We start from the raw sequence: 72,089 nt of genomic DNA on the forward strand, positions 1-72,089 counted from the left end.
TGAGCACAAGGTGATTGAAGGGGCTCGTTCCAGGATTGAAGGTTCTGCGGGTGGAAGTACTTGAGATACAGTTAGAGCAGAGACCTTGCAGTTTAAGTGTTCGGGATAAGACTCCAGGGGTCAGGCCTTTTTGTTGCAAGCCAAGACTGCCGGAAGCCACTGTGGTTCTGTAATTCTCAAACCTGACTCCATTTTAGTCTTGCCCTCACGTAGGCCTGTGAAGTAGGCCCAACCAACAAGTGGTCTGCCCTTCTGAGTTTGTGCATATATTAACTTGGGTTTTTCTGACTCTGAATGAACTGCAGAGAGAGTAACCCTTTTCACCTGAAACTGACCTTTTGCAAAACCAGTTTCATTAGCTGATCGTTGTCTGAAATTGGCAATCACTGTTCAGGACCTCGTTAACCTTTAGTTTCCTTGCACATATCTTATCCTAAACAATATCTAAATTGTTTCTTTCCTTACGACTTTCTTTTCTAAACATGGGTTTTTGCCAAGTGTCGTGACTGCCATCTGGTGTTGCCTTTTACTAGGCCTCAGAAGTTAGTCTGCGAGCAAAGCAGTCTGACCTTTTTTGGGTCATATATACATTAACTAAGGTTTTGTTCGTGCACTGGAGTTAATTTCAGAAGCTGGCCTTTCCCCTAGAATTGACCCTGCCAAGCCAATTTCCCTGCAAGATCGTTATCCACTTTCCCAATCACCATTCAAGACATTTGTTAACTTTTAAGTTTCTTTATGTTTCTGTTATCTTGCACATTATCTGAAACTACTTTTCTTTACTGTTTCTTCATTTCATGGGTTACGCTTTCAAATAAGGGTTTGTTCGGCCCTTCCAGGTTATTATTTAGATATGCCTAAATATTAACTTGTGGGTTGGGACACTGTAAAATGAGCTTTACTGTATGATGCTGTGTGATGTCATGTATTTTCTATTAGTTGAATTTTGGTGCAGGGGCGTGCATTTTAAATGTACCTTTTTGTGTATAAATAGGGATGTCTCGCCTTAGTAAAATTGAGCAGTTTCTTGAGTTGCACACCGTGTTGTATTACTGGGATTTCTGCTACTGGCTGCAGCTAATAAATTTGATCTCTGACGCCACCTAGAAGCATTCAGTGTCTCTGTATACCAAGGCAAGGGAACCCAGAGGACTTTGGGCGTGTCCCTGGCGCCGCTGGGTACTTGAAATCCCAGTTCTTCACCACCCCCAATCTTGAGGGTTGTTCGGGTTAGAATTTCTGATCGAAGGAGTTTGATTTCCCTCTGTTGTGCCTACGGCATTTTTTAGAATTGAGTAGGGCCTACTTTTAGTTCCTAATGCAGTGCATTCAACTTTTTGCTGGGTCTCCTGATGATTTAACAGTAACAAAGGATAACCTGGAGGATTGTGCGGATACATTTTAATACCCCATTCCCGGAAGATAGCCCTTTGCTCAATAAATACTCGCGCCCAGGTTGATGATTTAAATGACACCAGGGTTACCTCGGATGGTTGTGTGCCTCTAGGTGGGAGGAATTCAATTGAGTCAATGTCTTCAGTAGTAAGGGCCTCGAAACCCGGTACACCATTGGCCAGTCTTATTATATTCGACCTATTCAGGGTGTCATGCCGACCCTTGGAAATGTATTCCGGGGCAAGGAGTATTTTGGTGACCACTGTGCTGCTTTTAACCCCCTTACTACTAGGCCTTACGTTGGGATGTGGTGTTTTTTCGGTTAGACAACCTGCATCTGGACCCGAACGAGACTTGATAGAAGTTGATGGGCCTGTGCCTGATGTCTCAAAATTAAGAAGTGAAATTGCTTTATTGTTATGTTTTTTTTTTTGCGTAATTAAGCCCAGGGGTTAGAGTTACCTGGGTTAGTTTGTTATTGTGAATGACTTTAACAAAATTGTGTCCAATGGTTCGATTAGCCTGGGGGGATAAACTAGATATGTGAGTGGGTTGAGGTTGGTTTATCATAACAGTGTTCATATGCTGAATAGGGTCACTAGGGTTGACCCTTGGTGATTCTACTGTGGGTTGACACTCGGTTGCTGCTGGTTCTCGAGATGTAATAATGAGGTCTTGTCTGCAACCCAGAGTCTGTTGACAGACACTCGGGGCTGGATCGTCCTTAGGAGTACTTTGGCTGATGTTTACTATCGTAGGTGTAGTCTGAGGGGTATTTTGAACTTTTTTATTACTAGCGTTTAAAAATAATGGGAATAGTTTAGGAGGGTCGGTTAAAGGGTTTAATCTTATTTTATTTCCCTGTTTGCGCTGTCGTTTGCGCTCCCTCTTACTAATGTGAGTGGGAGGAGCAAAAGCTGTGTCTAGGGTAGAAGTAGACACGGTGACCACTGAGGCTGCACTCACAGGCACCGTTGCCCTGTTGTCGTTGATACAGTGCGACACCCCATTTGCTGGGCTAGTGGCTGGTGGCGCGCACGGCACCGCTGCCGTGGAGAGGTCTTTAGGGCAGCGCTGCCCATCTCACTGAGCGGTCTCTATTGCCAAGAAGTCTGACCCCCCGCTCAAGTGTGGACTGGCCGCTGGGCCTTTCACAGAGTTAGATGATGCAGGGATCGCAGTTGAAACTTTTGATTTGGCTTAAGCAGACATTCAGGTTGGTTATCTCCCTTCAGTTGCTTGACCTCGCTTATGACTGTGGATAAGAAGGCCGGGAGCGAGGACAGCGAGTCAATAATGGGCGAGCAGCAGCAAACAGATTGCACTAGTTTAGAGGATGATTGCGCTCCTGTGATTACATTATTTAATTTGTCTAATTTGTTGTCGATCCCTGCTGTAAACAGAGCTAGAGTCTTTAGCAAGTCGACTTGGATATCCAGTTTATGCGAGTGATAGTTTAGAGCGGTGATCGTTGATTGAAAGGTGAGTAATAATTGGTGCCAGATGCTCGAGTTAGTGGGGGTGTCTGGGTGGGACTCTGTTTTTGATGTTAAATTAGGTGGATTCTGAGAATCTTTAAAGAAGAATGACAGGTCCGCTAGCAATTGATCATTGGGGTCTGTATTTTGGGAACGTTTTATGGGGACTGCTGTTTCTACTGGAAGTGCCCAGAGAGGGCGATGAGGGTTTATATGATGTGCACTTCCCTCTGGTGGGAGTAGGGCATGGGAAATAGGGGAACTGAGTATGTCAGAATTAAATAGCGAACCCTTTTGTGCATGTATTTGTGGAAAGATTAGCTGAGAGTGAGGCATTAAGGGACTCTCCCTGGGGGCTCCATGGGGTTGTGGTGAGCAAGCGGAGAGTTTCTCTGGTTGCTGAAATTGCCGTGTTTGGGTGCTATGGTTAGCGGTTAAAGACAAAGGGAATAATTGACTGGAGCACGCCTCTTGCTTGCAGGGGTCAAGATGCAAAGGTGGCTGGGTTGAAACGGGATAGTGACTTGGTTGTGTATTTTGAGGTTCTCTTCCCGAGTGAGTCGGAGATGATGGTTGTTGATTGAGGAGATCATTTTGAAAAGAAGGGTGACTTGGATCTGGTTGAGGGCTTAGGGGTGAGTTTTTCAAGTCTCTCTGAGACAGATCCTCTGAGGCGATGTTCTGCTCGACAAGCTGAGAGCCAAAGATATAGGTGGTGATGACGGGAACAGACGCGTTGGATATTGATGGTTGAAGCAGGTGCGTTTTTGAGACTGCGGCTCGCTCGAACTCACTGGGGTTGTTTGCCTCTAGGGACTGATAAGGAGAGGTCGACTTAACCCCCCCCCGGAGTTTTTTTAAAATAATGCACAAGGGTGCGGGCTTTCAGGCCGCTCGAGGATGGGCCACATGGGGGGACCGCGCTCATGTTGTAGAAGTATTGCCATTCATTTTGAGGTGGTTTAAGGGTCTCCGATGTAGCCTTAACGGTCAGTGGGCTCACGGGGTCAGCAGTAGGTTGTTCCACCGTGATTGCCGAGTGTTTGGGTTTCTTCCGTTTTATTATAGACGGGGGTTTTCTTGTTTTCCCTGATCGCATCCTCTTGATGGTGGAGGGCTGCCCAGCAAGATGTTCTAGTTGGTAGAGATAGTAGGGATGTTGGTTTGGTCAGATGGCGATGTGTTCCAAACTCTTTCTGGATTGCTGGCAATGGTTGATGGTATATGGTTGCTTGATTGTGATTGCTAGGTTATATTGTTGATTGCTTGAGGATGTCTGAATCGAAGTGCTCTAAAGGGTCGCTTCAAAACGAGCTGCTGCGCTGCTGGACTGGACTGGTGAACTGCCGGGGTCCTATACGGCTATGCGGCTGTACTAGGTTGTCTTTTTTATTTATTTTTTAGGAGTTAGCTGCCGCAGGCTCAACCAGCCACATTGCCTCACGTGGCGGAAAATTGAGTGTAGAGCATTAGGCACCCCCCGCACTCTTAATCCCTTCCCTTCCCCCCGCCTGCGAGCACCTATCTGATGGTCTGTTACCGCCTCGCCACAGGCCGCGCTGGGCACCTCTCCCCCCCAATGCAGTCCCACTGCCAAGGGGATCGCACGATGGGGGCAAGAGCCATCACGGATCTTCTGCAACCGGGTTCAGGCACCAACAGTGATGGAAGCAGACTAAGGGTTTGGGGGGGGCGGGGGAGCAGGACCAAGACTTGTGAGGGCTTTTTGCAAAAGCTGTCACCAGATGCACAGACTGCAGGGGGGGGGGGAGATCAGAAGAGGGGGGATCAGGGCAGAGCAGAGCATAGACCGGGGGCAGTGGTGCGGGAAATAGGGAGACAGGGCTCCAACAGGAACCTGGGCACGAGTGCTGGATAGAGTGTATAGGCCAGCAGGCAACCCCTTAAGGGTACCTGCTCCTACGCCGGTCAAGGGAGAAAGGACCAAGCAGTGTAGGACCTACTGGGCAACCTTGCGGCAGAGTATGCGAGGGGGGAGGAGCTTACCCGGGGCTCGCTGTAATCCAGTACACCCTTATGGGTGCAACAAGCGAACGCCACCCCCGCTCCACTTCCTCCTTGCCTGCTTGCTTAAAAGGACTGGGGGGCTGAGGGTCTTATCGGCCCCCACCTTACCGTCCGTGGATGCCTCCAGAGTCCTCACCACTCGTCCACTTCCTCCTTGGCCTCGATCTCGCAGCAGCCACCCTGCGGTGCTGCGATGGCTCTCAGCATCCCCGCACCTCGGACCGGGCCCCCCGGCGGGGCTTGTACAAACTCGCCGCTTCGCTCTGTTCACCGCTCCGCTCTGTCTCCGAGCCCCGCCCCTCAGCCGTCACCTCGTGCTCCTCGTGCCTCTCGTCAACTCTGCCTCCAGCAATCAGTGACCGCGGCCGTACATGAACTGAACATTTATATGTTTGCATGACTCTGGATACTCTCTCGGGTGATTAGTGTGGTATGCAAATCCACATAACATAATATAAAATAACATGAGTAGTTTTTAGCTGTGTGCACAATAACGTTTTTATATACATCCTGTTTGGTTTGGTAGAAATGTTGAGTGTTATTATTGTCCCAGCTTTGTTTTAAGTCACAATCCCAAACCACCACCCTGGGTGAGCCCTGTTCTACTCTGCCTCAACCTCTGACCCGAAGTGCTAAAAATGGGTTCCTGTAGCTCAGTTTTGGGTCCAATAGTAGGACTCCAAAGATAAAAGACAACAATTGACACAAATGAAGTCCAGTAACTCAGGACTGTCCGGGGGCCTGCTGAAGCAGTTCCCACATTTTGCATTTTCACTTTCCTTCCACCATGAAGTTCACATATGTGGTAAACATGTCACCCACACCACATACACATATAGATACTGTGCAATCTCGCACCCCACTCCACCCCATAAACCTATGCAATGACAGCCCTGCTTGTATCCGATTGCTATTGAAGGATACAAATAATAACCTTGATAAAGAGCTCTGTAAAATAGGAGTAGGCTTTAATGAAATTGTGTACATCCTCCAAGTAAGGCACACCTCTGTAAGGATATTTACTTGATGTCATATGCCCTCCCAAAATACCTGGCCACTGATAATGAAGACCTTAGTAAATTGAGTTGAGCAGCGAGAAGAAGAAAACTGGTAAAGGACCAAATGGCAGCTTTGAGAAAACCTTAAGCGACATAAAATTCTAAGTACGGGAGGAACACGATATAAAATCAAGTAATCAGGTTCTGCCGCTTTTGTAAAAAATATTACACATGTGGGGTCTATACCTGCGTAATGCATTTGCTATACCGCGTTAAGAGCCTTTAGATCATGTAAGCCTGCTTATCACTTATGTTCAAGGTGTCAGTGTTCAGGTTATGGTTTCTACTGTAGACGCAAGGACAGATCAGGTCAGTTGCACCTTTTCCAGCAATTTAGCACCAGTTCTCGGTAATTTTTTGTTAGTGCCAGTATAATGTTGCAGTGATAACTACTACAGCTATGACAATTTGGACCAGTCAGCTAGTGTTAATGCGGATTTAAGGTTTGTAGAAACTTTCTGAACATCAGTGAGAAATTGCCTTCACGTGGTGCACCATTGCCTAGCTAGATCGTGTGACGTACCTCCCAGTGGTATAGCTAGGGGGTGGGGGCCACCCCCTCTCCCCCCCGCTGTTACATTGGCTTCAAGAATCGCCAATACACCCTCAATCCCTCCCCCGCTCTTACCTGCAGCAGACACGGCTGCACAAATCACCTGCAACACCCCTCCCGCTCTTCTATCAGGCTGGGTGGCAAACGCAGGGGCCACCAAGACGTAGCTACACCACTGGCTCCTCCTAGTCATCTAGGCCTTTAACCCACACCGATATGAGATTATAAGCAGAAGTGTGATAAATCCACTTGATTTGTTTTTGCATTTGCTATTACATACATTTTGGACAAATTATGTGAAATTGAGAGGCATATTTACAAGGGAATGGCAAACCGTGGCGTTAATCAAACATTGCTAACACTACCCTCTGCCATTCTGAAAAAAGCAGGGATGCACCATATTTACAATGGGGTAAGGAACATCCCTGTGTTTTCCCTAGCGCTGGCTCTAAACTCAGCTGCCTAACACCACCTTAGGCAACCTTGCACAATAGTGCAAGGATGCCTTTGTTGATGGTTTGATTGTTTATGAGTCGGAATGAGTCTCTTCCTGCACATAAACAGTCCAGAATGGCGAATTGTAACTTCTATGCGTGCCGCATTGCGCAGCACACATTGAATGATTGTTTATGTTTAGGAAGGGACACCTTCCTGCACATGAACAATCATTCATGGCAATTTGCTTTTTCTATGTGTGCTGTACAATGCAGCACATACAAACAGCAACAACGAGGAGAAATTAAGCGTTTCTCCTCGTTTTGCCATGTTAAGACCAAATTTTCCCTGGTCTTAAATTTTACACCGCCTCCTATTTATGCCTCCCTTGTAAACAAGGGGAGCATCAAAATAAATGGGTGTTGGGGCGGAATGCCCACCGCAACACCCACTGAACGCCCATTTCATGCTATGTGTAGCGTGAAAGGGGGTCTTTTATACAAGGCAGCATTAAGTCATGTTAAGTGGATTAACGCCACCGTGTGAATAAAGCAAAGGTATTATCGCCACAGGAATGTTGTATAAGTGAAATTCCTGTGGCGATAGAATATGCCCCCAAGTTTGTTTGTTTTTAAATCTTTTTTATTGAAAAAATCTACATAAAAATATTACAGCAAAAAACAAATGCAGTGCGGTGCAGTCATCAACATATCCAGGTAGTCGCCATATATCTGTATCAAATCTTAGCACAGGGTCTACAGTGCAGTCACATGTTTCGTAGTTTCCTATATATTTACAAACATTAAATGTCCTCGTTATCAATCACCGATAAGGGGGAATCACTGAACAGGGTACATAAAAAACGCCTACTCTCATTCCATGGGCCCCAAATTCTTGTCCATTTATGCTGGCATTCCCTGCTTTTGTAGATAACCCTCTCTGCTTGCATACATCAGTCCATATCTGACTCCCAGCAGTGTATCATAGTTGAGCCCCTCCATTCCATGTTCTGGCGATATTGCGTTTCGCTACCATATAGCCCAAAGAAACCCATAGCCTCTCCGACCATGACAAGCCCGTGGCTTCCCAAATATTTAAAAGACAAGGCCTGGGGAGACGTCAACAGGTGCCTTACTAATCTGGGACATGACCGATATAACCTTCTCCCAGTATTTCTGGATAATCGAGCATTCCCACCATTGGTGTATGTATGTACCGGTGAGACCGGAACCTCGGGGACACGCAGGGGAATCTATACCCCCCTTTTGACAAGTACTGAGTTAGTGTAGTAGGCTCGGTGGAGTAGTTTGAGTTGAATGAGGTTGAAACGAGAACGGATCGCCACCTCGCGAGGTGAGGCAAGGGCCTCCCGCCAGTCGTCGTCTATGTCTCCTATGTTGTCTACCCATTCCGCCCGCGTTTTCTCCTGGGTGCCTGGCATGTTGTTCAGCATTTTACGGTAGGTCAATGACATAGCTTTCTCCTGCAGATAATAATCCAATAGCTTATCTTCTAGGGGAGAGAAGACCGGCAATTCCGTCCCTTTAGGGATCGCTAAGTGTAGAGCATTGCGGTCCTGGAGGTAATAAAAGCTTTCCCCTCTCTGTAACTGTCTCTCTGGAGGTCACTAAATGGAATCACCCCTTCCGTTCTCCACATATCCTCGACCTTCGAGAGGCCGATCAGATCCCACTTATCGAACCTTGGTTGCTTGGACAACATGCCCAGACGACAAGAGTCAAGCAACGGAGTGACTTGCGTAATTTTATCTTTCCATCCGAGTACAGCTGTAGCCTTATGCCATAAAGGACTGTAGTGGATGTTGGGATGAATCTGGGTGTGTATTTAGTGCCACCATAAAGTGCCCTGAAGTAAGTACCCGGAAGCATAGGTCGATGCATCCAGTGGTGAGGCCCAGTAGTAGGATCTGATGGCAGGCAGGGCGATACCTCCATCGTACCAGCTTTTTGTGAGCTTGGTAAGGGGAATACGGGGAGTACCATGATTCCAAAAGAAGGCACGCACCTCAGAGTCAATGGACTGAAAAGGTGTGTGGTGAAACCAAGAGGGGCATGTTCTGTAGGACGTACAGAAACCGTGGAAGCGCCATCATCTTGTATAGAGCAGCTTTGCCCAGCAGTATATGGGGCAGTGTTTACCAAGTGCTGCACGTCCACCCGAAGGCGGAGCAGGTGAGGCGCAAGATTCCAATCATGAAAAACAGAGGAGTCAAGTGTGATAGATATTCTTAGGTACTGAAAGCCATCTGTGACTATTTTAGCTTCGCAGCTTGCGGGGCGCATCGGGGGGTTTCAATCAAGACGTACACTAGTGATTTATCCCAGCTAATAGTGTAATCAAAATATTTTTGGAAGAGAGAGAAAATATGTAATACTCTGTGGATAGAAAAACGGGTTTTGGCTAAATAGAGCAAGATATCATCGGCGTAGAGGGAAATCTTGTTCATCCAATCCACCGACCAATTGAGACCTCTAATGAGGGGATCCCCCTTATCCAGATAGCCAATGGTTCAAGAGCCAAAGCAAAGAGAAGTGGCGAAAAGGGGAAGCCCTGCATTGTACCCTTCTCCAATGCAAAGGCTGCCGATCGACCTCCATGCACCGCGATCCGAGCTAGGGGCTTAGAATAAAGAAGACGCACCCAGGACAAAAAACGAACACCAAACCCATATATTTCTAGTGAGGCAAACAAGAAGGGCCATTCAATCATGTTGAACGCCATTTTGGCGTCTAGAGACAAAATGATGGATGCCGACCCAAAACCCCGTAAAGATGACAGAGATTCAGTGCAGTGTATCTGGCGGGCATAAAACCAGATTGGTCTGGATGTATCAGCTTGAGAAGATAAGGCGGGAGGCACAGAGCCAGGAGTTTAGCTAATAATTTGACCTCCGGGTCCAGGATGGAAATAGGTCTGTATTGCTATATTGTCTACATTGCTCAGGGGGTTTACCCTTCTTATGAATGACTACAACAGTCGCAAGTCGCTGAGTCTCAGGCAAAACACCCCAGGTAGCGCTTTCTTTATACATTCGTGTGAGGAATGGGGCAATCATAGAGACATTGGCTTTGTAAAGTTCAATTGGTAGACCACTGGGGCCCATGGCCTTACCAGACTGGAGAGCGCCAATCGCCTTCAACACCTCTTCGGTTGTCAGGGCGTTATCAAGATCAGAAAGATCCTGAGTATCCAAGAGAGGCAGAGGTAGAGTGGCTAGCAATTCCGCCACCTCCACGTGGGTGGATGATTGCGTAATGGCATAAACCCACCCGAAGTGGTGGGCGAAAACCCTCGCAATCTCAGTTCTATCATGAATTTTTGCTCCTCTTTGCTCTGTAATCTGTGCCACCCACCTTTTAGCCATCTACCTCCTGTCAAGCCACACTAGCAGTTTGCTGGCCTTGTCACCTATATCGTAGACACGATGTTGCGTAGCTTGATATTGGGCCCTTGCGGAGTCCTCCGCAATGTCCGTGTACTCCTTTTGTTTTATAGCTAACCTATGCATGCCATCCGGTGCCCCTGATGCCACTAAATCGCCCTCAAGAAGGGCAATATCTATCTCCACCTCCTCTGGTTGTTTCTGTTTTTCTTTTCTATGACCTGCTATCACGGCGACCCCACAGTCCCTGATCACCATCTTGTAAGCATCCCATAGTGTTACATCTGAGTCAACAGAACCATCATTTTCGGCAAAGTAATTTTTAGTGGCCTCCGCCAGCTTATCTGTTATAAGTGGCACCTTGAGGTCCCAGGGATTAATTACCATTTTATGACGAAAGGGAGGTGGAATGCCTCCATAACATGCCATAATTGGGAAATGGTCAGAGATACCCCTGGGAAGGAAGGCGACGTCGCCAAACATGGGGAGCTGGGAGGCATTACCAAAGAGATCATCTATGTGAGAGAGGATCCTGTGCAATCCTAGTGAAAGTTTTATTGTCTGGTCGTAGGGTTGCAGGTTCTCCAAATATCTATCAGAGCTATTGCCCCAGGAAGTCTGCCAGTAGTTTCCCGGGTGGTTCCCCCCGTTTGGGTGGCAAGCAGTCGAGATCTCCATCAAAAGCAGCATTGCAGTCTCCCCTCACCAATACGTCTCCCTCAGGCAAATTCAACATATGAAGACCCAGGTCAGTCAAAGTGAGGGAGTGAAGTCTGGGCAGCACACATAAGGAAGTCACATTAAGGGGCCTACCTTCCCACTGCGCCGAGAACGTGACAAACCTACCTAATGGATCCTCTGTGACCAATTAAATTTGGAAGGGGAGGGAGTTATGTACCAGAATACCCACCCCTCAGGACCCCTGGCATAGCCCGTGTGAGCCACCAACTTATATCCCCATCTATTGAGTGCGCAATAGGAAGTTCCCTGGATATGTGTTTCTTGGAGTAATGCAAGGTCAGGGGCGTGTCGTTTCAGATATTGCAATACTATTCCCCGATTGATACGGTAACCTAAACCATTTGCATTCCAAGAGAGTAATTTAAGGCGGTCCAAAAGTGGAGCCACATCCTGATCAGTGCTCATTTACACTTAGGGCAGAGGGCCCTTCCTCACGAAGGACAACAAATATGCAATAATGTAGGTTCAACTTACTTCCCTAATGAATGATAGCATTTGAAATAATACATATATAGTCCGCGGGAAACTTTTAATTACAGTACTGACGACCCAGAGCGCATTAAAGGAAGTACCATCTACTAGACTGCACTGAACACAAATAGAAAAATGACAACAAAACCCATTGAAACAGCCTGGAACCCACCCCTGCCCTGCCTCCGCCCTCCCTGCCTCCCTGGAACGTGGATGTAAAACTGCCCACCCCCCCAATTTTGCAGAGCTCCTATGTACCCAAAACAAGTATACTGTGTGAACGGGAATGCTACACGGCCGAAACTACCCAAGAATGACAACAATGTGAGCCCAGAATATAGCATGTTAGGAACAATAAACTGTATCTGAGGTGGAACTTATAGAACCATAGTTGGCAGCCCCACCCACCACAGGAGGACGTTGCAATGGGGCAAATACCCAGATAGCGATTGGCTGTTCAACGCAAATACTGTATGTGAAGGAAAGGTGCAAACATTAAACATTCTTTCTTAAATTATAGTCACCCCTGCCCCTTTGGGCCCAGCCGCTGCACATAATCTCTGTGATATATCAAGGGTCCCCACTGTTTGAAAGAGATATGGCGGGGCACAACTGTAGGCTGAGTTCATCGGATGATCAATCTCCTTCGCCTCAGTCGATTCTTTCCAGGCTACCTTCTGGTCGTTGCATACGACTGGGAGAGGAGTGTCTCTGTGTTCCGGAGGATTGCCAACCTTCCAGCCAGTCCCAGGTTTCCTCCAGAGTCAAGAAGAACCACGACTTCCCCTCCACTTGCACTCGCAGCTTGCCGGAAAGAGCAGTGCATACTTCAGGTTGTGACACGTAGCGCCCGTTTTACTTCCAGGAAGGATCTATGCTTCGGTTGCACCTTGTAAGAGAAGTCAAGAAAGAATGTAATGGTTGAGTTCTCAAATTTGAGCGGTGGGGCAGCCCTTGCTACGTAGAGGACGATGTCCCTGTCTCAGAAATTGAATATCCTTGCCAGTATGGGACGCGGTGGAGCATCTGGCTTTGTGAGCACGCTCCACCGAGAAGTATTGTGAGAGGGTCTGAGGTTGTAGCTTGGTTCTGAATTAAGTCCTCGACAAAGAGGTATGTGGCTTGCCCCTCTGCCCTTTCGGGTACCCCCAGAATTCACACATTATTTCTGTGTGCACGCCCTTCATAATCCTCTAGCTTAGCTTCAAGGTCCGATGTCTGGGCCTGTAGTCGCTTCACCGCCGTCTCGAGCATTTTCGTTGATTGTTGAAGCATTGAGACTGAATCTTCGGTCACCTTGACCCTGTCTCCCATGTTGCGTAGGTCGGCGCATATGAGGGTTAATTCTGTTGACACTGACACTATCTTTTGTTCCAGTGCCAAACGGACCACCTGGATGGCTTCCATGACATGCACAAGCATTGGGCCCCCTCGTTGGTGTGCTGCATAGCTTCAAGTTTGTCGTGTTTCCCAGCGTCAGGTTTAGTGTAGGAAAATGTTGCCAACTTTAACAGATGGGTCTGCCTGGAACCCTTTGCTACAGTAGAAGGGTATACCAATAACAGTCACTGGGACCTGGGTGCAATACAGTACAAAAAGACAAGGGTCCCAGCAAGCGGTGTTTGTATAAAAACAAGAGAAGTTCATATACACATTTATATTAATACACAAATAGACAGGAGAATGTATAGAATAATCACACTGTTATTTAATCACACTGTGTTTAGCAATCTATTGAGAAAACATCACATTTCGAATCGAGTGACAGTGGTGCCCCAGGGAGTGAGAGGGATAAAGTGCATGTACAGACGAAATATATGCAGAATTCTCACAAGTATAAATAAAGAGAATGTTCATTAGCTTCATGACGATGATTCCTTCTTGTCGTCAACATAGAGCCAATTGCTAGTAGAACAAACAATGTTCTATAAACATTTAGACCAAACCATGCTAAATGCCCTGCAATAAACGTCTACAATTTGCACTGTAGGCACTCAATAGATTGCTAAACACAGTGTGAGTAAATAACAGTGTGTTTACTCTATACATTCTCCTGTCTATTTGTGTATTAATATAAATGTGTATATGAACTTCTCTTGTTTTTATACAAACACCGCTTGCTGGGACCCTTCTCTTTTTGTACCGTGGAAACCTTTGCGGCAGCCATTGCCGGGTTGAGATTCCAGATATGAGGGGTAACGGAAGCCCAAACGCGAGAAATAGATGCAGCCAACGGCCCGGTGGAATATAAATGCTTCATGTTCTACTGCCACACCCCAGAAGTGCACCACTTCAGCCGGGGCCCCAGAGATTTGTATCCTGCGCTAGGGATGCGGCCCCTTCACTTGTGCACCTCATCGGCCACACCTCGGCACTTCACTCCCAGTCACTTGAGCACAGTGTGAAAGTACTCTTATGGCTTTAATAGAGCAGCCCCCAATCACCCAGACAGCACCAGGACCAACAGTATAGTCAATACCCTCTGGGAGATATGGGGGTCATGATGATAGCAAACCCTCAGCAAGCCTCCACCTCGCATACAAGTAGTCAATGAGGCCTCAGGCGGGCCTGCTTTCCATCATGGGGGAGAGGCGCAATGAAGAGCTGCAAACCGGGCCGTCGAGAGAGAAAATGGCTAATAATCCCAGGCGCCGAGTTCTTATTATTATAGAAGTACCAAAGGGGGGGAGGGGGGATTCCAAACTCGTCCCTCACCCCTCACCTCTGCTACCGGAATTGTGTTGGCGATGCGGGAGGAGCCCCGAGGCAGTCCGTGTGCACTGGAGCCCACCCGGCGCGCCGACTCACTCGTTCACGGCCGGGAGCTCCTCAAATGTCCTCAGGAGACTTGTGGAGGAGACCCAACTAAAGCCAAGGTGCCTCATTTATGAGGCCTTGCGTCAGTTTTGCGCTTCCGATGCGCCACTTTTTGTGACGCATCGGCGGCGTAAAACATGCCTCCTGTTGCGCACTATTTACAAAGTGACGCATCTAAGCAGATGCGTCACTTTGTAAACCCCTGCGCTACATTATACCTGCGTCAGATATAATGTATGCAGAGGGGGCGTTCCCCCGCAAAAAGCCTCGTAATAGTGACACAGTGAAATCTATGAGATTTCACTGCGTCACTTTTAGGACGCTGTTGCGTCAAAATCTTGCGCCTGCCTCACAGCAGGCGTAAGACTGACGCAAGCCCTTTCATATGGGGCTTTCCCCATGTGAAAGGACGCATTGCTGGAGTTGCGTAACTTTTGTGACACATTCCAGCTATGCGTGAATTTTGCGCTTACAGATACGTCAGAAATACTGACGTATCTGTACCTTCTTGCGACATGATGCGTGATACTGTAAATATGACGCATCAATCATGTCGCAAGGAGTGCGCACTGAGAAGTGACGCGTCGCTGCTTTCACGCAGCGATGCGTCATTTCCCATAAATGAGGCCCAAGGTATTCTAAAAGCCAGACACGGTGGTGGATGCTCAGTGGGGACACACTCCAGGGTCTACGGGCCAGCATCTAAGCTGCTGAGATGGCGTAGCAGGGCGCCGAGCGGCATTACGACTGGAACCCCTTCCTCCTCACGGCCAGCAGTGTCTGCGCCGATATTCCGGGACAAGGCTGTTGGAGTATTCTCATTCTGCCACCACCAGAGCCAAGGTATTCTGGAGGCCGGACACGGGTAAGGGGTGCACAGTGGGGACACCCTCCAGGGCCTACGGGCCGACTTCTAAACTGCCGAGATGGCATAGCAGGGCGCCGTGCAGCATCACGGCCTGAACCCCCTCCTCCTCATAGCCAGAAGTCTTGGCGCCGATATTTCAGGACAAGGCCGCCGGATTGTCCTCGTTCTTTGACCGGGTGATTCCTGGGTTCAAGGAGCCCCAGGTCCATCGATATAGAGGGCTAAACAGATATTTTTAACTGATGTGGGGGAAATTCAATTAAGTGGCGTTCAGAGCTCTACTCCATTGCGTCCATCTAGGGTGTTGGCTAGCCACGCCCCCCCAAGTTTTTTTTAACAAAACTCAAAACTGTCATATTTTAGCATGACATGCGCACTTGCACACATTTCGTGCTAAAAAAAATAGCCAAAAAACATAAGCAGTGCAATCAGCAGCAGTTCGTGTTCTGATCATTTGCATTGCTCCCATCCACTTGTAATAAAATTTGGCTGTGAACAGCACCTCATTACATGAAGTGGCATAATAACGTAATTTGGGGAATTTTGTGTACTAAACATAATGCAAAATTACTAAAATTAGGTGACATTATGCAAGCGTGATTGAAAATGTTTACGTGTTCATGCAGTGTATCTAGCACTTTACAAATAGGAATTTTCAAGAAAGACTGCTGGACACATCTTTAGAGATATATTTTGATGGAATGCTATCCAGTGCTCTCCCCTTGAAACAAAGCCCTTTTTCCTCTCACAGGACATATTTAGGGGGCTCAAGAATCTGCAGGCCCAACCTGGTGCAGGAGACTGTTGGTACATTTCATAAACTTGCTACAGTATCAGTTCAAAAGATGCTGATTTACTGATATTTTGGTTATCCAGATATAATTAATTCTTACAGTAGATTTAACGATAGAATTACATTTAGATATTGAGGTAGGTGATGTATCAGTACAACTTTTATTTGCCTTTATTTCATTTAATGATGTAGGGCAGCTGTTCTTAACAAGTGGTCTTGGGACCACCAGGCATCAGTGAAGGACACGCAGGTGGTCCGTGACTGCTTAGAAAATGTTTTAATATTATCAAATTATTGTGGCCTTATAGCCCACTGTAACGGGCTATACTGGCCATTGACGGCCAGCTCCAGTGTTAAAGGCTTGAGCCGAAGGCATGGGCCTTAAACAAGGGTGCAGGACTTTAATGGCCGGTACAGCCCCGCTACAGATGGCTATAAGGCTATTAAAACATTCTTCCACTAGATGGCAGAATGTTCTAAACAAATAAAACTTAGGCCTCACAGAGCCTAAGGGGAGTTAAATCCTCTTAGGCTCCGAGAGACCTTTGTTCACAGCAGCAGCTGTGAATAAAAAAAACATTAGAATGTTGCTCTGCAGGCTTCTACCGGCCCGTAGAAGCCTAGAGCACTCCATTGTCTGCAATGGAGTGCTCAACATTCTAATGTTCTAATAAAGTGTCTATGAATGAAGAAGCAACATTTAAAACTGAAAATTTTAAGATGTTCTCTGGATGTGGAAGAATTTTAAATTAGAGTCTAAAAATTAACTTTGTATCCTATGATTGATTTGTGACAGCAGAGCAACTGCATCAAACAGTATATATTATGGATGATTAAGGGCCTCAGTTTAAGTTGAACAAGCTCCAGCCTTCCCAATATATCTAAAATTAAGCTTTTTTTATATTTATTTGTGAATCAAATAACATATTTCTTTGTTTGCATTTGTTTGGCAAATGCTTGTTTTCATTTTTTGTGTACTGTTTTGCAGCTCAAATAATTTAAAAAGCTTAGGCCCTGCTCTCTACTTTCCAGTAATGACTCAGTGGAGGTCCCCAGATTCCAAAAGCGATTCACTAGAGGTCCCAGGGTACTAGTAATGATTAACTGGGAGTCCACAGAAGTTAAAAGGTTAAGTACCGCTGATATAGGGTATCAAAACCCTAGATACCTTGAGAAATAGCTCTTTACTAAACAGGTACAGGGATAAAAGTGATGATAGAGATAAAGCAATTTATATGATCATCATGATTTAGAAAATTGTAATAGATGGGGGAAACATTCAGCATTTACCGATTGATATTCTAATTTAGACAATGGGGGCAGCTTGTGCAAAGTTTTTTAGAAAGTCTTGCTTGACGTTTCTCTTGAAGGCAAAGATCAACAGTGACTGTCTAACATGTACCAGGACAGCATTCCATTGCTCTGGTGTGTTTCTGGAGAGATCAGTTGAAAGTGGAATTTTTTCAAAATCTGGAAGTTTTTTCAAGGTTCTGCTTCTGCCATAGATCTGACGTTTTTGTGAATGGTGTTCGAGTTAGTTCTAGATAATGCATACTCATCAGGGTTCCAGGGGAATCCAGCCTAGAGATGTAAGAATATGTGAAAAGCACTGAATTTGTGGGGGATTGAGACAGTGCCAAGTGCTGCATAGAGGACCGCTTTCAAGGAAGCTAGGCAATATATGGGTATGCCAATTAGAACAATATTACACTAGTCTTTACATGAAGTGACTGAGGCCTAGATAGACAACTTCTGCATTTTATTTACACCATGGCGAACTTTTAATTTGAATTTTCCATTTCTGGCTAATTTTTGTAAAGTGAAGATCGAAGTGAAGCATTTTTATCAAGTTTTAAGCCAAATGATTTTGCTGCGGTGGCCATGTTAGGTCTGAAGTCCTTGGGCCTGATTCACAAAAGTAATCTGAGACAAAATCCTAAAGTATTCACAGAAGGCATTTAGGAGTACTAAAGTTATGATTTTGTCTCAGTTAATATTAAGTTTTGGTCTTAAGTTAAACTTAGGACAAGCTTAAGACAGGATTTCAATTAATTGAGGAGTTGATGGTTTTTAGGGCGAGGAAGCAACAGACACACAATTGATGGACGTATTGCAGAACAAATTAAAACATTCACCACCTGTCAAGAGATCTGGGTTAAAACCCTCATTCTTTTGCTCACCATGCCACCCCAGTTTAGACCTGGCCATATGCAAATCAGTCTTGACCCAGCGCCTCATGGGAACAGTCCAGCCCGAACTGCCAAGCCAGGGTCACCCTAGACAAGAAACAATCATCCTAGGACAAGTTTTGGGGTTTCACCCCTCATCAGCCAGGATAGCTAGAATGCAGTGGCACAGTGAGCCAGGGACCCATGTCTGGGCATACCCGGCACACTTAGGGCGAGTAAGCAAAAGAGACACAATCGATGAATGGAATGCAGAACAAATCAAACATTCACCCCCAGTCAAGAGATCTGGGTTAAATCCATCATTATTTTGCTCACCATGCCACCCCAATTTAGACCTGGCCATATGCAAACCAGTCTTGACCATGTGCCTCATGGGAACAATCCAGCCCAAACTGCCAAGCCAGGTCCTCCCTGGACCGAAACAAGCATCCTAGGACCTGTTTTGGGCTTTCACAAGGTATAGGGAGAGAGGGTGGAGTCTTGAGGGACTCTGTATTGGACTGTAATGGGATTTGAGATAAAATGACATGTTTTGATGCATTATGATATGTCTAAAAGACAGGAGCTGAACACAATGTGCACTGTTCCTTCCATACCTATTCCATTACTTAGGATAAGAGGAGGATTTTATGATCAAAGTTGCCTAAGGCTCCCAACATGTCAAGAAATTTCCTTCACTGATGAGCAGAAATCATTATCTACAGCTTTGAGGGCAGAGACTTCAGTTGACATGGCCTTTTAATATTTCACAGTGGAAATCTCTGTAGAGAATGTCATTCTCAGTATAACTCTCTAATTGGTTGGTAGCACATCTTTCCCGGTTCTTGAAGAGAAAGAAGGTTAATGGGACACATGTTCTTGTTAAGCAATTTCGTTTCAGAATTAGAATTGTAGAAAAGAGGGTAAATGTGGCTCGTTGATAGGGAATCCAAGACCAATTCCACTTCATTGAGGAGTTGATGGTTTTTAGCCACAGAAAGGAGAGAGCTTTTAATCATCACTTTGCTAATTACTGACGGTGGGATGTGATCTGAAGAGAAATATTAGTGTTTATGTTGGCCTTCTCTTTCATATCGTTAGTAAAGAGAGTAAAGGCAGTTCCGGGACTAGAGAATTACTTTTCCTGGTGAAAAGTATATTTTCAGAAGCAGATAGGGATGAGTACATTCCTTAATTGTCAGAATTTTATTTGAAAGTGGATGAATAGATAGTTGTATTTAGATCGTGTGAGGGTTTTGGAGTGGGTACTAAAGTCAAAACTCAGGAAAGAGGGTACATTGTTTGTTTGTAAGACTTCCTAGGAGCTTTGCATTTCAGAAGATGGATGGGCGTAAAGGATTTATGCACCATGTTAACTCAATTGTTGTACTAGCTGGATGTTTTCTATGATCTTTTCAGGTAAGAGATATTAGGAGCTTGTTTGCTGATGATGTTGGATATGTTTTCTTTATAATGTTCTATTGACTATGAAGAAGTGACCACACTTCTCAACTGGATGTTTTAACATGTACTAAAGAGTATAGGCCCTTTTGTCAATGTGTTTAAGGTCTCTGGAACTTACTGTTACACTCAATGGTTAATGTGGGGATGATGTCTTGAGGTAAGTGTTTTGAAATGATATAGGAATTGTGCTGATCTGTAAGCATGAAGATGGTCAGAGATCTCTATGCAGTCTTGATTTATGAAAATAGGGTCCAAGGAGAAGAATCTATGGGGACTAACAGAGATGCAATGTTGAAATAGGGTATTGTGGGGTTAATCGGATCACAGGAGGAAACATATTAATTTGTTCTGTAATCAAGGAAGTTCTCTGGGATGCATTTTTATTTCTGAGTGTGTAACACAGTTTTTTTAGCCTCAGAGGACTATGTATTGTACTGGTTAATTCCACAGTGAGACGTCGGAAGATAGGAGAATTAAAAAGGGTTGGCCTAAGCTCATGCAAGGTGTAAGAAAATCAGCTTTTTTCAGGTGTCCCTCACCTTTTACCCCCATTTGGACTACAAGCTGCTGGTTTTTAACTCCAAGTGTGCACTGAGGCCTGCTAGCTAAACCCCAGGCAAAGTGTATGTTGAATTGGCTACCCCCAATTGGCAGAGACTGACTTACTTATAAGTCCCTAGTATGTGGTACCCAGGGTACTCAGGGCATGTAAGGCAGATCCGTTTGTTGCGGAGGGCCGCATAGGCATCAGACTCACTTCCGCATTCTAATACGGAAGCGACTGTTAGCGCTCTAGCTGATCCGGCCCCCTTCCCTACTTAACTCCAAGGTAGGCGCGGACGCGCGCAGCGGCACCCTGATTAAGAGGGTGAGTCGCTTTGGAATAGGCTGTTCTATCCTTGAATGTGTAATTCCAGGAAATATGCTACTGCTGATATTTAAAAATTGAACTCTGCACCGTATTTTAATACTTCTTATGTTCTTTGAATTTTAGTTGCGCCGCTACGCTTGATCAATCCACTTTTAAAATTGCTTGATGTCACTGATTTAGCAAGTGCATACACTTTGCCTAGACTCTGGTCCGCCGCGGCGTATGCCGTTTGTTGCGGAGGGTCGCATAGGCATCAGACTCACTTCCGCATTCTAATACGGAAGCGACTGTTAGCGCTCTAGCTGATCCGGCCCCCTTCCCTACTTAACTCCAAGGGAGGCGCGGAAGCGCGCAGCGGCACGCCAAAGGCAAGCCCGTCTGCGCCGGTCCGCGCCAGAACGCTGCCAGCTGCCACACCACTATCGTATTTCCGGGTGGTCCTTACATTCTCCAGTCATCAACACCCTTTGAGAATGGCTGCCACAACTTCACCTCCTATCAGGAATGCACAAAACTACCTTTTAAAATTAAACTCTCCCCTTATTGTGGCATCAAAGGCATTATTAGCAGACCTTCGAAAGGTCCCTTGTGTTGCCAACCTAGAGTCACCAGTGAAGAAACGCCCTGAGATGGGCGATGCTCAGAACGCGTCCACCAGCTCTGCACAGGTTAAATGTACGGCCATATACTTCAACGCAAGATCTATTCCTAGACACGCTTTGGAGATATGGAGCCTTCTTGATTCTGAAAAGCCAGATCTGTGTTTCATATCTGAGACATGGCTACACGAGCACACTACTCCTGACCTTCATATAGCCTTTCCTCAGCAATACGCTATAATCAGGTCTGATAGAACAGGTGGAAGGGGTGGAGGAGTATTGATAGCCGCAAAGGAGAGTATGAACGTCCATATTATAGAAAGCCTTACGGTAAATGAGTCTGAAATTATAGTTTTTAGAGTGAATGGTCTGGGAAAAGAAACATGGAAAGGAGCTCTGCTATACCGACCCCCGGGGAATAAAGGTGATTTCGCCAATACCTTATTAGAAACTATAGCCCCCCATGTATTGACAGCGGACAATTTCCTGTTACTGGGTGATTTTAACTATCACATTGATAACCAGTCAAATACTGAGACAGAAAAATTCATCTCGTCTATGAGTACCCTTAATCTGATTCAACTGATTATAGGTTCCACCCACTAAGCCGGCCATACGCTGGATCTCCTATTTACAAATTCTCCTAATATTCTGACGGCCCCCCTAATCCACTACTGTGGACTGATCACTACCTGGTGAAATTCGCCATAAATTACTGTATACTAGAAACGACTAGTAATAAAGATAAAAAAGCCTGCAGAAATATGAAAAAGATTACTCTTGCTGCCTTCTCTGATAACTTTGTGATGGATCAACTAGACTCAAAGGCAAATGTCAATTCTGCAGCTATGTATCTGGAATCTGCCGTTGGCAAGGCTCTGGACAAGATTGCCCCTTTACGAATGGTCCATTGTAGGGAGAAAATTTCGCCTTGGTTTACAGACCAACTAAAAAATCTTAAAACCTTGACAAGAAATGCTGAGAAAACCTGGCGGAAAAGTAAAAATGTAAGTGATCGTAAAACCTATCAAACCCTACACACTAAATATATGAGGGAAATAAGAACAGTAAAAAGAACACACTTAGCCGAACGGATCACCAAAGCCCAGAACTCATCGAAGGAACTTCATCACATCTTAAAGGAATTTACCTCCTCTAAAAGTCCACAATCAACACCAAAGACTGGAAAGTGGACGGAAGAGCTTTCTAAATTCCTAGTTGATAGAATTATAAACATATGCAATGCCTTCGAATTGGACAATACATCCCTTCAGTATTTAGAACAGGACTTAAACACGAAAGAACCTGTATATACAAATGACTCATCCCCGAGATGGGCCACTTTTAATTTGCTGGACAACGAAAAAACCATGCTAGTAGGGCGGAAAATTAAATCAGGCTCCCCTAGTGATCAATTAACTTCTAAACTATTTACCACCCTTGCCCCAGCGCTAGTGGATTCTCTCTCTAACCTCCTAAACAAATTCCTGAAAGAAGCTGAGGTTCCAAAATTTTGGAAGGCGGCTAGAGTTAAACCTATATTAAAAAAACCTGGCGCAGATGCAAATGCTTTTTTAAACTATCGTCCCATTTCCTTGTTGCCATATTCAGGGAAAGTGTTGGAAGCATTTGTAAATGAACAACTGGTAAACTACTTGGAGACCAACAACCTACTCGATCCATCACAGTCAGGTTTCCGTGCTGCCCAAAGCACGGAAACAGCACTGATCGAAGTCGCCGACAACATCAGGCTTGCCTTGGATAAACGCCAATCCTTTATCCTTGTCCTTTTAGATCTGTCGGCCGCCTTTGACACCATCTCCCACCCGATCTTGAATAAAAGGTTGTGGGAGTGTGGTGTCAGAGGGCAGGTTCTAAGATGGTTTGTCAGTTATTTGACGAACCGAACAACTACAGTACAAGTAGATAATACCCTGGCCAGTACCCAGCCCGTTATAAGAGGTGTGCCCCAGGGCTCTATTTTGAGCCCCTCACTTTTTAATGTTTATATGGCCCCCCTGGCGAAAGTGATCAGGACATGCGGGTTTGACGTGTTGTCATACGCGGACGACACGCAAATACTGGTCACACTTGGCCCTGACGTAAACGAGACTAAAAGGCGTTTCAGAAATTGTATGGCTGAGGTAAAAAATTGGATGGGCCAAAACCATCTTCAGCTTAATGGCACTAAATCTGAAGTTATGTTATTCGGGAGAGCTAGTGAATACTGGACCCAAGACTGGTGGCCTTCGGAACTGGGGGAGTGCCCTCTCCCAAAGGAATCAGTCCGCAACTTAGGGTTCCACATGGACAATAAGCTATCCATGAGGGACCAAGTCAATCATACTGTGGGCACCTGCTTTGGAATTATGCAGAGTCTACGCAGGGTCTTTAAATGGTTACCAGCCGAGGCACGTAAAATTCTGGTTCATGGCCTAATCGTAAATACGCTAGATTATGGTAATTCACTTCTCCTCGCCATTAATGTGTGCCATATCAGGAAACTGCAGGTTCTACAAAATACGGCTGCTCGCCTGATTCTAGGCCTACCCAGAAGATCCCCCTCACTGCCGTGTCTGAGAATCCTGCATTGGCTTCCTGTTAAAAAAAGAACTATCTTTAAGACCCTAAGTCTGGTCCACAAACACATGCACGGACGAGGACCAAAATACTGGACTCAGAAACTGACATGGTACATGCCTGGCCGACAGTTGAGATCGAGCACCAAGCTACTGCTCACGCCTCTCAGAGTTCAAACTGCCAGAAATGGTGGTTGTGCCTTTTCCTCTATGGCACCATCTCTTTGGAACAAACTACCTCTGAGCCTTCGTGCAATTGTTGAACATATGAGCTTTCGAAAAAAACTAAAAACCTGGCTCTTCAGCTAGTTCTATTTTATGGCCCATCCTCTTTCTTAGGACCGTCTGCATGCGCCATGAGACTCCCTTGGATGTGAAATGTTGCGCAATACAAGTATCCAGACTAGACTAGACTAGATTGTCCACCCAGGGCGTCAGCACTGATTGAGCCACCCTGTGTGTGACAAGGTTATAAAATGGCTTCCAGCCCACCATTGCATATTGGAAGGGTTGTGTTAAAACTGCCAGTTCGACTTTGCCATTAAAGCCAATGGCAAAGCCCCCACTTCCCTTAATGATATATGTAAGATTCCCCTAAGATGGGTCTCTCGACCCCTAAGACAGGGAGTTGTATATTATTAAGTAGGACATGGATTTTATATATATCTCCTCACAGCAACACTTTCAAATTGGTGTTTTGTTGTGGGAAAGTTTGTAGCCCCATTGGCAGTTGTATGATGTTACAACGCAATCTTTTAGATCGCGGTACATCACAAAGCTTCTTTTACAACGCAAGTTGTTACCACGACTTGCGCTGTAGGGTGCTGGACTTAGGAATAGTAAGATTTACTATTCCAACTCCAGCCTACGTACAGTAGGGAAGGTGTTGGAATAGTAAATCTACTATTCCTTAGTCTAGAGTGCCCTCCAGCGCAAGTCGTGGTAACGACTTGCGTTGTAAAAGACGCGTGGTAATGGCAGCACGGTGTTTTGACCGCGTTGTCATGGATGTTCCCCCCATTGGCTAAGACAGTGTACCATCTGACAACTCAGCCTGGCTAACTTCTGAATGGGACTGCTGAGATGGGCACTGTAAGTTACCAAATCAATCATGTCATTAAACCTGACCTGATGCACATGTCACATTTATTGTCATTAATATAGAAATGCAACTTTTAGAAAATTGTCACTCTGAGGCACAGCTTGTCCAGGGGTAACACAAGGTCGCTGGCCACCAGACATCTTACGACCCTCTTGGGGAGTTGGGTGAACAACTCCCAGACTTAGTAACAATAGCAGCCTGCTATACCGAGAGGTATTCCCTCCCCTTCACAGGAAGCCACTCAAGGTGTTAGCTTAAAAAGATGAGCTTCAAATGCATAGCCGCCTTTGGTGGGAAAATGATGATCACTCTTTAGGGGTTGCTTTTTGTTCAGATTGACAGCAGAAACGTAAAGGGGAGACCTGTGCCCAAACAGAGTTTCCTGTGGCTGTGTAGCCCCCAGGTAGTCACAACTCTATGGTTGGCTACTAAGCACCTAGCACATGAGAAAGGGTCCCAACATCTTGAGATTTGGCAGAATAGTGTACTCAGGAATTGCTAGATGCCACATATAGCCGGAATGTCATCATCAAGAGGAAGGGGGCCGGTAGCCAATTGTCAAGTGACCGCATCATCCCTCAAGGGTACTTTCTGGGAAAAAATATGGCACCCCTGAGACCCTGAACCTCAGATCTTGCCAGAATTGGAGAAATGACCAAATAAGGACTGGTCTGCTGACCCCTAGACTTTGGCAAAATGAGGCTGCACCATCTGTTGGACTGCACCTGCTGCACCTTGGTCTAGCGAAGAGAGGACTGTGCATGTTGCCCCTGGCTTGGGGAAAAGCTGTTCCCAAGCCCCAAGCAAATAAGTGAATCCAGGGGTCAGTAGGCTGACCCTCTGGAACTAGCACGAGGGCTAACAAAGCTAAAATAGCCCAACTCTGCAAGTCAGTGGCCACTTCAGAAGAATCACTGCTGACTGCCGCTGGGCACCCCAAGAGACCAATCCTCAACCGCCAAACGTGGCACCTGAGTCAGCCAGACCTGGGAGTGTCATCTGAGTCCATATTGGTCATCAAAGAGGGGACACCAGCCTCCACCAAAGGATCTCACTGCGACGGCTGTGTACGGAGTCTGGTAGTTCAGCTACAGCTGGCCTTCTACTATCTTAAAGAGAACTTCCAGGGATGCTGGCCTCTGTGGCCAAAGTCGCACCACCTGACCCGGGAAAGAACTGCAAAGGCATCTCCTTCGACTGCACAGCATCCAGAGCATCCTTGAGCATCTTACATCTCCTACATCTACAGCATCAAGATCACCCAATTGAAGTCTACATCGGTAATGCTGTAAAGCTTAGAAATCGACTGGAAATCTCTTTGGTGAACGGTAATTGTCCAAATTCTTCTTATTGGCCACCCAGACCTTCTCCCTGTTGGATCTGGTCACTCAAGCCGATCCGGAATAGTCAAACTCAAATCTTACAAACTTTTCAAAAGTTTACAAACTTTACAGTTACAAATGCTTGTTTATGGTTATACTGAGATGTAAGTTATCTGTAAAAAGTATGTGTCATCGGAACCCTCCTATGGATTTTGCCCATCTTAGACTTAAAAATTCATAAAAATGTAATGATTTTTTTATACATTGGGGTTAAATTTCTTTCGTGTTGTGTGACTTTATTTAGTTTGGTGCTGTTAAATGCTTTATACTTGTTCGTTTGTTTAAGCCTTGGTGCTCAAAGCCATAGATACCCAGGGTTGAGCTTAAAGTTTAAGAAATGAGCCTAGCTGGACCCAAGACAGCTTTTGTGAGTGTATTACCCAGTGAGGCCACACCGCCATACCATATCATACATCCAAATCCTCAAATACGGTACTCCTTGTGCAAAGGACTATCGCCTCCCAACCAATTCCACTGGCTGCATCATGGTAGGAAACGTTGTACCCTAGTGGTAATATAATATTAAATAGTGTTCTGAAGGATGAGTTGAGCAAAATTTCCTTGAGCTCAATAGTGTCAGGAATAAGAGCTGATATGATGTGGGACTGGAAACTGTGGTCCTTCAGTTTAAGAGGGCAGAGTTGAAGCGAGAATTAAATACTAGGTCATGAAAATGAGACATGGTTATATAATTGAGGTTTCTTGGGCAAAATGATGTCTGATTCTGTTTGAGGTGGCTAGTTTTGAAGATAGTGAGAAGAGGCTAAGTTGTGGTATCTGCAGTTGTAAAGCATTCTGTTGTGAGGAGTGTACTGGAGGCTATTGGCAACATGTTTATAAATGTTAAAGGAGTTGTGTATGGGTACCGTCTGGAATGTTCAAGTCAAGTGAGCCATGGAGGGGTCGGTAGAACAGTTTCTGAAACGAAAGCGCATGAGAGAGAAAGTGGAAGGTGCTAATGGTCCACTTTGCTGTTTGTGTGGTTCGTTTGGAGGGGTAGGTGAGAGATCAGGACATTGGCCAATAGTGGGGCTGTAGTGGGCTAGATGGCATCAACTCAAACATCTCATTAGGATCATGTATCATTCTGGGTTGGTACGCTGACATATTTCAATGTGTGTGCTGTTCAGTGGGTATGTACTAGCTGCACTAAGAGCAGTGCTGACAAGAGGAGACACTACTTCAGTAAAGGGATGGCAGGAGGGAGTCATAAGAGTAATTGACACCAGTTATGTCATTTTTGGTTGAATGGACATGAGTGGTAGGATGGCCGAGAACCTCAGTGTAAAGATCAGACAGTCTTTTCAGAGAAAGTGATATCAAGGTAGTCAAGAAACTTGACTGCTGAGAGTCATGCAGGTTTCATTAGCTGAGGGATAAGGTGGTGGTTGAGGAGAGTTATTGGCTCTGGGGTATGGTAAACTGGTAGAGTTGTCATTAGTGTGATGGTCAGCATGATTTTGCTGTGGTTTTGGGTATCCATGGGAGAGGCCTTTCTGTCCTTTAGGAGATCAAACATTGTGCTGTATATGAGTAGATTAAAGTCAGATGTTTGGATCATGTTTACAAATAAATGTATGTGTAGGTAGGTCACTTTTCTGATCGTGGTAGTGAGGAATAGGTGATATTTATATTCTTTGAGACTATGAGAAAGAGCAGTTGTATCCATCTATGCAGTATGCAAGTATGGAGTTAGTGAAAAATAGTATGTCTATTTTAATGAAGTCGAAATTTCAGAATATGGCGTTCGTCATTATAATTGTGATTGATTATGATTTCCTAATTAGCAGTGGAGGCTGCAAGGGTGTTTTTGAGAAGCCAGGGGGAAAGTGATCTAGAAAGAGGATATCTTTGTTTTAGTTTTGTGGCCTTGGTTGGCAAAACACCTTGAGAAAGAACTCCACCGTGTGAAGCAGAATTAAATTAAAGAGCAAAATAACAAAACAAACAAAACAAAATCACAATGGGGAATACAGTGATAATATTGGACACACAATCAAATCGGAAAGCCGAAACGCATGTAGGACAAAAGCACAGTGTGAAGCAAAATCAAAGTTTGGTGCACAATCACATTAATTTGCAAAACATATGCAGTTGCAAAAAAACAGCGCACAGTTATATTAAGGTGAAATCAAAGGCAGGAGCAGAATCACAGCTTGCAGCAGAATCACAGTGTGGAGATTAATCACACTAATGAGGAAAGCTTTTTTTGAGCAGGAGCACAGGTGAAAAGTCACCATTGTTTTGTGGGTACTTGCTGTATGCGACAAAGCATATGAAACATGCAAACATTTGGCTCGGTCTGTTTTCTTTATTACCATGCTGAAGTGCTGTGTTTCTAATTTGCCCTTATCCCTCGCATTGACGGTATGCAATGCACTTATGGGGAAGATGGAGGGGGAAACGAATTTCCGAAGAGGGCCTTTCCCGAACAGGCCCAAGTCGACGTATTTTCTCTTCGAATGGATGTCCTATTGACATTACTTAGATAGTTGACTGAGGGCATCTCGGGGTCAGCCAGGGCAGCCTCTCAGCTCAAACAGCAAGAGAAACTCGACGACGGATCTACATGTGCGTGACAATGAGCTAAACCCAAAGGATGATGGCTGCCATGAAACAACAGGAACAGACAGCAGAATCTTGGTACCTGGAGGACGCCATCTTAGTTAGGGATTATAGGGAAAAGGAGGGATCATGGAACTGGTTGAAAAAAAGATGAGGGTATATGATTCTATTTCAGGACAGGAGACTCCGAATATGCTATACTCATTTCTTTATTAGAAATGCCCAGCAGCCAATAAAACACATAAAAAACCACAATACCCATGAAGACCTGGGTAACAACCATAGAGTCTGTAGTATATAAGGCTAGATAGATAGTCAGTCACACTTCCTCTTTCTTTGCTGCTCCGCAGCCAGTTAAGTGCTTTACTATTCTCTACTTACGATTTGATGTGATTTAATTGACTTTTTTGATACGCGCTTTGCTCGCGCTTTGTGCCGTGCTGTGCTCCGCGTTCTCTCGCGTCTGTGCCGTTTTTCCCATTGATTGTGCTGCTTCGGCGTTGCGCGGCTGGGAGCGTGTGTTCACCTCCTTTGCGGTCCGGGTGCTTTGTGCAGGGGTCCTTTGCTGTGGAGTGGGAGTTGGGAGTTGTGGAGGACTCGCACTGCTTGCGCGAGCTCTTCTCTTCAATTTGAGGCTGCCGGTATCCGCGCATGTGTGGTGAGGATTTCCGGCGCTCCATGTGACTGACTGAAACCGGCGCTTCACAGAAGGACGCTCATTGCGGCTATCACGCCCACGGCCTCTAATTTAACCCCAAATAGACGCCGGTAGCTGGAAGAAGCTTCAGGCAGGAAGAACTTGGCATAGGCTCTGCCTAGAGTGCTTTTTATTAGACGGCAAGCCCTCCCTCCACCTTTTAATTATTTTTGAAGCGTTTTTTTCAGCTTTCCTTGGCTTGCTGTGGGGTTTTTTTGTCACTCCCCCTGATTTTTGCCTTCGGCAAATTTCATTACAGTCATCTTGTGGGCAGAATTACACTATTGGTGTGTCATGGCTGAACACTACTATGAAGATGACAATGACTATGACAATGAGGCCTCTGAGTCTCTTGAATATAACTTGGTGGAAGCCCTTGATAGGGGTGTACAGCATTCCATGAACAGGGCATTGGTTCGTGCGATACATCCTCTAAAGAGACAAGTAACCCAATATGCTCAACAACAGGGTTGGGTCCCTACATCGCGTAAGTCTTCCAGTTCCCCAGGAAATCCCCATTCCTCAGACTTTCAGCGGTTGGCTAAGTCTCTGTCCGCTGCCCAGTCCAACTCTGCGGCTGTTGAAGTAGATGATGACAACCAGCTCTCCTCCTCTTCCTCAGAGCACGTTCCACCACCTCCAAAGAAGAGGAAGTGCAAAGAACATTTTGTGGATGCCCGCACTCATCCTCCAGTCCTCACCTTTGATCCCACGGAGATTGTCCACCCCAATTCCACAGCTTGGCTCCCATCCCTAGCGGTGGCAGAGTATGTGCAACAACACATCCGTCGTCCTTTTGAGAAAGAGGTCCGGGCATGTCTCCCTTCGGAGTGCCCTAGGCGGACAACTTGGCAGACACACCAGAGGTGGATCCCACCATGGTGACTTATCTTCGCAAGTTTGCGAAGGACCCGAAGAAGGGTCTGGACCGTTCCTGGCATTCATGCCAGGACAAGGTCCTTGACATGCTGGGCCCCCTTACAAAGAATTTGGATCTTGGTTTCATGGCCAAAGAGTCATCGGCGATGGTGGATCCGGATGAGCTTATCGAGTGGGCTCAGAGGGCGATTTGCCAACTTGGCAATGCCAATTGCGCCCACTCCAGCGAGAGGCGTCGTTCTATCCTTTTAAAACTCAATCCCAAACTGGCAGAGCTTTCCACTTCTGAGTCGGGTCCTGCTGCACAGGGCATGCTTTTTGGTCAGCCTTTTTTGAAAGAACTGACCCAGTTTGTCAACACTTTTAGTGGATTAGACAAAGCCCAGGCCTCGCTTCGCCAGACCTTGCATCCGGGTTTCAACAAGGCCGGACGAAACATGGGACGCTCGTTCGGCCGTGGTCAACAACAGCCCAATCAGAGAGGGTACCAGTCCCACAGAGGAGGGAATCAGGATTCCGGCAACTACCAAAAGTCAAACTTCTATCCCTCTAGAAAGGGGTGCGGCCAGTACAGAAAGGGACGTTTCGGTGGCACCTCCGGTGGATATCAAGATTCCACAACTTCAGGTGAGCCTGATTCCTGCATACAGTGTTGTTCTGGGGGGCAGGATTCGTTTTTTCCTAGACAATTGGCGCTTGATCTCAAGCGATGCATGGGTGCTGGAGACAGTCCAAGGGTACAAGATAGAGTTCTATCAACCCCAGTGTCAATCTCATCTTCCCTCTCCTCTTTGTTTTTCCCAAAAGGATCAGGAGTTCATCACCGAGGAACTCCAGTCCCTTCTCGTAAAAGGGGCGATTGTTCCAACCATGCGTCATCCACAGGGGTTCGTCAGCACGGTCTTCCTTGTGGAGAAGAAGGGAGGGGGCTCAAGATTGGTACTCAATCTAAAGGAGTTCAATGGGGGAGTGGTCTACAGACACTTCAAGATGGAAGGAATCAATCTGTTGCGGGATCTTCTGCGCGAGAAGGACTGGATGGTTCGTCTGGACCTCAAGGACGCTTACTTGTCCATTCCCATCTACCGCCCGCATCGTCGCTTCCTCCAGTTCCACTGGCGGGGGACGTGGTACGAGTATCAAGTTCTCCCGTTCGGCCTCTCATCAGCACCTTGTTGATTCACAAAACTGTTGAGGCCGGTCGTGGAATCTCTTCGCAGTCGAGGAGTTCGGTTGATCATTTACTTGGACGACATCCTCCTTCTGGCGGATTGTCCGCTCAAGCTAATGTCTCATCTGGAGTGGACCATAGAGCTCTTGCAATCTCTCGGCTTTCTGGTGAATGTCCAGAAGTCTGTGTTGCACCCGACTCAATTGATAGACTTCCTGGGTTTCAAAGTCAACACTCTTACATGTCAGCTTCTCTTACCCAATCAGAAGATTCGGTATATCAAGAGGGAATTGACTTCCGGTATTACGAAACCGACTGTGTCATTGAGATCGCTAGCACGAGTTGTCGGACTCTTGGCTTCTTCCCTACAGGCGATCTTCCCGGCCCGCTGCATTACAGAGCTTTGCAGCGCCAGAAGATTCGTCACCTCCAAAACGGCCTCAGATATTCGGATCATATTCCTCTCTCGGAGGAAGCACGGTCAGAGATGCAATGGTTGCTGGATCATATGGAGGCTTGGAATGGTCGGGCCCTGTTCGGGTCCACGCCAGAGGTGGTGATCGAGTCAGATGCCAGTCGTTGGGGCTGGGGGGCCCGGTGTGGTCCGGTCTCGACGGGGGGACGGTGGTCTCCCCAGGAGCTCTCACTCCACATCAACTGTCTGGAGCTCCTGGCGGGATCCTTTGCGATTCGTTGCCTCTCTCCCCGTCAGTCGAACTGCTGCATACTCCTCCGCATGGACAACGTATCGGCAGTCCGCTATATCAACAAACTGGGGGGGACTCGGTCGAGGTTACTGGCGGAGATTGCCAAGGATTTTTGGCACTTTTGTCTGCAACACAAGATCACGGTTATTGCAGAGTATCTCCCTGGTTGCAACAATCTCATTGCGGATTGGAACTCGAGGCATCTGAGGGACTTCAGCAATTGGAGGCTTCATCCTCGCGTGTTCCGTCATCTCCTCCGGACCTGGGGACGATGTCAGATAGACCTCTTTGCATCCCGCCTCAACACTCAGCTTCCACTGTTCTACAGTTGGAGGCCGGATCCGGATGCCCTAGCCACGGATGCCTTTCTCCAAACGTGGCCAACAGCGCTGTGTTATGCCTTTACCCCATTCATGATGATCCCCAGGGTCCTGGCTTACACAAAGCGCTACCAAGCAGAGTTAATTCTGATTGCTCCTCTGTGGAGGGCTCAAGCATGGTTCCCGGTTCTCCTGGAACTGGCTTGTGCGGTACCGTTCCTTCTTCCCCAGAAGTGGAATCTCCTGCTAGATCCTCTTCAGAATCCGCATCCCCTGATTCTGTCAGGCTCTCTCCTTCTTCTGGCGTGGTGGATTTCGGGGAACGCTGGTCGATCCCGGGCCTTTCGGCGGACGCTTCCAGATTCATCAGTGACGCCTGGTCTCCTGGTACCCACAAACGCTACAGAGGCTCTTGGAAGCATTGGAGTGACTGGTGTGTTCAACGGCAAGTTGATCCAACATCAGCTGATGTTTCTGTGATGGTCAATTTTTTGGCCTCGCTTGCTTCTTCTGGTTTGGCATATCGCACGGTGAACAATTTCCGTTCGGCTATTTCTGCGGGTCACCTCCACGTAGACGGTATACCGGCGGGTGAGCATCCTTTAGTGGCTAAATTGCTCAAAGGTATCCGCCTTGCGAATCCTCCACGTCCTAAATACGTTTCCCTATGGGACGTGTCTATTGTTTTGCGTTTTCTGGAGGCTTGGCCGGTCAATTTTTTGCTGTCCTGCAAACAGCTGTCAGCCAAATTGACTATGTTGTTGTGTCTAGTTTCCTGCAAGCGGGTGTCAGATGTCCGTGCTTTGGATCTAGCCGGACGCAGTTTTACTCCTGAGGGCGTCACGTTTCGTCTCTCTAGGCGTACCAAGACCAATACTGCGTTTATTTCTTATCCGTCTTTTCCCGCACATCCTAACCTTTGTGTTGTTTGTTGTCTCAAAGATTATGAAGTAAGTACTTCTTCTTTTCGTTCTGATATGCAAGGTCAATTGTTGATTGCTTTGCAGAAGCCCTTTCGCCCCGTTACCCCGGCTACTTTGGCTCGTTGGGTACGTTGGCTCATGGCGGAAGCTGGAATTGATGTGTCTGTGTTTGGGGCTCACTCTGCAAGGGGGGCTATGGCTTTTAAAGCCTTCTCGTTGGGTGTTACGTTGTTTGATATTATGAAGGCCGCTGATTGGACCTCTGATTCTGTTTTTAAAACCTTTTACTTTAAGCCTATTGATCATGTTGCTTCTGTTGTGGTGGATCAGCTTTAAACAAGCATAATCGGAGCCTCCTGTCCTGAAATAGAATTCAAAATTTGCAAACATACAGGACAAGAAATTTCAATTCTATTAAGGACAACGAGGCGAGGATTATCCCACCCATTGTTGTATTCATTCTTGTTACTGTTCAAGATTTCCTTGCTGTGGACATGATGCAATGATCTTGTTTTTTCTACCCACCCTTCTTTATGATCATTTTGCACAGGCTGTGTATTACGGCTTTCTGTCTCTTTTCAGGATCTAATCCCAAGTGATCATTCTTCGTGGAGGCCTGGACTTCCCTGCTTGCTCCTTTGAGGATTATGGTTCCTGTCTTCTGTTTTGTTGGCGTTCAGAGATTTCCTTGGCTGTCCCGGATTGGAGATGGTGTTATACCCTGACTGACTTTCCATGTTACTTTTTTCTACTTCTTGAACAAACATTTTTCTCACCAAAGAAAGAGGAAGTGTGACTATCTATCTAGACTTATATACTACAGACTCTATGGTTGTTACCCAGGTGTTCATGGGTATTGTGGTTTTTTATGTGTTTTATTGGCTGCTGGGCATTTCTAATAAAGAAATGAGTATAGCATAATCCTCGCCTCCTTGTCCTTAATAGAATTGAAAATTCTTGTCACATATGTTTGCAAATTTTGTACTCCCCTGCAGGGCCTAAAAAGGTTCAAGAGACATGCCAGGGTGGAGATGTCCTTTCCCATCCGGCAAAATATACATGACATGTGTTTTTTTTTTTTAGAAAGTGCACTGATAAACTCTATTTACTGTTTACAACAGTCTACTGTTTCAAACTGCAGGGCAGGTGATCGTTTCGTAGGTAGCCCAATATTATTTTTGGTGAACATTTTATAATTCAGGATCAATAACGTACGTGGTGATGCACCATAATGTAGAGCGCATACAACAAAATGTGGAGTGAGGCGGAATTATGTCAATAGCAGTCCGGTGCCTGACCATTGGACACACATAATGGTCTCAGAGAATACAGCGCTGTGAGGAGTGTGATGCAAAAGTGCAGCTAAGTATATGTTTAAGCATCCAACGGGAATATATATGCCAAGGCTACTCTAGAGATGTCGTTCTCCAACTGAAAGAAACGCTTGATTTCCAGTTTAAACACTGTGTTGGTGACCTTTGCAAACCAACAGCTGCTGCTCCGCGTGAAGAAAATAAGAAGTTGTAAACTGGAAGCTACAGTCAGGCCTTCATTACAAGTAGCCCATTGCGGAATGCAATAATTATGGCCGCAGTTAAAATACAGTATCCCAGGGATTGCATTTTGACAGGTGTGATAATTATCGTCTAATAAGTTTAACATCCAGATGTTGGTGCTTTCCACACCAATAATGCATGTACCAGTATTTACCGGGAATTTAACCTGCTGAAATTTACCCGGACAAAAATTGCAGAGCATGCACCTATGTTTGCTCAGGCAGAGGAAAATAACACCCAATCACAATGTGGGTCTGAATGTTGCAAAGAAGAATAAACTGATATTAAAAAAAAAGCTTATAGAAATGAGTTTCACTAACACAGGATGTTTATACAGGATAATATCTTTGTCGTTTACCAGCCATCGTGGGTGCATAGATGGATAAAGTCTGTTGCTTGTTTTTGATTTTCCACACACCTTGGCCTCCAGTCTGATGGCGTCTTTGCTGTAAGTGTGCAGGAGATCATTAGATTGTAAGCCAAATAGGTGGGGGTGCTGGTGGCAAATGTGTGATGCCTTTGTAAATGATGCATTTGGTTTTGAAGTTGATGCTGGATGGCAAGGGAAACCAGTGAAGTTCCATCAGGATGTGGGGGGGGGTGAAAGGCTCAATTTTATTTAGGCCCTGGATCAGCCTGTAGAATAACCTTAAGGGGAACCCATGTGGACTCTGCAAGGCCATAAAGCAGAACATTGCTACCCTCCAGATATTAGAGTATATCAACTTGTACAAAAGTTCTGAAGTTGCTTTCTCAAAGGAACAGTTTCACTTTCTTCAGTAGACAACTGGCACTAGGCTGCCTTTAGTTTCTTGGTTATGTGTTCCATGAGGGTGAGGTTGGTTTCGATGGAGCATCTAAGTGACTTGGCATTGGCTGGAAGTTAGGGTACGAAGCCATCGAGGTTAAGGTCATTGACCCAATTTTGCACAAGTTGTTGCTTATCGTTCTCGGCAAATAACAGAAATTCTGTCTTGGCCTGGGGCTGAGCTTAAGATAGGTGCTGGATAGCCAGATCTTGATGAGGTGAAGCCAGTGCTTGATGTAGGTCTGGAGCAGAAGCATACCTCCCAACTGACATGGTGCCACCGTGTGACATGCAATATCCGCTCCCATCACACGATCTCCAAGTGAGGAGCTGATATCACACAGTGGCAGGGAAAACAAAGTGAAAACAACTGTAAATAGTGGTTTTCCATTTCACTTTTTGAGGATTTGAACTGCCTACGTGTGAAAACACCCCAGGGCATGGGCACCAGCCCCAGCAAGCTTTTTACATTTTTTGGGGAGGAGGGGTATTAAAAAGTGCCTTGCAGGTACTTCTTGGCACGAGGCCCGCTCCCTTCAAGGTCCTGTTCCCTCCTCATGTGAGAGATTGTTCTACAAATTGTCAGGTTGCAGAAGTCACATTGAAAATGGATGGGTCAATGACGATATTTTCCTCTATATAGAAGCTATGCCTAATCCAAAGCTTAGATATGCAATATTGAAATTTAGAGTCGGTCTGAACCCAAGTAACATTAATGGGAAGATAAGATCACTTATGTCAAACGACCAAGGACTGTGCTCTTGTGGCCTACAAGTAAAATGCAGTAGCGAACATATTTTGCTGGATTGTTTGCGCTTTTTAAAAGAAAGGAAAATATTTTTAAAACCTATTTTTATTGTTTATAAAAGTTTTAGTAGAGATCGAGCACTTAGTTTAATGATAAATATGAGATATTTAGACGTGGCGTGTGCAATAGGAAGATTTTTAATTGCTATACAGGAATCAATGAATGAAATGGCATAAGTTGAAAAGAACATATGGTGAAAATTCCATCTTACCTATGATCAGGGGACTATGCAAGATTTTGTACAAATGTATAGCTAAGGTATAACGTAAAACGTTGCTGCGTTGGTTATGATTTAAGTTCCCTCATATAGGAGCCTTTTATGACATATCTTTGTAGGCCTTCATCGTGTAGTATACTGTTTTATGGGAAAACTGTTGGGTTAAATTATGTTTTAAATGTTTGTAAAGTGCACATTTTTATGGTTAAATACGCCAAATAAAAATATCCAAATGAAAGAAGTCACATTGTCAGGTAGAGTTGTGTATCATCGAGCTATTGGTGAATCTTCATGCTGTTATGGATTAGTAGAAGGAGGGACAATATATTCAGCCCAGCCAGAGGCACTTTTGTGATCTTTTTAGAGGTGGACAAATGGAAGCTGCCAGCATCTAAGGAAGAAATTCTTCACACCATTGCCTCTTCCAGTTTCAACTTTCTTCAGGTCTTTACTGGCAGCAATATTAACACTGAAAAGGATACAGGATTGATTCTCAACACTGATATATATCCTTTCTCAGAGTCTTTTTTCTAGAACAGTATAGCCACAAAAACCTTTTGACAACTTCAGCTATCAACCGGTCGATATAAATGTGTGAATCTGCACAATTATTCTGCAAAGAAAAGCTGCCAGCAAAAATAACTACCGTGAGTAATAATACAGCGAGCATAACATTGTTATGTTGCCTTGTTATTTGTTGATGATGGGTTCCAGTCAGCGCCAAGCACTGCTGCACTCAACCCCCGTTCTGAAAAGCCAAATAAAAGCTCAAGACAAAAAAATAACCTCTTCAAAACAACAAGCAAGAATTTCTCAACAATGCCGCCGATGATGAAAGCACACTTTGTTTCTTTTGTCAGTCGACTTCTGTCAAATGAAAGTCTAGAAAAGCAGAGTTTGATTTCAGAACTATAAAGTCGAGCCAGTGAGCTATCTGAGGTATCAAGTGAAAACAGAAGGGCTGCCGTGCTCTTCAGTTTAGTCCGCTTTTTCAATGGCTTCTGTAAAACTGGTATTTTGTATCTTTCTTGAGCCATCTGTCCACCACTTGTTGTATGTGAGTTGCAGAAACCTGCACTCATAACGAAAGGGTGTGGGCAAAATAACTTGAACACTTTGGTCAACATTGAGGTAAAAAAGAGGCAGAATTTCCCTTTCAAAGGATGGTTACTAGTGAGTTGAGAGTCCAGAGTTACTGGAATAATGAGATTCTGCAGTTGCAGCGTTTTCCACATAGTTACGTATTTATGTCACTTACCACGTAATCCACGATCTTCTGCATAATTTGTAGGTTTTAGCAAATAAATTGTTTCTAGCTCAAACGGATCAAAATTAACAAAAGCACTACAACCCATATTGTAGTGTAGTGGCAGGACTTTTGTCGTGGACAAGGCAATCTTTCATTGGCCCCTTGATGTATTTAGGAATTAAACTGATAAAGAGATGAAACCTTTGACATAACAGCGTTAACATGTGGAAAAACGACTACATGGTGATGCACTATTCCACATAATTTGCTTTTCTTAGTCAATGCTGCCGCATAGCTTGGACTTCTCTTGCAGCATAATACCAGTAGCCTGTAATATCTTATGTGTTATATAGTTCTGAATGTTGCTTTGCTCTTTGTTCTAAGAATGTTATGTAGCTCTAGCCACACTGTTGAGAGTAGTCAGTTTACTTGAGCTGCTGTTGGAGTCAGTCTCCCTTTACCATGTAGCCTTACTGAACCACTTAACCTACTCTGGACTAGCGTGGTTACTACAAATCTATTGGCGACAAGCTAAGGCTACATGGTCATCCTACCCACATATGTTGGCTCATCACAAAACTCATCGAGGAACTAGGAACAAGTTTGGTGCTGGTTTATGCAGCTGCGGACTACTTGTGGCCAGAGCGCGTGCAACTGACGATTAACTTTCTGCTACTTCCCGTATGGACTGTTGTGGCTCCACAGTGACACTCAAGCAGTGTTCCCAGCATTTCCTTGTGCCTGAACACCTTTGCTGCAGTGTTTCCAGCAATTCCCTGGTCCGAACACGTTTGCTGCCATCGGATACGGTAGGGCGTTTGCTTTCCCTGCTATCTTTGCCTCCAGCCCTGCGCTCTTCACAATCTATTCTCCATCAAATTTCCTTTGAGGATAACGGCTTTTCTCTGCGTGTGTGTCTCCTGAAATCATTGATGCTTCTTTGCCTAGCAACCTGAGCGCATGTTCTTTTTCTCTGCTCACTGTATTCCGCTTCATTCTCCTTTTGTTGGTGGCACATCCAGCGTCCTCACACTACAGCAACCTCCACTGACGCTTTCTCGCCTGGCAAACATCGTGTATCCAACGTCCCCACGTTAGGCCATGCACTAGCGGCCATTTTGGTATGGGGCAAAAATGATTGCATCTATTTCGTCTTTCCGAATGCTGTGTGTTACACGGTGGTACAAAAGAGGGTGGTGATGGACGGAGCATCTGAACCAATCAAACACTCACACCCAGTCAACAGATCTGGGTTTAAACCATCACCGTTCTTTAGCCCACTCTGCCACCCCAGTTCAGACATGGCCATATGCAAATCAGTCTGACCATGTGCCTCATGGGAACAGTCCAGCCCGAACTGCCAAGCCATGCCTTCCCTGAACCGAGAACAAGCTTCCGAGGACCGGTTTCTGGCATTTCAGCCGTCTTCAGCCCGGCTTGCTTGAATCCAGTGGCAAAGTGAGCAAGGGACTCACGTCTGAGCATACCCTGCCAACTTATGGCGAACAAAGTGGTACAAAAGGGGGTGGTGATGGACGGAGCATCTGAACCAATCAAACACTCACACCCAGTCAACAGATCTGGGTTTAATCCATCACCGTTCTTTAGCCCACTCTGCCACCCCAGTTCAGGTATGGCCATATGCAAATCAGTCTGACCCTGTGCCTCACGGGAACAGTCCAGCCCGAACTGCCAAGCCATGCCTTCCCTGGACCGGAAACAAGCTTCCGAGGACCGGTTTCTGGCATTTCAGCCGTCTTCAGCCCGGCTTGCTTGAATCCAGTGGCAAAGTGAGCAAGGGACTCACGTCTGAGCATACCCTGCCAACTTATGGGGAACAAAGTGGTACAAAAGGGGGTGGTGATGGACGGAGCATCTAAACCAATCAAACACTCACACCCAGTCAACAGATCTGGGTTTAAACCATCACCGTTCTTTAGCCCACTCTGCCACCCCAGTTCAGACATGGCCATATGCAAATCAGTCTGACCATGTGCCTCATGGGAACAGTCCAGCCCGAACTGCCAAGCCATGCCTTCCCTGAACCGAGAACAAGCTTCCGAGGACCGGTTTCTGGCATTTCAGCCGTCTTCAGCCCGGCTTGCTTGAATCCAGTGGCAAAGTGAGCAAGGGATTCACGTCTGAGCATACCCTGCCAACTTATGGCGAACAAAGTGGTACAAAAGGGGGTGGTGATGGACGGAGCATCTGAACCAATCAAACACTCACACCCAGTCAACAGATCTGGGTTTAATCCATCACCGTTCTTTAGCCCACTCTGCCACCCCAGTTCAGGTATGGCCATATGCAAATCAGTCTGACCCTGTGCCTCACGGGAACAGTCCAGCCCGAACTGCCAAGCCATGCCTTCCCTGGACCGGAAACAAGCTTCCGAGGACCGGTTTCTGGCATTTCAGCCGTCTTCAGCCCGGCTTGCTTGAATCCAGTGGCAAAGTGAGCAAGGGACTCACGTCTGAGCATACCCTCCCAACTTATGGGGAACAAAGTGGTACAAAAGGGGGTGGTGATGGACGGAGCATCTAAACCAATCAAACACTCACACCCAGTCAACAGATCTGGGTTTAATCCATCACCATTCTTTAGTCCACTCTGCCACCCCAGTTTAGACATGGCCATATGCAAATCAGTCTGACCCTGTGCCTCATGGGAACAGTCCAGCCCGCATGCCTTCCCTGGACCGGAAACAAGCTTCCGAGGAGCGGTTTCTGGCATTTCAGCCGTCTTCAGCCCGGCTTGCCTGAATCCAGTGGCAAAGTGAGCAAGGGACTCATGTCTGAGCATACCCTGCCAACTTATGGCGAACAAAGTGGTACAAAAGGGGGTGGTGATGGACGGAGCATCTGAACCAATCAAACACTCACACCCAGTCAACAGATCTGGGTTTGATCCATCACCGTTCTTTTGCCCACTCTGCCACGCCAGTTCAGACATGGCCATATGCAAATCAGTCTGACCCTGTGCCTCATGGGAACAGTCCAGCCCGAACTGCCAAGCCATGCCTTCCCTGGACCGGAAACAATCTTCCGAGGAACGGTTTCTGGCATTTCAGCCGTCTTCAGCCCGGCTTGCTTGAATCCAGTGGCAAAGTAAGCAAGGCACTCATGTCTGAGCATACCCTGCCAACTTATGGTGAACAAAGTAGTACAAAAGGGGGTGGTGATTGACGGAGCATCTGAACCAATCAAACACTCACACCCAGTCAATAGATCTGGATTTAATCCATCACCGTTCTTTAGCCCACTCTGCCACCCCAGTTCAGGTATGCCCATATGCAAATCAGTCTGACCCTGTGCCTCACGGGAACAGTCCAGCCCGAACTGCCAAGCCATGCCTTCCCTGGACCGGAAACAAGCTTCCGAGGACCGGTTTCTGGCATTTCAGCCGTCTTCAGCCCAGCTTGCTTGAATCCAGTGGCAAAGTGAGCAAGGGACTCACGTCTGAGCATACCCTGCCAACTTATGGCGAACAAAGTGGTACAAAAAGGGGTGGTGATGGACGGAGCATCTAAACCAATCAAACACTCACACCCAGTCAACAGATCTGGGTTTAATCCATCACCATTCTTTAGTCCACTCTGCCACCCCGGTTCAGACATGGCCATATGCAAATCAGTCTGACCCTGTGCCTCATGGGAACAGTCCAGCAGGAACTGCCAAGCCATGCCTTCCCTGGACCGGAAACAAGCTTCCGAGGACCGGTTTCTGGCATTTCAGCCATCTTCAGCCCGGCTTGCTTGAATACAATGGCAAAGTGAGCAAGGTACTCACGTCTGAGCATACCCTGCCAACTTATGACGAACAAAGTGGTAAAAAAGGGGGTGGTGATGGACGGAGCATCTGAGCCAATCAAACACTCACACCCAGTCAACAGATCTGGGTTTAATCCATCACCGTTCTTTAGCCCATTCTGCCACCCCAGTTCAGACATGGCCATATGCAAATCAGTCTGACCTTGTGCCTCATGGGAACAGTCCAGCCCGAACTGCCAAGCCATGCCTTCCCTGGACCGGAAACAAGCTTCCGAGGACTGGTTTCTGGCATTTCAGCCATCTTCAGCCCGGCTTGCTTGAATCCAGTGGCAAAGTGAGCAAGGGACTCACGTCTGAGCATACCCTGTCAACTTATGGCAAACAAAGTGGTACAAAAGTGGGTGGTGATGGACGGAGCATCTGAACCAATCAAACACTCACACTCAGTCAACAGATCTGGGTTTAATCCAGCACCGTTCTTTAGCCCACTCTGCCACCCCAGTTCAGACATGGCCATATGCAAATCAGTCTGACCCTGTGCCTCATGGGAACAGTCCTGCCGGAACTGCCAAGCCATGCCTTCCCTTGACTGGAAACAAGCTTCCGAGGACCGGTTTCTGGCATTTCAGCCGTCTTCTGCCCGGCTTGCTTGAATCCAGTGGCAAAGTGAGCAAGGGACTCACGTCTGAGCATACCCTGCCAACTTATGGCAAACAAAGTGGTACAAAAAGGGGGTGGTGATGGACAGAGCATCTGAACCAATCAAACACTCACACCCAGTCAACAGATCTGGGTTTAATCCATAACCGTTCTTTAGCCCATTCTGCCACCCCAGTTCACACATGGCCATATGCAAATCAGTCTGACCCTGTGCCTGATGGGAACAGTCCAGCCCGAACTGACAAGCCATGCCTTCCCTGGACTGGAAACAAGCTTCCGAGGACCGTTTTCTGGAATTTCAGCCGTCTTCAGCCCGGCTTGCTTGAATCCAGTGGCAAAGTGAGCAAGGGACTCACGTCTGAGCATACCCTGCCAACTTATGGCGAACAAAGTGGTACAAAAGGGGGTGGTGATGGTCGGAGCATCTGAACCAATCAAACATTCACACCCAGTCAACAGATCTGGGTTTAATCCATCACCGTTCTTTAGCCCACTCTGCCACCCCAGTTCAGACATAGCCATATGCAAATCAGACTGACCATGTGCCTCATGGGAACAGTCCAGCCCGAACTGCCAAGCCATGCCTTCCCTGGACCGGAAACAAACTTCCGAGGACCGGTTTCTGTCATTTCAGCCATCTTCAGCCCGGCATGCTTGAATCCAGTGGCGAAGTGAGCAAGGGACTCACGTCTGAGCATACCCTGCCAACTTATGGCGAACAAAGTTGTACAAAAGGGGGTGGTGATGGATGGAGCATCTGAACCAATCAAACATTCACACCCAGTCAACAGATCTGGGTTTAATCCATCACCGTTCTTTAGCCCACTCTGCCACCCCAGTTCAGACATAGCCATATGCAAATCAGACTGACCATGTGCCTCATGGGAACAGTCCAGCCCGAACTGCCAAGCCATGCCTTCCCTGGACCGGAAACAAACTTCCGAGGACCGGTTTCTGTCATTTCAGCCATCTTCAGCCCGGCATGCTTGAATCCAGTGGCGAAGTGAGCAAGGGACTCACGTCTGAACATACCGTGCCAACTTATGGCGAACAAAGTTGTACAAAAGGGGGTGGTGATGGATGGAGCATCTGAACCAATCAAATACTCACACCCAGTCAACAGATCTGGGTTTAATCCATCACCGTTCTTTAGCCCACTCTGCCACCCCAGTTCAGACATGGCCATATGCAAATCAGTCTGACCCTGTGCCTCATGGGAACAGTCTAGCCCGAACTGCCAAGCCATGCCTTCCCTGGATCGGAAACAAGCTTCAGAGGACCAGTTTCTGGCATTTCAGCCGTCTTCAGCCTGGCTTGCTTGAATCCAGTGGCAAAGTGAGCAAGGGACTCACGTCTGAACATACCCTGCCAACTTATGGCAAACAAAGTGGTACAAAAGGGGGTGGTGATGGACGGTGACACTAACACCTCTTCAATTTATACTGCGTCTTGCTGCAACGTTTCAGGATTACTTTATTTTGAGACAATAAACAACAACAAGCCTATCATTTATTTATTTTATAACAATAAGAATGGAAATTGCATCACGATTAAACAAAACAATCTATTTAAATTATTTTGTGTCTTTTGATACAGTGTGTCACGCGGTGATACAGACACCTGTTTCTTCTCAAACAGCGTCCTTCTGCAACTTCACCTTACATTGCTGTTTCCTTTCTGTTAACACTTTTCAACAAATTTAAAAAAAACGTTATTGCTACTCAATTCAACAGTTCTCAAGTTTATCATGGTGATGCACACACCTGTCTATGTGTAGGTGAGGACGGGGATCCGCTTGTAGATGCCGCTCCGTAATGGATCTGCTGGCTTTAACGGAAGCGGTGTGCGCAACCGCTAACCCACTTCTCCATTTTCCGTATGACACATCCACCAATAACACACAGTCTCATTTGAGCCTCCCATTGGTGGGTGTGTCATATGGAAAATGGAGAAGTGGGTTAGCGGTTGCGCACACCGCTTCCGTTAAAGCCCCTGAAGAGAAGCATATGGAGCTTCGAAACGCGTCGGGCTGATTCATTACGGAGCGGCATCTACAAGCGGATCCCCATCCTCACCTACACATAAATCAAGCTGCTGCTCGTGTGCTACTCAAAGGTGGACAACCTTGGAGCGACAATTTATACGCGGCCGTCCAGCCGCGGAGTATGCACCACCCCGTCATCCTGGGGGGTCACGGAAGTGAAACAGCAGCCATACACGGGATCGAGGACGGGCCCACTTGCGGGGTCCATACAGGACTTGATTATGTGCTTTCCGCACCACACTTCCCATAATACACAGTCTCATTTGAGCCTCCCATTGGTGAGTGTCATATGGAAAATGGAGAAGTGGGTTAGCGGTTGCGCACACCGCTTCCGTTAAAGTCCCTGAAGAGAAGCATATGGAGCTTCGAAACGCGTCGGGCAGATCCATTACGGAGCGGCATCTACAAGCGGATCCCCGTCCTCACCTACACATAAATCAAGCTGCTGCTCGTGTGCTACTCAAAGGTGGACAACCTTGGAGCGACAATTTATACGCTGCCGTCCAGCTGCGGCGTATGCACCACCCCGTCATCCTTGGGGGTCACGGAAGTGAAACAGCAGCCGTACACGGGATCGAGGACGGGCCCACTTGCGGGGTCCATACAGGACTTGATTATGTGCTTTCTGCACCACACTTCCCATAATACACAGTCTCATTTGAGCCTCCCATTGGTGGGTGTGTCATATGGAAAATGGAGAAGTGGGTTAGCGGTTGCGCACACCGCTTCTGGTAAAGCCCCTGAAGAGAAGAATATGGAGCTTCGAAACGCGTCGGGCAGATCCATTACGGAGCAGCATCTACAAGTGGATCCCCGTCCTCACTACACATAAATCAAGCTGCTACTCGTGTGCTACTCAAAGGTGGACAACCTTGGAGCAACAATTTATACGCGGCCGTCCAGCCGTGGAGTATGCACCACCCCGTCATCCTTGGGGGTCACGGAAGTGAAACAGCAGCCGTACACGGGATCGAGGACGGGTCCACTTGCGGGGTCCATACAGGACTTGATTATGTGCTTTCCGCACCACACTTCCCATAATACACAGTCTCATTTGAGCTTCCCATTGGTGGGTGTGTCATATGGAAAATGGAGTAGTGGGTTAGCGGTTGCGCACACCGCTTCCGTTAAAACCCCTGAAGATAAGTATATGGAGCTTCGAAACGCGTCGGGCAGATCAATTACGGAGCGGCATCTACAAGCGGATCCCCGTCCTCACCTACACATAAATCAAGCTGCTGCTCGTGTGCTACTCAAAGGTGGACAACCTTGGAGCGATAATTTATACGCGGCCATCCAGCCGCAGAGTATGCACCACCCCGTCATCCTTGGGGGTCACGGAAGTGAAACAGCAGCCGTACACGGGATCGAGGACGGGCCCACTTGCGGGGTCCATACAGGTCTTGATTATGTGCTTTCCGCACCACACTTCCCATAATACACAGTCTCATTTGAGCCTCCCATTGGTGGGTGTGTCATATGGAAAATGGAGAAGTGGGTTAGCGGTTGCGCACACCGCTTCCGTTAAAGCCCCTGAAGAGAAGCATATGGAGCTTCGAAACGCGTCGGGCAGAACTATTATGGAGCGGCATCTACAAGCGGATCCCCGTCCTCACCTACACATAAATCAAGCTGCTGCTCGTGTGCTACTCAAAGGTGGACAACCTTGGAGCGACAATTTATACGCGGCTGTCCAGCCGCGGAGTATGCACTACCCCGTCATCCTTGGGGGTCACGGAAGTGAAACAGCCACCGTACACCGGATCGAGGACGGGCCCACTTGCGGGGTCCATACAGGACTTGATTATATGCTTTCCGCACCACACTTCCAATAATACACAGTCTCATTTGAGCCTCCCATTGGTGGGTGTGTCATATGGAAAATGGAGAAGTGGGGTAGCGGTTGCGCACACCGCTTCCACTAAAGCCCCTGAAGAGAAGCATATGGAGCTTCGAAACGCGTCGGGCAGATCCATTATGGAGCGGTATCTACAAGCGGATCCCCGTCCTCACCTACACATAAATCAAGCTGCAGCTCATGTGCTACTCAAAGGTCGACAACCTTAGAGCGACAATATATATATATATATATAGATATATATATATATATATAGATATATATATATATATATATATATATATATCTATTACCTACTGGCGGTCGCCAGTAGGTATATATAGTTAGGATTTTTTCTCTATGGGATTTTTGAAAATTCTATGTCTAATAACTTTGGCGTTTGTGGACGGAATAGGCTGAAATTTTCAGGAAAATTGAACATTGTGTTTCTGGGCAGGCCCTGAAAATTTGGGGGGGGTTCGTCAAGGGGGGGCCGAGAAAAAAGGGGGGTCCCAAAACGCGTTTTTCCCATGTTAATTTCCATAGGGCGGTTGGCCTCACTTTTAGCCCGAACGGCTGAATGGATTTGCACGAAACTTGGCAAAATTGTAGGGACTGTTAGCCCGATGTGCCTTTGCTAGGTCTCAATATATGTGCTCCAGTGGATTTTGAGAAATTAACGTTCAAAAAAAGATATATATCTGTAAGCGCACTCCGGGCAGCGCCCCGGTTCGCATACTTGACGCGTAACGGGACTTCGCGAAGCGAAGCTGATTGGCTCTTCGGTGTCTGTCAACATTCTAAACAGTCCGGAGCGGCCGCCATCTTGTCTCTCGGTAGGATCGAGAGACAAGAGGAGGTCAAAACAAAGGCGAAAATGACCATAAGGGGGCATAGTAGATCCTCCCTGACCCCCTAGGTTTGATGTGGAGGCTTTAAATTGTTTTTTTTGGTTTTTTTGCGTGGATAGCGCCCGGTTCGCGAACCGGGAAGCGGCCCGGGGAGCGTACTATGAGGAAAAAAGAATGATAGACTTTTCAAATACTGTATGTTAATTGATTGTTGGTTTTGTTGATTATTTATTTTTTTTAAGCAATTATTTATTGTGTTTCAAAATTTAATAAAATGTCTAACATTTCACTGTCTGAAATGTCGTTATTTTCATTGAACATAGCTTGTAATGTATGAGTGTGTAAAATGTCCTCATTTTCAAGGAGGACATCTACTGCTTGCACACATTGCAGTAGTTCTTGGTCCCAAGTTTCATCCATAAATTCTATATAATTTGGATCAATTATTTCTTGGTTGGTCTCTTGCAGGACAATTTCAAATGAAACTTTGTGTTCGCCTTCCATTTCGTCTGAAATTTGGATAAAAAATATATTAGTAGAGATAGGGCACTGTTGGGATTAATTTTAGATAGGCAGTTTTTAACAGTGAATTTATCTTTGGGCAGTGTATAGTATCAGAGAGGAAGTAGGAATATAAAAAAGTGTATGTGATTTAACGTAAGTAAATTCATAATTATACAAGAGAAACCTAACTCCATCCATAACTATAACAGAGAAGTCTATCTAAATCTATAACTACTACAGAGGGATAGTATATAACTATCAGAAAAAGTTACCATATTAACTTATAGTGCACAATATACTTCAGTTTTTAAAATAACAACTTACCTTTAAAAAGAAGTTGAAGTGATTAGTGAAAATCCTATTGAAATGTACACCAGGAAGTAGTAGTCAGAATGTCTGTGTTTCCTTCTCTTCCTTTATATATATTCAGGTACATAACCAATCAAATGTCAGGTAAAAAAAAAATTGAAAATGAAAGTAACATTTTAATTGGTTGTGAATTCCAACACTTCAGATGTGTTTTGTGAAGTAATTTACCTCAGGGTATTTAGAGAGGTCTACAGGCTAAATGGCTAAATGGAATTTCAACCAAATTTGTGAAAATGGTAGGGATTGGTATGTAGTATGAGCAAATCTATATTTGGTGAAAGTGTCTCAAGGGTTTCTTCTGTAAATTACTTTCCCACCTTTTTTAATGGAGCGCTTCCCGGGGAGCGCCCCGGTACGTGAACCTTAAGCGTTACGGGAGTCCACCATTTTGTGTTTTGGTCGAATTAAGATACAAGATGGAGGGCAAATAATGTTCAGAATGGGTAGAAGGGGACACGGTAGACGTATTTTGACCCCCTAGGTTTTCTGAGGATGGCTGAGGATGGCTTAGGAGGCGCATATGTGCGAAAAAAAAACATTTTTAAAAAAAAATTCGCGCGGTTAGCTTCCGGTTCGCGTACCGGGTAGCGCTCCGGGGAGCGTACTTTGTTGAAAATTTGTGAAAAAAGTTAGAGTAAAATAATAATTGTGAGTGATCAGATGTAGGGTAGCTCTGAGAAGAGCTTTTGGGTTTATGGTACATTTAGGTACTTATAAGTAGGTACCAATGCACATTTTTAAATTCAGAATGAAAACTCTGTTCCCTTCATCTGAGAAGTGAACTCCATCTCCTCTGTAGATATCTTGCATGTAGTAACGCAAGTTATTGTTGTACACGGAGCCCATTCCATGGTCTCTCATGTAAGCTGAAACAGATTTGTTTACATGCTTCCTCGACTTCTCAATTTGTGGACAAAATTGGTTCGACCACCTCCATTTCTGTCTTTGGCATATATTTGAATATACCAAGGCAGTTTGAGGAAAAAGTGCCATTAATTGCTCAAAGGTGTCCTTTAAAAGCATTTCCAGACCTACTCCAGTCAAAGTGCCCAAATCATTACCTCCACAGTGCACAATTAACAGGTCAGGTTTTGGCAAATGCATAAAGGTTTTCACCAATGGTATCAATTGGTGACATTTTAATCCTCTGTGGCCAGACCACTTAATTTCCACATCTTGTAAATTGAGGTTAGGTAAATTTCTGTTCTCAGCATACCTCTGAGCCCAATAGATGTAACTATGTCCAACAATCCAGACAGAAAACATGGTGAGAGAAGGTTCTGCTGCAGTCAGATGAAGTGTGGTAATGAAATGGCAGTTGAAAAAATAAGAGTTTAAAATGAAAAAAGCTGTGGAGTTTCTGTGTTAATGAAGCAGTAACAGTGATTGGTGGATTTTGATTGCTGAAAACAGAAAGTTAGGGTGCATGGATGAGTTCTTTGAAAGATGTAATTTGAATGGTCAAAAAAAAATCATTTAATGAAAGATTGCACTGGATACGCAGGTGCACTGAGAGTTCAGAGTTCAATTGAAACATTGTTGTGTGAACTTGCAAACACCAGAGGTCTTCCAGGAGGTGGTTGCTATGCAAAAAAGGCAGAGAGGGCAGAGGGGGGAAGGGTTTTGATTTGAAAAAAGTGAGGGAAGAGTTTTGATTGGGTGACATGAGAGATATGTGTGAAGAATTACAGCATTTCTGTGCTTTCTATAGCTGCAGCCTCTGGAGTGCATACTCTTTGTTCTGCTGAAGACAAATTGGTGTATTTCTGAGACTGTTTTGAAACTCATAAAGTATTTGCTAAGGTGAGAAAAGATGTATTTAATTTAGATAGAGAATAGTATGCTTTAAGGAGAAAATTATGAAGAAAGTTGTGTTTTTAAAATGTTGCTTTGTCTCAAGTGTTTTACAAATAGATTTTGTTTCTTTGAGAAATTGTAATTGGAGATAATGTGAAGTATTAGTACTGACAGGGTGTTTTTGTACATAGGAGCTGTGCAGTGTTTTCAAATTATGACTTTAAAATTGTTTTTGAGGAAAAGGAATGCTTTTAAAATTTATGACAAGGAAATAATGGTGTCTGCTTCTTTATAAGGCATTTGAGTGTCTCTGATGTTATTTTTCCCATTTTAATTTAAGACCTTTCTCCGTGGGGCAAGTTCCTTGTAAATATGCTCCCACCTGTGCTTGGCAAATTTAGATTTTGATTCTTTGAGTTACATAGCCATGTTAAAAGTGACCGAAAAATGGTGCAAGGGCAATCAAAAAACGCTTTCATGTGTCTTAAGGACATTTTAAGTCATTTTCCCATGAATGTAGGTATACAATTGATTTATATGTTGTGTTTAAAAACGTTTTTTGAAATCAATTACATTTCTGGATATGTACTGCTAGAGCTTCATAGGTTGTTTGGGGCATATTTATAAGGCATTTGAGTGTCTCCGATGTTATTTTTCCCATTTTAAATTAAAAGACCTTTCTCCGTGGGGAAAGTTCCTTGTAAATATGCTCCCACCTGTGCTTGGCAAATTTAGATTTTGATTCTTTGAGTTACATAGCCATGTTAAAAGTGACCCAAAAAAGGTGCAAGGGCAATCAAAAAACGCTTTCATGTGTCTTAAGGACATTTTAAGTCATTTCCCCATGAATGTAGGTATACAATTGATTTATATGTTGTGTTTAAAAACGTTTTTTGAAATCAATTACATTTCTGGATATGTACTGCTAGAGCTTCATAGGTTGTTTGGGGCATATTTATAAGGCATTTGAGTGTCTCTGATGTTATTTTTCCCATTTTAATTTAAGACCTTTCCCCGTGGTGCAAATCCCTTGTAAATATGCTCGCACCTGTGCTTGGCAAATTTAGATTTTCATTCTTTGAGTTACATAGTCATGTTAAAAGTGACCCAAAAATGGTGCAAAGGCTTTAAAAAAACACTTTCATCACTTGGTTTCCTAAGTTTACGAATGACATTGTGCAGATGAAGTTTAGCTCTGTCCACGGACACAAAAGAGGTCTGGCCTTTGTTCAAGAGTGAAGTGGACAGGACTTACTTCATTGGTAGGCTTTCACATGTATTATCTCCTTTGTATTCTTCAACAAGCATAAATTTGATCTGCAACTCTGAGTAGGCCTCACCTTAAACAAACCTCTGGAGAGGCCACACCTTATCGTCATCCTGAATTAATCATTTAAAATGTTAGGGACAGATTTATGATAGGTGTATGCCTCTTTTGCGCCACTGTGCGTCACTTTTGTGACGCAGCGGCGGTGCAAAAGATTTGCTATGTGGCGACATATTTAAAAATTGATGCATCTAGGCAGATGTGTCATGCTGTAAAGTCCCGTGCTACATGAAACCGATGCAGCAGTGATGGAAAAGATGCACCATGTTGCAAGACAGGTCTCATTTCATCTCCAACAAGATAAGAAGCTGAGTCTTCTATAAATGTTAAAATTGTTGTATACACTGCTCAACTTCTGTGTACTCTTTCATATGCTAGAGTCCATCTGCACTATGAGATACCTAAGCAAAGGAAACACAGGTGATGTGATTGTGAAATGAGGAAAAGAAACTCCACATTTTTCAATTACGTCAACTGTGTTTGCTAAGTTTACGAATGAGATTGTGCAGATGAGGTTTAGGTCTGTCCACGGACACAGAAGAGGTCTGGCCTTTGTTCAAGAGTGAAGTGGACATGACTTACTTCATTGGTAGGTCTTCACATGTATTATATCCTCTATAGTCTTCAACAAGCGTAAATTTAATCTGCAACCCTGAGTAGGCCTCACCTTAAACAAACCTCTGGATAGGCCACACCTTATCGTTATCCTGAATCAATCATTTAACATGTTAGGGACAGATTTATGATAGGTGTGTGCCTCTTTTGCGCCGCTGTGCGTCACTTTTGTGACGCAGCGGCGGTGCAAAAGATTTGCTATGTGGCGACATATTTAAAAATTGATGCATCTAGGCAGATGTGTCATGCTGTAAAGTCCCGTGCCACATGAAACCGATGCAGCAGTGATGGAAAAGATGCACCATGTTGCAAGACAGGCCTCATTTCATCTCCAACAAGATAAGAAGCTGAATCTTCTGTAAATGTCAAAATTGTTGTATACACTGCTCAACTTCTGTGTACTCTTTCATATGCTACAGTCCATCTGCACTATGAGGTACCTAAGCAAAGGAAACACAGGTGATGTGATTGTGAAATGAGGAAAAGAAACTCCACATTTTTCAATTACATCACCAGTGTTTCCTAAGTTTACGAATGACATTGTGCAGATGAAGTTTAGCTCTGTCCACGGACACAAAAGAGGTCTGGCCTTTGTTCAAGAGTGAAGTGGACATGACTTACTTCATTGGTAGGCTTTCACATGTATTATCTCCTTTGTATTCTTCAACAAGCGTAAATTTGATCTGCAACTCTGAGTAGGCCTCACCTTAAACAAACCTGTGGAGAGGCCACACCTTATCGTCATCCTGAATTAATCATTTAAAATGTTAGGGACAGATTTATGATAGGTGTATGCCTCTTTTGCGCCACTGTGCGTCACTTTTGTGACGCAGCGGCGGTGTAAAAGATTTGCTATGTGGCGACATATTTAAAAATTGATGCATCTAGGCAGATGTGTCATGCTGTAAAGTCCCGTGCTACATGAAACCGATGCAGCAGTGATGGAAAAGATGCACCATGTTGCAAGACAGGCCTCATTTCATCTCCAACAAGATAAGAAGCTGAATCTTCTGTAAATGCCAAAATTGTTGTATACACTGCTCAACTTCTGTGTACTCTTTCATATGCTAGAGTCCATCTGCACTATGAGATACCTAAGCAAAGGAAACACAGGTGATGTGATTGTGAAATGAGGAAAAGAAACTCCACATTTTTCAATTACATCACCTGTGTTTGCTAAGTTTACGAATGACATTGTGCAGATGAAGTTTAGGTCTGTCCACGGACACAGAAGAGGTCTGGCCTTTGTTCAAGAGTGAAGTGGACATGACTTACTTCATTGGTAGGTCTTCACATGTATTATCTCCTCTATAGTCTTCAACAAGCGTAAATTTAATCTGCAACCCTGAGTAGGCCTCACCTTAAACAAACCTCTGGATAGGCCACACCTTATCGTTATCCTGAATCAATCATTTAACATGTTAGGGACAGATTTATGATAGGTGTGTGCCTCTTTTGCGCCGCTGTGCGTCACTTTTGTGACGCAGCGGTGGTGCAAAAGATTTGCTATGTGGCGACATATTTAAAAATTGATGCACCTAGGCAGATGTGTCATGCTGTAAAGTCCTGTGCCACATGAAACCTGCGTCAGTTTTCATATAGGTGTTTTGTTGCAAGGTATGCATTAATTTGCAAGAAAGCCCGTAAAACTAACACAGTGAAATTTAGAAGATTTCACTGAGTCAGCTTTATAGCATTGCTGAATCAAATCCTTACGCCTGTTTGAAACAGGCATAAGAAGTGATGCATCATGCAATGTGAGGGTTCCTCCTGTGCATTGCAGTAGACATGTCGCGCCTATGACGTGATTCCTGCAATGTGCTGCTTTTGCGGCACAGATGTGTGACGCATCTGTGCTGTTTTTGCTCAATGGTGCTCCACATTGTAAATTTGGCACACTATGGCTGGCAGAGCAGCGGTGCACATTAACTGGTGCATCCGTGGGGATGCGCCACTTAGCATAAATCTGCCCCTGTACATTTAAGTATGAGCAGGGGACACAGAGTCGGTGAGGCTTATCCAAGGTTAAGAAGAGATGAGTCCTGTTCACTGAAAACTTGGACATAGGCCTCACCTCCTCAGCATCGCTGGACATGGCTAAATAATAGCTGCAAAATGTTACTCTTGTTAAACAATTTTACTATTATAATCTCTGAGATTTGTCTCTTACTCTGCAACATGTCATTGTTGTTATCTTTCTTTAAAGATAACGACAACATCAACATGAGCGACAATCAGCAATCAGTTGATCTCGACCTCATCATTGAACTCGTAATTGAAACATCAGTGGAAGTAGATCCCTTGGATGATTTAAATCCTGAGGATGAAGAAGAACATGATGAGGATGCAGATTTGTCAGAATTGTATGACATAGGGTGGGAAGCTGACCTGCTTGAGCCTATGGAACTATAAACATTTATTTTTAAAATTTACAATAAATGAAAAGTAAAAATGTAAACTGTTTAATCTTAAATTAAACACACCTTCAAAAACAGGTTATGTGTAGTGTCTTCAATAAAATATTAAATTTTGGTCATAAAATTAGATCAGATTCACATATAAAACAGGACAGGTAAATGAAGAAGAATTCCATTTCTTTTCTGCTATTTGTGTATTCTAAATTTGCCAACGCACTAAAAAATATTCTATGTAAAAATGTCAAGTAGTGTGTTAAGTTTTTGACGACTGTTATTGATTTACTGTTTGGTAATAGTGGTTAATAACATTTTTTATTATATTTTACCACAGATTCAACTGCAGACCATTTCAAAATTTGAAAATGCCAACTAAGGCTCGAATTAGAAAGGCTACAAAACGTCAAAGACAGCAGGTGTATCAAATACTGCAGCAGTCCTCTACAAAAAAAAGTTGTCAAGTCACCAAGAAAGCACCGGGTAAGACCACGAAATCATTCATAAGTAATATTTGTAGTAAAAAAAGTATTACTACAGAAAATGTTTCAGTCCAGAAAAAGAGAAGCAATTTAAACGGAAAGGAAAGGCCAATGAAAAATGTTACTGCTAGAGCAAGAGATAACTCTGTGCATGATAGTAGAAGGAAACAACAGTTTAGGGACATTCGTAAACGAATGTTCCGCAACAGGATAATTGGCAATTTGTTAAAAAATATTAAGAAAGGTCAACAGAAAGTGGTTTTTTATAAGAGAAAAAAAAAAGTTGAGAAAGTTATTGATCAGGCATTTGAAATTAAACGTAAGTTATTTATTTTGATAATCAATAGAATTAGGAAGCTAAACAAGGCAATTTATGATTTCAAAAGAAATAGTAGATGGAAGAGAATAGTTAATCGTAGTAATTTTTGTGAAGTTTTTTCCGGAGAATGGATGCATAGTTCAAGTTGTGAGGCATTTTTCAATGAGGAGAGTTATTTCCAGGATAATGATTTGGTGCATGCAGTTGACACCAGCGGTCGAGCTTATGAGGTGAAAGATGGTTGTCCAGTTGAAAAAGAAAAACTTGTGACAACAGAGACAGAAGAGGTGTTAGGTAATGAGGTTTTAGGAAGACGTCCTAAGGGTCCTGTGTACACCTGGAAGTGTAGTAGTATTTGCAGTGTGCGACAGGATTCCATCAATTTGCTTTGTGATTTTGTACGGACATTTAATAAGAAAAGTTTGAAGCAGAAAATGAAGTTGTTGCAAGAATTAGATCCTTGCAGAGTGAGAGAAGTGACAGGTTTGCATGGTCATTCACTGGCTTGTCTTTCCAGGAGAGTATGCCAGAGTGTTTTTCATCATTTCAGGATGCTAGCAGTGCATCATAATAAAGTGAGGAAATTAGTTAGAATGTTGTATTATGCTAAGAGTCCAGCAATTATGCTTAAACAATTATGCGCTGCTCTTTTGCATGGTTCAGAAGTAGATGTGAAGAATATTTGTGCAGAAATTGAGTTTTGTTACTTTGGAAGTAAAGAGGAGAATGTTGAAATTGACCAAGAAGAAGAGGGTAATGTGGAAGATAGTGTACAGGTTTCCAGTACAGATAATTTTCAGAGGGAAATTGCGACGTTTCAGGTGAAATCAAGTGAGAGGCCTAATTTCACTTGCGTGTGTTGTCGACGCACTTATTATAAGAATCAGACTAAGTTAGTGGATTTATATGCAAAAAGTGAAAGGGAAAATAATAGTGAATGGAAGGATTTCACAACATACTTGATGGTAGAAAATTGTTTTGATTTGGGATCGGATCAACGTGTGTGTACTTATTGTTGTAACAAATTAAATCAAAACCAGATGCCTGCTAGAGCAGTTCATAATAATCTGGAATTGGTTCAGATTCCTTCTGAATTGAAGGATTTAAATACTTATGAATCTATTTTGATTCAAAGTATCCATCCCTTTCAGGCTATTGTAAGAATGGAGCCAAAGACAGGGAAATTGCCTCCATCAGATTTACAGAGAGGATTAAAGGGAAGAGTTGTTTATTTGCCTCTAGATTTGAAGAAAAACATTAACACAATTGGAGTAGAAAAAGTGGAAGAGGAACCTCTGGTTATCTTAGTTAATGGGGTTCCGACAAAGAATAAGAAAATATGGCAAGATTTAGTGGATGTTAGGAAAGTCAAAAAGGCAACATTGTATTTGAAAAAAAATAATAAGTACTATAAGAATGTATATGTTGCAGAAGAGGAAGTAAGTGAGGAAGAGGATAGCGATTTGTGTGCTGGTCAAATTGAGAAAGTAGAACCCTCTACTAGTGAAGAAATATATGAACATTATAGTGTTCATCCTTTGCATTCCAAGGAAGTCATGGGGAATGCTATTGAGTTGTTTCAAATGAAACAAGCCAAAGGGAGTCCCATTAGTGTTTGGGAGGAAAGTTTGGAAGCTCGGTGTTTCCCACAGCTTTTTCCAACAGGTCAGGGAGGAAGATATGATGAGCGACCTCATCAAATTCCTGCTTCTGAATACCGGACTTTGCGATTGTATGCAGGAGATGCTAGGTTTCGACAATGTATTCCCTATTTGTTTCATCTCCTGTTTGAAAGCGATCTGTCTGGACTGTCATATGCAGTGAACCACATCTTGAAAAGTGGTATACACATGTAAAACATCTCGGCAAGTGACTTTATGGATAAAGTCAATGTCCAAGACAGTATTTTGGATTGTCACCTGATTAATCTCATGGCGTGTCAGCGTGGTACTAATGAGTACTGGTACCGTCGTCATGGTGATTTAAAATGTATGCTGAGGAACTTAGGAACTCCCACATGGTTCCTCACTCTGAGCTGTGCCGAGTATGGCTGGGAAGACTTACTTGAATTTCTACGAGAGGCAAATGGAAACATTGAAAACATCGAATTCAAGACACCTGGAGAACTGTGCTCTTTGGATCCAGTCAATGTATGCAGGTACTTCAATCATAGATTTGAAGCTATGATGTCTTTCATCATGAATAAGAAGAATCCACCTCTTGGAGAGGTGTTGGATTTCTTCTGGAGAAAGGAGTACCAAGCAAGAGGTGCTCCTCATATACATATGCTGCTGTGGATCAAGGATGCACCTAAATTTAGAACAGATCCAGAAGACTCAGTGATGAGTTTCATACAACAGTATTCTACGTGTGCTGTTCCAAACGCAAAGGAGAAGAAAAGCCTAAGAGAAAAAGTTCTACGTTTCCAAAGCCATCGTTGTGGAAAGTACTGTCGTCGTAAATTCCGAAACAAGGACAAGTTCTACACCAAATGTCGTTTCGGCTTTCCACGACCCGTGATTTCTAAAGGAAGAGTAAACAGTTTGATGTCTTCGCTGCGACATAATGTGATGAAGAAATCACCTAAAAACACATACAATTTGAAGAGGAACGAAGAGTCCAAGTACATCAACGACTACAACCCAGTGATTTTGTCCATGTGGAATGCTAACATGGATATACAGTTTGTGGCTGATAACTGTATGGCTGTGGCTCGGTATGTGACATCTTACATCACCAAAAAAGAAAAGACAGAATTGAAGGATATGTGGGAGGACATTTCCCATGAAAAGAGCCTCAGTAAGAAGTTGTACAGTTTCAGTCTGAAGATGTTGTCGCATCGAGAAATCGGAGCTTACGAATGTTCTGACCGGTTGTCTTCAGCAAGTCTCTATGCCAAATCTAGGAGTTTCGTTTGGGCGAGTCTTGGTCTTGCTGCAACGCGTAATCGAGTTCTGAAACCTGTGCGGGAAATTGAGTATTTGGCGGAAAAGGAGCCAAACAGTACTGACATTTTGAAGACCAACATGTTGGATACATATTATCCAAATCGAAGCAGTCACCTCGAGAATGTTTGTCTGTATGAGGTTCTACAAAATTACATATTCAAGAGGAACATCAAAGAAGATACTGAGAAAGGAGTGTATGCTGTAATTGGAAGTGAGGGATGTCTGGTCAAGCAAAGAAAATGCCACTTGGTAAACCATCGAAAATTGAGTGGCGAATCTCCTGAAAAAAAGGAGTTTTTCTATTTAGCACTTTTGCAACTTTTCAAGCCTTGGCGTGCAGAAGAGGAACTGCTTGGAGATTTCCTCTGTTACGAAGAGTCTTTCACTGCCGCCAAGGAGACCAAAGAATGTCCTGCTTTTCCCAAATATGTAGAAATGTTGAATGCGGAAATCGAGCAGGAAGCAACGATTGCAGCCGAGATTGCCAGAGACAGTTCTCAGGACAGTCAGAGTTCTGTTTCATTGAGTCAGGATCCACTAGGAGGACCTGTTATCGAAAATGAAGCTGCCACTGCCATGAATGAAGTGGAAAGAGCCATGGCACATGCTCAGGAGGATGTGGTTAACTTAGAAGACTTGGAAAGACAACTCAACGTTGAGCAGAGGAAAATATATGACGAAGTTACCAAGCAAATTGATCATGGATTAAGTCATGAGAAGAAAGAGTGCTCATGTACGTCGTTGAAGCCTGTCCGATTGTACGTGAGTGGAGAAGCGGGAACTGGAAAAAGTTTTATGATTAAAGCAATTGCATCTTATCTGCAGAAAAGGACTGAATCACCGCTGTCTTGTGTTGTTACCGCTCCAACTGGGCTGGCAGCACATAACATTAAAGGGATTACTTTACATCGTTTACTGATGCTGCCAGTGGAGCATGACAACAAATTACAATATCACAAGCTATCTGGAGATGCTTGTTGTGAAGTTTCAAGAGTCTTGAGGAAAATGAAACTTCTTATCATTGACGAAGTAAGAATGGTTTCCAATGTCATGCTTGCCTTTGTGCATTTGAGAATGCAAGAAGTTCTCAAAACAGAGTATGATGTGTTATTTGGTGGCAAACACATCATTGTTTTCGGAGATCTTCTGCAGCTGACACCAGTGAAAGGACAACCTGTGTTCAAAATGCTCACGCATGAAGATACCAGGAAGTGCCTAGGGAGCATTGGCAACGTCAATATATGGTTAAACTTCAATTATGCTGAACTGCATGAAAATATGCGTCAGGCGAAGGATGAAGTTTACAAGAATATTCTACAAGATGTTAGAATTGGAAAAGTGACCGAGCATGGGAAAGAAGCTTTACATGCACGATTACTGTCAAATTTATATCCAGAACAAGATGTTGTGCTTGAGAATATTTTTCAGAAAATTACTGAGAAGAAATCTGGAATATGTTTGATGCCAACTCTTGCAGAATGTGCCATCTTCAACAACAAAATGTTGAATTTAGAGAACCAAGAGATTGTGAAACTGGAAGCTATCGACAGAGTAGAGCATATGGGATCAACAATTATTTTGTCTGAGAATTTGAAATCAAAATTGGATTCATTAGAGAAGACTATATCTAAAACTGCAGGTTTTGAAAAGAGTCTGAATGTGTGCTTAAACTGCCGTATAATTTTAAGAAGGAATTTACATGTTGAAAGAGGTCTGGTAAATGGATCAATGGGTAATGTTGTTGATTTTGTGAAATACAGAAATAGAGATGGAATTGAATTTTTAAAAATTAAATTTGATGGCATTGAGGAAGTACAGCTAATTGGTCGTTGTTCTGCTAGATTTTTGCTTGTAAAAGACTTATATGTTCGCCGTAAGCAGTTTCCTGTTTGCTTGGCATATGCGGTGACAATCCATAAATCGCAAGGTTTAAGTGTAGACAGTGCATTGGTGAATATTGGCAGTTCTGTGTTCAAGGAGGGTATGGCATATGTGGCATTGTCACGAGTTAGAACTTTATCGGGATTGTACTTGATTGAGTGTGATGTCACAAACATTTGTGCGGATCTAGATTGTGTTAAGGAATACAATAGGTTAAGAAGAGAGTATGCGCCACATTTGCCTCAATATCCTTTGTTTGAGAAACGTGTGGTAGGCCGGAAACGAAGAAATGTGACCAATACTAGGGAGGTTGTAGCAAAAAGACGAAAAGTCGATGAACCTGAAATTATAAGCAGAAACAAAAAGGATTCTGTTGAAGATGTTGTTGGTTTTCAATTTGAAAACAGTTCTGGTGTCAACTGCTATGCTAATGTAGTGGTTAATGTTTTGTTTTCTCTAGAAAATGTAAAAGAAGAGATTGTGGTCAATTCTGATCAAAGATTTTGCAGTTTGTTAAATTCTGTGTTAGAGAAATGTAGCACTGATAGAACAAAAATAGAAAGTGTGTCTGAAATTTTAAATCTGTTAGACAGATGTTCAGGTCAAACACAATTCTCTCAAAATATTCAGCAAGATTGTCAGGAGTTTTTAATGTATATGCTTGATGTATTGCATGCTGAAGGTGTAGATGTAGATCACCTGTTTGGGCTTTCTTATCAATGGCAGCATGACTGCGAGAACTGTAGGGTATCAAGTACTACTAGTGTAGACTCAGAAAGATTTATATATTTAACTTTGCCAGACAGTAAATCAGTCTCCTTTAATAAGCTAGTAAAAGCAGCTGATCACAACATGGAATGTAGCCAATGTAAATCTGAAATGATGTCAACATTATTTATACGAACATATGGCCAGTATGTCATTTTAATGTTCCAACGATGTAGGCCTGATGGAACAAAATTGACAACTTTAATTAAAAATTTTGTGGCTTCACAGTTGTCAATATCAGGCAGGACTTTTGTAACTGCAGCAATTATATATCATGACGGTCCTTCAATAACATCAGGACATTACACAGCTTATTTAAAGTGTAGAAATGGCTGGTCATTCTGCAACAATTCTGTTTTAATTTTCAAAAAAAAATTGCCGTATGACCTTAAAAAGTCTTACCTGGTGTTTTTAAAACCAAAATTTTAGGGAAAGAATCTCGGGATGTGCTCTGAGGAATTTCAAGAGGTTCTAATGGCTCCTACACGATTTGGCCTTGAGGATAAGTGTAGTACAGAGACATAACTTCTTACCATAACACCTGACGTCATGGAAAAATAACTGCACTTTGAATGAGTTCAGAAAAACTGTTTCTTTTTATAAGCTAATTGAAGCAGCCAATCAAAACATGGAGTAGAGGGAATGTAAGTCTGCAATGCTGTCTACTGTTTTATATTGCTTTGTGATTAAAAGTGATGTAGAGAATTAAATAATTGTACTAGTCATAGAGTTAGTGTAAGTCTGCTTCATAGTAAGCAGTATCAGTGTCATAGGAAATGTAGAACATGAGTGAGCAAGAAGGGTAAGATATTACTAGTCCAGGATTGTGAAAATGATCTTCAACATTTTAATTCTGAAAGTTGCGGAAATACAAAATGACGGGATTGGCTTACAAGAATTCCAAGAGTTATAAATGGCTCTTACATGATTTGGCCTTGTGGAAACGTGTGGTAGAGAGCGAGAAGTCATTTATTGTATGTAACATATTTTTCAAAACGATGGAGGTTTTCTTTCAGAAAGTGGCGGGCTGAAAGTAATAACAGCACAACAGAGTGTAAGCTGTTCATAGGACATCCTTCGACGTCATGGAAAGTAAGTTAATTTTAAGGAGTTCTGAATTCTGATTTGTTATGTTGTATGGGTTTTTTAAACACAATCATTTTGATTGTGGTTTTTTTTCCCCGCTGTTATATGATGAATACCTTCAAGTCACTGTTTTTAGTGAAATTTGATACATTCTGAGAACAGCAAAAATAAACCATTTAACATGTATAATTAATTCTGTACTGTTTGTATTTATGATGTACATTTAGAACTGTGTAGGAGGCATGGAGAAGGAGAGGCTTCTGTAAGTGTCAAAGTTGTTGCATACAGTGCTCACATTCTACGTAGTCTTTCATATGATAGACTACATTTCCACAATGAGATACCTAAGCAAAGGAAACACAGGTGATATGATTGTGGAATGAGCAAAAAAAATTGCACGTTTTTCAATTATATTACCTGTGTTTCCTAACATTACACATCACATTGTGTAGATGAGGTTTAGGCCTGTTCCAGGAGACAGAGGAGGTCTGACATTTGTTCAAGAGTGCAGTGGACATGACTCACTTCGTTGGTAGGCCCGCACATGTATTATCTCCTCTGTATTCTTCAACAAACCTAAATTTCATCTGCAACCCTGAGTAGGACTTACCTGAAACAAATCTGTGGATAGGTTACACCTTATCGGCATCTTGAAATAATCATTTAAAATGTTATGGTCAGATTTATGATGGCCGTGCGCCTCTTTTGCGCCGCTGTGGGTCACTTTTGTGTAAAAGATGCACCATGTTGCAAGATAGGTTTCAGTTCATCTCCAGCAAGATACCATCAGTTTAAAATGTATATAATTAGCACTGTGTAGGGGGCATGCAGAAGCTGAAGCTTTTGTAAGTGTCAAAATTGTTGCATGCAGTGCTGCACTTCTGGGTACTGTTTCATATGCTGGACTACATCTGCACAATGAGATACCTAAGCAAAGTAAACACAAGTGATGTGATTGTGAAATGAGCAAAAGAAATTGCACGTTTTTCATTTACATCACCTGTGTTTCCTAAGTTTACGAATGACATTGTGCAGATGAAGTTTAGGTCTGTCCATGGACACAGAAGAGGTCTGGCCTTTGTTCAAGAGTGAAGTGGACATGACTTACTTCATTGGTAGGCTTTCACATGTATTATCTCCTTTGTATTCTTCAACAAGCGTAAATTTGATCTGCAGCCCTGAGTAGGCCTCACCTTAAACAAACCTCTGGAGAGGCCACACCTTATCGTCATCCTGAATTAATCATTTAAAATGCTAGGGACAGATTTATGATAGGTGTATGCCTCTTTTGCGCCACTGTGCGTCACTTTTGTGACGCATTGGCGGTGGAAAAGATTTGCTATGAGGCGACAAAATTACAAATTGATGCATCTAGGCAGATGTGTCATGATGTAAAAAACCCGTGCCACATGAAACGATGCAGCAGTGATGCAAAAGATGCACCATGTTGCAAGACAGGCCTCACTTCATCTCCAACAAGATAAGAAGCTGAGTCTTCTGTAAATGTCAAAATTGTTGTATACACTGCTCAACTTCTGTGTACTCTTTGATATGCTAGACTCCATCTGCACTATGAGATACCTAAGCAAAGGAAACACAGGTGATGTGATTGTGAAATGAGGAAAAGAAACTCCACATTTTTCAATTACATCACCTGTGTTTCCTAAGTTTACGAATGACATTGTGCAGATTAAGTTTAGGTCTGTCCACAGACACAAAAGAGGTCTGGCCTTTGTTCAAGAGTGAAGTGGACATGACTTACTTCATTGGTAGGCCTTCACATGTATTATCTCCTTTGTATTCTTCAACACGCGTAAATTTGATCTGCAACCCTGAGTAGGCCTCACCTTAAACAAACCTCTGGAGAGGCCACACCTTATCGTCATCCTGAATTAATCATTTAAAATGTTAGGGACAGATTTATGATAGGTGTATGCCTCTTTTGCGCCACTGTGCGTCACTTTTGTGACGCAGTGGCGGTGGAAAAGATTTGCTATGAGGCGACAAAATTACAAATTGATGCATCTAGGCAGATGTGTCATGCTGTAAAAAAACCGTGCCACATGAAACGATGCAGCAGTGATGCAAAAGATGCACCATGTTGCAAGACAGGCCTCACTTCATCTCCAACAAGATAAGAAGCTGAATCTTCTGTAAATGTCAAAATTGTTGTATACACTGCTCAACTTCTGTGTACTCTTTGATATGCTAGACTCCATCTGCACTATGAGGTACCTAAGCAAAGGAAACACAGGTGATGTGATTGTGAAATGAGGAAAAGAAATTCCACATTTTTAAATTACATCACCTGTGTTTCCTAAGTTTACGAATGACATTGTGCAGATGAACTTTAGGTCTGTCCACGGACACAAAAGAGGTCTGGCCTTTGTTCAAGAGTGAAGTGGACATGACTTACTTCATTGGTAGGCCTTCACATGTATTATCTCCTCTGTACTCTTCAACAACTCGAAATTTCATTTGGAACCCTGAGTAGGCCTCACCTGAAACAAACCTCTGGATAGGACACATCTTATTGGCATCCTGAAACAATTATTTAAAATGTTAAGGGCAATTTTATGATGGCTTTGCACCTCTTTTGCGCTGCCATTGCATCACTGTTGTGAGACAGCAGCAGTGCAAAAGATGCACCATGTTGCAAGATAGGCCTCACTTCATCTGCATCAAGATACTGTTAGTTTAAAATGTATATTTTTAGGACTGTGTAGGGGCATGGAGAAGCAGAGGCTTCTGTAAGTGTCAAAGTTATTGAAAAACTGTTTGTCCTTCAATCTTTTCCCTTGTCTTTTCTAATTTTTAAATACATGTTTTAATATTTTTCAAATGTTTGTTCTCTCTTTCACAGATTGAAAGTATAAAAATTACAAGTGACTAAGTTAACGACAATTATAAGGTAAATGTTTTGTACTCTTTTCGTTACATTTCTATCACATTTAACTTCTATTAGTTTCACTACTTCATTTCTTTAACCCTCACTTTCCTGCCTTTGCTACTTCCCTCAATCCTTTCTCTATTACTTACTTACTCTACTCCTTCCACTATTTTTGTCAGTCCCTCTCTTCTCATACTTCGTCACTCTTGTTCACTCACTCTGTCTCTATTACTCTCACTGTTTCTGACTGATCACTCTTTCACTACTTGTTCATTATGCTTTCTCTCTGTAGTTCAAGCACAGTAAGGGGCATATTGTCAACACAGGCAATAAATTTATCAGTGTTTTTATCGGCAGAAAACTGCCGCAAAAGTGGCTTTAGCAGCAGTTTTCTTCCGGAAAAGCGGCTTTAGCGGCAGTTTTCTGTAGATAAAAGCAGTAATTATTGGCAGAAAACTGCCGCAAAAGCGTCTTTAGTGTCAGATTTCTGCTGATAAAAGCAGCAAAATTTTTATCGCCTATGTTGATAATATGCCCCTATGTTATTTACATTTCTTTGCTGTTTCAATCATTCCTTTTCTGTTACTTCTTCTTTTCTGCATTGTGTTTTTTCTCTCTGTTATTCCGATGTTTTAATCTTAATTTGATTATTCATTCACATTCTCTAAGAAACTCTTGTTTGTTATTCTTCTACTCTCTTTTTTTTTCTCACTTCCTTATCTATTTTGTTTTTCACAATTATACTCTCTTAAATCTTTTCTTCAGTAAATAGATCTATTAAACAGTATCTCTACTTTACTCTCTATAGCTGTCTTTCTTTTAACATAACTGTCTGTTTCCTTCCCTTATAATTACTCTTCTTTTTTTTTTTTAATTTTTTTTGGTTCGCTCTCGGTTCGCGTACCGGAGAGCGAACGGGGAAGCGAACCAAAAGAAATAGAGGTTGGCAGAGTTCCAAATATTCTACCAATTTTTTTATAACGGGGAGGTAGTTCTGAAAAGAACTTTTTTTTTTATTGTTTTTGTTGTTTTATATTTTTTTTATTATTTTTCAGAACATTTTTTTACTTTTTTTGTATTTTCTGAACAGTTGTATATTTTTTTTGGGTTTTTTTGGGGGGGGGGAAACGAAAACGATTCATTGTAAAGGGCTCAACAGGAGCAACAAAAAAAAAAGAATTTATTGTCTGGGGCGTTTCGGACAAACATGATTGTCGATAGCTCTGTTGATCAGAGTGATGCTACTTTCTCTGTAGCAAATGAACTGATTGCAATGCACGCACACTTGTTTCACTTCCCCGAATCTCATTTGTATATTTGGGACCAACTCCCTCGCCTCTGGTCCCGTCACTTCCTGCACAACTGATCTTCTAGCCATACAAGGAGGATTATCTTGCTGGTCACGTAACTGCGCAGCACTGTAGTTGTTAGGATGCCACCTACTCATATGGCGATGCATCGTGTAATTGCCGTAACTGTACTTCTTCTCGGTGCCTCTGGACAGGCTTTCTTTACATATAAGGCAAGTTACGTACCGTGCATTGACTTTTTTTTGGCCCTGGGGATAAGTAAAAAATTGCCAAATATAATTTACTTTCACATGAGACCTCCTGGGCTCCTCACGCAAAAATTGCCTCTCTTGCTGCTCTTCCTCTTCTTCCTCTTCTTCCTCCTCTTGCTGAATGATAACTTCAGCAGGTGGTCCTCTCTTCTTTGGATGTGGTGGAGGTGGTGGGGAAGCACCAGCTGAAGCTACTAATGAAGCCATTGCTCACTAATCACAAAGGGTCTTTCTCTCACAAAGATGAAAGTCAGAGTGAGGAAAGAAGGAGGGGTTTTCATCATTTGGGAAAAACAATAGTTCTAAACCAATGAAAAGTGTTACTTTTAGGTCACATGACCTAGTCTTACATCATTAGGAAACCAAAAATGAAATGAACCAATGAAAAGTGTTATTACCGAGTCACATGACTTGTTGTGTTTACGTTACGCGCTTTGGGCCGCGTCCCGGATCGCTTCCGGGAAGCAGCGTTTCGCGCCTCGGTTCGCGTACCAGTTCGCTTCCGGGTACGCTACCTTGGCGCGTCATATGACGTATTACGCGACAACGCGATACGTCACGCTGACGCGACGCGTCACGATGTTGTTTTCTAACGCAGCAGTTGCGGAAACGGAACGTTTACCGGTTCGCGGACCGGGTCGCGGCACCAAATTGCGCTAACGGGAGGCTAACCGGTTCGCGTACCGGGAGCGAAACAAAAAATATAATTAAAAAAAAAAAGTATTAAAAACATGTAAAATATATTTTTTGATTTAAAGAAAAATACATTTTAAAGCTTTTGTTATTTGCTATTAAAAAACCATTGAAATTCACTGAAAAAACCATAGGTTATAGACCATATATAGTTAGGAATTAGCATTTAAAAAACCTTTTTTTACTCACACAAAACCATTGAAATTCCATATATAGTTAGTTGTACTAACTATATATCGCGCACCTGCAATCCACTGCTGATCATGTCACATATTACATCATTCATGACATGGTCAGTGACATCACTGATGACATCACTGATGACATCTCAAATGACATCACTGATGACATCACTGATGACATCTCAAATGACATCACTGATGACAACATCCAGTGACTGTATGTTTCTGTAAAGTTAAAATATGTCTTACATATTGAAGAATGAGTGGATGTATAAGTGTCTGGATGAAGGATTTATTAGGTGCATGATTGACTGTATGAGTGAGTGAATAAATGTGTGTCACTGAGTGCATGAGTTAGTGACTAAACTGTCTTAATTTGTGCATCATTATGTCTGTTGTTCTGTAAACTGCTGCATGTGTTGATCAGTAGCTATATGAGTAAGTATATGGGTTATTGATTGGTTGCCCAAGTATTTGTATGAGAGACTGAGTGTGTGTGTGTGGGTGGCTGGGAGGTGTATGACTCTGTGCATAGATGTGTTAGCAGTTAATTCAATAGATGTATGGGTTCAAAAGTGCATGTGGAAACACCTGTATGGGCGGTTGACTGAGTGCATTGGTGAGTGAATGGATATCTCAGTGCTACATGTCAAAGTAAGTTCATATGTAAAACACAGTACATGTGACAGTTGACATATATAAATAACTGTGAATAAGAGCCAGTGAATGTGTGAGTGGCTGTATGGATCATTGTGTACTTGTATCAGGCATTGTAAAAGAGAGTAAATATGTGTTAGTATATGTTTGAATAAGTAAGGTGTGTATAACTGTATAGTTGAGGAAATGGAGGTGTGATTGATTCTTTGCATGACTGACTAAGTGTCTGAGTAACTCCATGGATGAGTGACAGTCTGTGAGTGTCTGTTTACACTGAGTGTATCTAAGGTTATATTAGAGTCTGAAGAGGTTCATCGTATTATCACATGAATGATGTCATCAGTGATGTGATCAGTAATGTCAAATGAGATGTCATCAGTGATGTCATCAGTGATGTCATTTGAGATGTCATCAGTGATGTCATCAGTGATGTCATTTGAGATGTCATCAGTGATGTCATCAGTGATGTCATTTGAGATGTCATCAGTGATGTCATCAGTGATGTCATTTGAGATGTCATCAGTGATGTCATCAGTGATGTCACTGACCATGTCATGAATGATGTAATATGTGACATGATCAGCAGTGGATTGCGGGTGCGCGATATATAGTTAGTACAACTAACTATATATGGAATTTCAATGGTTTTGTGTGAGTAAAAAAAGGTTTTTTAAATGCTAATTCCTAACTATATATGGTCTATAACCTATAGTTTTTTCAGTGAATATATATATATATATATATATTTTGTTGACAAGTTCATATTTTGTACTTAAAATTACTATGTGCACCATGCAATCCATCAATCTTCCTCCTGCATCTTTGGCCTCCCCAGGAGAACCAACAGTTCGTTGGGAAAATTGGAACAATGCTTTTGAGACATTCTTAGGTGCCGTGGGTGCTTCTCATTTTGTTGCAGAAAGAAAAAAATGTCTACTACTACACTCATTAGGATTTGAAGGAAGGTCAATCTTCAAACAGTTACCTCCCTTGACACAAGAAGAATCCCAATACCTTGACGAATACCAACAAGCTGTGTTGAAACTAAAACACAGATTTGATTAACAACCAAGTCTTATGGTTTGAAGGCACACATTTTTTAAAAGGAAGCAAACAGAGGCTAAAGATGTCGATGCCCGCATTTCAATTTTATGCGGACTCGCAGCTGACTTCAAATTTGAGAATTTTACTGACCAGTTCATCAGGGGCCAGTTTTACTCTCAATGCAAAGACAAAAACATCAGACAGCGACTTTTGAGTATGGGAGATCCTTCTTTGGAAGAAACCATCAAAATTGCAAGAGCCACCCTGATCGGCCCAACGGTGCACACAGTCAAGCTGTGGTACGTGGCTCAGGCCCGTCTCAAATGTGCCGACACACTTACCCTCATGACACCACTTTGGTCATCGCGGCGGCTGGGCAGCCTGCGGTATACTAAAGGCTTTACAGCATGGGACTTGATTGGGATCTCAACCGTTGGGGATCTGTAGAAATAGGGCAACAATCTGACATTTGAGCAACTTCGAATTGAGTATGACTTAGCCCTCACGGAGCGATTTCGCTATTTGCAGATACGCCACGCCCTGGGATCAATTATCCGGCCTGGTGATGTTGTGCCTGAGTCCACTCACCTCGAAGACAGGCTCCTCACGAAGCATATGTCCAAAAAAGCGACATCCTTTGTATACTGTAAGATTATTAATAATCTTCCTGACCCCACCTTGAAACTAAAAGACTCATGGGCCCGTGAAGTGGGAGAGTTTGATGAAGCGTACTGGCAGACTGCGCTTTCCTCCCCAAGGGAGGTGGCTATACCCTCCAGACTTAGGCTTGTACAACTGAAAATATTGCATCGGGTCTATTACACTAGGACCACTCTGTATGCGATTGGGAGAGCCACACATACATTTTTTTTAAGGGTCTTGTGTGCGGATGAGGAATCGTTTTTTCACACTATTTGGGATTGTCCTTTAGTGACTCCGTATTGGGCCAAGGTCATGAGGACCATGTCACAAGTGGGAAAGGTATCAGTGACTCCGGATCCTAGGTGTTGTCTGCTGAATATTTGGTAACCAAACGACTTGACACACTCTACACAGGATAGGATGACACTGGGCATCATGTATGCTAAAAGGAATATAGCTAAATTCTGGGGATCCCCAGCGGTAACGGCGCTCAAGGATTGGTGTAATGATTTAGATTTTGCAATGATGGCGGAACGAGCTGTGTATTTGCACCGGAAGTGCCCAAGGAAATGGGTCCGACTGTGGGGTGCATGGAATGAATACCGGGGTTATTTGTGCTAGCCACCAGTGTTGGATAGTGAGGATGGTTCGTAGTGAGGGTGGCAAGAAACATTGTCTCCTGAATATTATGCTGGGTATTTCTGTCCTTCTGATTAAATGTATATTTGCACGTCCCGACTGCTAAACGCTGTAATTGTATTGTATGATTAATGTATGCCCTTTGTTTTTCTTTATAAAATAATAAAAAAATGGTAAAAACAAAACAATTGCCAAGAGCATAGAAATTTCCATGGTTTCATTGAACGAACTAGAGGAGAAGCTTAATAATGTGGTAAATGTTGTTAATGTTAACAATCCTTCCAAACAACGTGTCAAACCCAATGTAAATTCCTCCAACGTCTCCTCTTCAAAACTCAAATCACAAAGTTCAAATGGGATCAGAAGTAATAGCAATATTATGTGTTTGAGATGTGGTAATCCCTGGCATCTTAGAGGATCTAAATGTCCTGCCATTGAAGTAATGTGCAATTATTGCAAGAAGATGGGACATTTTGCCAAGGTGTGTCTCAAAAAAAAGAAAAATGTCAAAAACCACCTGCCTGTACAATTGAATCTGAGGACGATTCAGACTATGAAATTATATCTGTTGTTACTGATGACATGTGAGAAACTACAGGTTGTTCTCAAGGTGTGATTGAGGGTGATCTCTCATCTTGTGTTGATCCCATTATTGATATTGGTGTGGGTTCTCATACTATCAAACTGTTAGTAGATTCTGGAGCCAAGATAACAATGATCACACAGAAGTTATTTGAAGAAGTTTGGAAAGGTTCATTTACTCTGTCTTCTCCTGATAGGTCACCTGTGTTGAATGAGGGATGAAGAATTGAAATGTTAGTTTTTTTTTAGGATGAACTCAAATTCAAGGATAGGAGGATAAGGGTGACGGTATACGTTGCTGTTAAAGGCCTTAATATTTTGGGCTGGTTTCACCAAAGCATCTTTGGCATCACCCTCAAACCTGAGGCCAAAGAACAGGTCCTTGTTGTTGGGAATGAAGAGGTGAGTCAAAAATGGAAAGACAAATTACCTGAGGTTTTTGGAAAGGTTCTAGGGAAAATAAAAGGGTTCAAGCAGAAAATAATTGTAAAGGATGCCCCAGTAAAACACAAGCTCAGAGGAGTACCATTTAGTGTTAGAGATGATCTTGACAAAGAACTTAAAGCCCTCTGCTCTAAGGGAATCATTGAACCAGCGGAGTCCTCTCTGTGGCTTCCCCCTTTTGTTGTCGCAAGAAAAAGGGAAGGGGACCTTAGAGTCTGTGTGGATTTGAGATACCTCAATAAAGAAATCTGGATAGACTCACACCCTTTGCCTAGAATAAGTTACCTGCTTGCTTCAACTAAAGGTGCTTGCTATTTCACAAAGTTAGATCTAGCCAGTGCATATCACCAAATAGAACTGGATCCCGAATCTCAACACTTGACCTCCTTTATATCTCCATTAGGCACTTTCCGTTATTGCCCCATGCCCTTCGGGCTTGCATCAGCACCCTCAGTATTCCAAAGGATCATGGCTAACCTTCTCAAGGAAGTGAACAGAGTCTTGATCTTTCAAGATGATGTTTTGGTTTTCGGCAAAAACATTGTTTCTCAGAATACTATACTAGATAAAGTCCTTTCTCTATTCAAGAAATATGGGGTAGTGCTAAAGGAAGAAAAGTGTGAGTTTTTACCCCCCAAGGTTGAATACTTAGGTCATGTAATTTCAAAAGATGATATTAGCCCTAAACCTGGTTTGTTGATGGCTATAATAGGTGCCCCAGTACCTGTAGACAAGTCAGGAGTCAAATCATTACTCAGGTTGTGTGAATATTGTTCGAGATTTGTCCCAACTTTGCATCTACCATGAGACTGATAAGTAACCTCCTCAAGAAGGGAGTGAAGTTTGAACGGTGTGGTGATTGTGATGCTGCTTTTTGGGTCATCAAAAATGCTTTGAAATGTGGTTCAGCACTGAAACCTTTTGATTCCAATTTACCCTGTTCTGTCACTGTTGACACAAGTCAAGTAGGTTTAGGAGCCAT

Source organism: Lissotriton helveticus, chromosome 3_1, assembly GCF_964261635.1.
Source record: "Lissotriton helveticus chromosome 3_1, aLisHel1.1, whole genome shotgun sequence".
In the NCBI taxonomy this organism is placed as follows: domain Eukaryota; kingdom Metazoa; phylum Chordata; class Amphibia; order Caudata; family Salamandridae; genus Lissotriton; species Lissotriton helveticus.